The sequence below is a fragment of the Anguilla rostrata genome, chromosome 2 (genome assembly GCF_018555375.3).
Source record: "Anguilla rostrata isolate EN2019 chromosome 2, ASM1855537v3, whole genome shotgun sequence".
Taxonomy (NCBI): Eukaryota; Metazoa; Chordata; class Actinopteri; order Anguilliformes; family Anguillidae; genus Anguilla; species Anguilla rostrata.
The window spans coordinates 63,778,453-63,843,837 of record NC_057934.1 but is presented as its reverse complement, the minus strand read 5'-3'; the positions used below and the strand labels follow the sequence as shown (position 1 = coordinate 63,843,837).

At 47.7% G+C, this 65,385-nt stretch overlaps 2 protein-coding genes across 12 annotated transcripts in view; one reads left to right on the top strand and one right to left on the bottom strand.

Annotated features, from left to right (window-relative positions):
* The first annotated feature begins 16,103 nt into the window (after positions 1 to 16,103).
* On the top strand, positions 16,104 to 49,673 carry shisa8b (shisa family member 8b). Of its 2 annotated transcripts, none has more exons than XM_064323798.1 (4): positions 16,104 to 17,950; positions 32,175 to 32,293; positions 42,004 to 42,129; positions 47,320 to 49,673. In XM_064323798.1, exons 1-4 carry the CDS (start codon positions 17,403 to 17,405, stop codon positions 47,775 to 47,777), a joined length of 1,251 nt encoding a protein of 416 aa, XP_064179868.1. In that variant the 5' UTR covers positions 16,104 to 17,402; the 3' UTR covers positions 47,778 to 49,673. The 2 variants fall into 2 exon arrangements, with proteins under 2 accessions (XP_064179868.1, XP_064179867.1); XM_064323797.1 differs by having other exon boundaries at positions 47,317 to 49,673.
* A 12,825-nt stretch (positions 49,674 to 62,498) lies between these two features.
* Positions 62,499 to 65,385, bottom strand: part of mrtfab (myocardin related transcription factor Ab) — a 48,290-nt gene continuing 45,403 nt past the window's right edge. For 9 of the 10 annotated variants that reach the window (XM_064323788.1, XM_064323790.1, XM_064323795.1 and 6 more), the window contains 4 exons: positions 65,224 to 65,376; positions 64,996 to 65,085; positions 64,401 to 64,461; positions 62,499 to 64,167 (listed from right to left, as the gene is read on the bottom strand). In XM_064323788.1, the coding sequence (XP_064179858.1) occupies positions 63,617 to 64,167; positions 64,401 to 64,461; positions 64,996 to 65,085; positions 65,224 to 65,376 (855 nt within the window). In that variant the 3' untranslated portion in view covers positions 62,499 to 63,616. The remainder of the gene's footprint in view (positions 64,168 to 64,400; positions 64,462 to 64,995; positions 65,086 to 65,223; positions 65,377 to 65,385) is intronic. The other variant, XR_010328509.1, reaches the window with a different exon arrangement.

The window sequence follows — 65,385 nt, the reverse complement described above, 5'->3', positions numbered from 1 at the left end:
TGTTACCCTCTCCTGCTGCTCAGAGCTCTGTTACCCTCTCCTCCTGCTCAGAGCTCTGTTACCCTCTCCTGCTGCTCAGAGCTCTGTTACCCTCTCCTGCTGCTCAGAGCTCTGTTACCCTCTCCTGCTGCTCAGAGCTCTGTTACCCTCTCCTCCTGCTCAGAGCTCTGTTACCCTCTCCTGCTGCTCAGAGCTCTGTTACCCTCTCCTGCTGCTCAGAGCTTGGTTACCCTCTCCTGCTGCTCAGAGCTCTGTTACCCTCTCCTGCTGCTCAGAGCTCTGTTACCCTCTCCTCCTGCTCAGAACTCTGTTACCCTCTCCTGCTCAGAGCTCTGTTAGCCTCTCCTCCTGCTCAGAGCTCTGTTACCCTCTCCTCCTGCTGCTCAGAGCTCTGTTACCCTCTCCTGCTCAGAGCTCTGTTACCCTCTCCTCCTGCTCAGAGCTCTGTTACCCTCCTGCTGCTCAGAGCTCTGTTACCTCTCCTGCTGCTCAGAGCTCTGTTACCTCCTCCTGCTCAGAGCTCTGTTACCCTCTTCCTGCTCAGAGCTCTGTTACCCTCTCCTGCTCAGAGCTCTGTTACCCTTCCTGCTGCTCAGAGCTCTGTTACCCTCTCCTGCTCAGAGCTCTGTTACCCTCTCCTGCTCAGAGCTCTGTTACCCTCTCCTCCTGCTCAGAGCTCTGTTACCCTCTCCTCCTCCAGAGCTCTGTTACCCTCTCTGCTGCTCAGGGGGGGGGGGGGGGGGGGGGGGGGGGGGGGGGGGGGGGGGGGGGGGGGGGGGGGGGGGGGGGGGGGGGGGGGGGGGGGGGGGGGGGGGGGGGGGGGGGGGGGGGGGGGGGGGGGGGGGGGGGGGGGGGGGGGGGGGGGGGGGGGGGGGGGGGGGGGGGGGGGGGGGGGGGGTCAGTCTGTACCCTCTTGGGGTGCTCTGTACGCATAACCTGTCGCTCTTTACTTACTTTAACTTATCTTCTGTCAGAGTCTGTTCACCTCTCACAGCTCTCAGACTCTGTCTCCTCCTGCTCAGAGCTCTGTTACCTCTCCTGCTGCTCAGAGCTCTGTTACCCTCTCCTGCTGCTCAGAGCTCTGTTACCCTCTCCTGCTCAGAGCTCTGTTACCTCTCCTGCTGCTCAGAGCTCTGTTACCCTCTCCTGCTGCTCAGAGCTCTGTTACCCTCTCCTGCTCAGAGCTCTGTTACCCTCTCCTGCTCAGAGCTCTGTTACCCTCTCCTGCTCAGAGCTCTGTTACCTCTCTCTGCTGCTCAGAGCTCTGTTACCCTCTCCTGCTCAGAGCTCTGTTACCCTCTCCTGCTCAGAGCTCTGTTACCCTTCTCCTGCGCTCAGAGCTCTGTTACCCTCTCCTCCTGCTCAGAGCTCTGTTACCCTCTCCTGTGCTCAGAGCTCTGTTACCCTCTCCTCTGCTCAGAGCTCTGTTACCCTCTCCTGCTGCTCAGAGCTCTGTTACCCTCTCCTGCTGCTCAGAGCTCTGTTACCCTCTCCTGCTGCTCAGAGCTCTGTTACCCTCTCCTGCTCAGAGCTCTGTTACCCTCTCCTGCTGCTCAGAGCTCTGTTACCCTCTCCTGCTGCTCAGAGCTCTGTTACCCTCTCCTCCTGCTCAGAGCTCTGTTACCCTCTCCTGCTCAGAGCTCTGTTACCCTCTCCTGCTCAGAGCTCTGTTACCCTCTCCTGCTGCTCAGAGCTCTGTTACCCTCTCCTGCTGCTCAGAGCTCTGTTACCCTCTCCTGCTGCTCAGAGCTCTGTTACCCTCTCCTGCTGCTCAGAGCTCTGTTACCCTCTCCTGCTGCTCAGAGCTCTGTTACCCTCTCCTGCTGCTCAGAGTTCTGTTACCCTCTCCTGCTCAGAGCTCTGTTACCCTCTCCTGCTGCTCAGAGCTCTGTTACCCTCTCCTGCTGCTCAGAGCTCTGTTACCCTCTCCTGCTGCTCAGAGCTCTGTTACCCTCTCCTCCTGCTCAGAGCTCTGTTACCCTCTCCTCCTGCTCAGAGCTCTGTTACCCTCTCCTGCTGCTCAGAGCTCTGTTACCCTCTCCTCCTGCTCAGAGTTCTGTTACCCTCTCCTGCTGCTCAGAGCTCTGTTACCCTCTCCTGCTGCTCAGAGCTCTGTTACCCTCTCCTCCTGCTCAGAGCTCTGTTACCCTCTCCTGCTGCTCAGAGCTCTGTTACCCTCTTCTCCTGCTCAGAGTTCTGTTACCCTCTCCTGCTGCTCAGAGCTCTGTTACCCTCTCCTGCTGCTCAGAGTTCTGTTACCCTCTCCTCCTCAGAGCTCTGTTACCCTCTCCTGCTCAGAGCTCTGTTACCCTCTCCTCCTGCTCAGAGCTCTGTTACCCTCTCCTGCTCAGAGCTCTGTTACCCTCTCCTGCTGCTCAGAGCTCTGTTACCCTCTCCTGCTGCTCAGAGCTCTGTTACCCTCTCCTCCTGCTGCTCAGAGCTCTGTTACCCTCTCCTGCTGCTCAGAGCTCTGTTACCCTCTCCTGCTGCTCAGAGCTCTGTTACCCTCTCCTCCTGCTCAGAGCTCTGTTACCCTCTCCTGCTGCTCAGAGCTCTGTTACCCTCTCCTGCTGCTCAGAGCTCTGTTACCCTCTCCTGCTCAGAGCTCTGTTTCCCTCTCCTCTTGCTCAGAGCTCTGTTACCCTCTCCTGCTGCTCAGAGCTCTGTTACCCTCTCCTGCTGCTCAGAGCTCTGTTACCCTCTCCTGCTCAGAGCTCTGTTAGCCTCTCCTGCTGCTCAGAGCTCTGTTACCCTCTCCTGCTGCTCAGAGCTCTGTTACCCTCTCCTGCTCAGAGCTCTGTTACCCTCTCCTGCTCAGAGCTCTGTTACCCTCTCCTGCTGCTCAGAGCTCTGTTACCCTCTCCTGCTCAGAGCTCTGTTACCCTCTCCTGCTGCTCAGAGCTCTGTTACCCTCTCCTGCTGCTCAGAGCTCTGTTACCCTCTCCTGCTGCTCAGAGCTCTGTTACCCTCTCCTGCTGCTCAGAGCTCTGTTACCCTCTCCTGCTGCTCAGAGCTCTGTTACCCTCTCCTGCTGCTCAGAGCTCTGTTACCCTCTCCTGCTCAGAGCTCTGTTACCCTCTCCTGCTGCTCAGGGCTCTGTTACCCTCTCCTGCTGCTCAGGGCTCTGTTACCCTCTCCTGCTGGTATTTTATGGTTAGTTTCTCTTATGGCTTGTTATGAATGTAGTGTTTATGCATGTAAAATTTGTACTTTATTTATCAGTAGTATACTTGCAATAGTGCTTTAGTGATCTTGCTTTGTTACTTGCAGGTCTGGGAATGCAGTATTTACAAAAGGTTAATTTGGTAAATGGACTGCATTTATATAGCGCTTTTATCCAAAGCGCTTTACAATTGATGCCTCTCATTTTCCAGAGCAGTTAGGGGTTAGGTGTCTTGCTCAAGGACACTTCGACATGCCCAGGGCGGGGTTTGAACCGGCAACCCTCCGACTGTCAGACAATCGGTCTTACCTCCTGAGCTATGTCGCCCCGTAATTTCATTGTGCATAAGTGTGCACATGTGACTCAGTGCGTCTTTGTGGGTCTTTCTATGATTTTCAAACATTAACAGAGAAACATGTTAGGATTAAACACTAGGGATCATGTGACTTCAAACTGAAAGTCAATGTGCCGACAGTAGATGCACACCTTCAGTCTAAATATATCCATGCTCGTTTAGCCAGGGAGACAAACTGACCTTTGCAAAAACAAAAGCGATTATTCAGACTGGCGTGTGGTTCTAAGGGTGTGTGTGTGTGTGTGAGTGTGCAGTCGGTCTGTACTGTGTGTACAGGTGAGTGTTTTCGTGCTCATGTGGGAACGAGGAGGGGGATTGATGTGCACAAGTAGAAATTTTGTTTCAAATGAATAATGTTCTCTCTCTCCTTCTCTCAGAGAGATTAGATTCAGGAAATCGGGTCATAGCCAGCCGGCACGTTCGCCAGGATGCTGGTCTTCTTAACGAAGTGCAGCTGGTCATGGTTTCTCTTTTCCCCCGCCAGATCACACCTTCATGTTCCACTCCTCTCCCATGTCTTTCAGTCTATTTTTCTCTTTTCATCCCTTGCCCGCCCCACCCCCTGGTGATTCCACCCTCTCTCTGTTGATTCCAATTTTAAATCTACTTTATAGGCATGACGCGGGTTTTTTTCAGCGTTGCCAAATCTTTGAAACAATACAGATTAAGAAGGACACTCGGAGTGCTTTGTAGGTAAGCTTTAATGAGCAATTGTGTTTTTCCTTTCCACTCCACCACCCTCTCTTCCTGCCTGTAACGCGCTTGTTCATCCCCTCTTTATTACTGTGGTTAGCGTAATTAACTTGCGCTAATTCCTAAGTGATGCTGCGTCTTTACTGACAGGCCTGACGCTGTTGTTAATTTTAATCAGATGAACGCTTTTCTGTTTCTTCCATTTTGCGAGTTGCTCCGGAGAAGAACGTCTGCTAAATGATGGTAATGCGCTACATACCCATCCCTCCCTCTTGCTCCTTCACTCTTCCCTTCTTCCCCCCTTTTCTTTTTCATCACTCTCCCCATCTTTCCTCATCTAACCTCCTCTTTAAGCTCTGGCTTTCACGGCAGATGCAGTGGCCCAGCGGCACTCCTGTCCTGTGTGCCACCTCGATGTTCATGGCCGCCACATCGCACTCAGGAATTAACTGAGCCAGGCAGAAGGCATTTGTGTGTAAGAGGGCACATGGGCACATGTCATCACAAACAGAAGAACTTGTATTCATTATTTTGTAAGTCTTTGGGCATGCTATTAATTTTATTTTTTACAATTCATAACCTGCATAAAATCCTGAAGTCCCCCCCTGGGCAAAATAATATTAATATATTTTAAATAATATACAATGCGGTTTGCAAGTATTTGGAGAGTTATTTTTTTTGTTGGAGAACTACGGTATTTGAAAAATGGGGGAACTATGTATAAAAAGGACTGTATTTCCTACACTGTTCACCCGATATGGATGTAAATAGCCCCAAATTAAATCTGACAGTCTGTACTGTAACCTCTGTAATATTCATTGTTTCATTTCAAATCCAACTTGGCTGGATTGCAGAACCAAAACAACAAAACTGTTTTGTATGGACTTAACTGGAAAGAGGATGCTACTGCTGACAGGGCCATATATTACATTACATTACATTACAGGCATTTAACAGACGCTCTTATCCAGAGCGACTTACACAACTTTTACATAGCATTTTACATCATCTCCATTTATACAGCTGGATATATACTGAAACAATTTCAGTTAAGTACGTTGCTCAAGGGTACAACGGCAGTGTCCTACCCGGGAATCAAACCTGCGACCTGTGACGGTTACAAGCCCAGTTCCTTACCCACTGTGCTACACTCCGTCCTATCAAACGCTGCTTGAGTTGACCTCCAAAACAAAACAACCACAAGCAGGAACTATATCAAGGCAAAAAGACCAAAAAAAAAAAGAGTTTAGAGAAGATAAAGAAAGGAAATGGAGAGAGAGAGAGAGGGTGGGAGAGAGATGTGTACAGACTCTATGCTTAGAAGCAGGTAGATCAGTGTATCAGTGTATGACCTTATTCTCGTCCACAGGGTGAAAATGAAACTATTCTCTGGACCTAAGGGACAGCTTTGATGTATTCCACTTAGAGGACAACACCCACAGCTTTAAAAAAAGTAATGGGTAATAACACTCAGTAAGATAAATATATCACGAAAGAGGGCTGCAGGCCTGTCTGGGAAAAACAACATGGGTCGCTGAAGGACACCCGTGAAAGGGAGATCATCTCCGGGGTTCATAAAGAGGTGCGCTTAAAACGAGCCATTTATTACATTATACTGTCGTATAATCACTGGAAACACTTACTCAGAGATAACCCCAAAACGCCCCTCACTCCGTGGGCAAATAACTGCTGCCATCCCCTAGATACAGCCAACCCCCCCCCCCCCCCCCTCCCGTCCCGTCCCCATTCCCTTCCCCCGTCCCGCCTCCAATAACTAACTAAAAATGCAATCACTGTCAGCTGCACCTTGACTGAACCTCACCTCACCGCCTTCTCACTGTCTCTGCAGGCCGCCTCAACACCCGGCTAAAGAGAGAGAGAGCGAGGGGTGGGAGAGGGGAGGAAGAGAGAGAGAGGGAGGGAGAGGGGGGAGGGAGCGAGAGAAAGGGAGCAGGAGAGAGAGAAGCCTGACCAAGTAACTGCAGCTGATCTAATCCTCTCTATCTCTGTGTCCATCGTGTGGTGCTCAGTGAGGTCTCCTTTGAATTGGCTACTGTATTTGGCAATATATTTTGGCATTCATTTAATGTATGTCATTAAATATTATATTTGATGTATTAAAATTTCTGTATTAGTATATATCACTTTGCATAAAAGGCTAAACAACTGTTGCATTAATTGTTTGGACAAAGAGGCTGAATATGCACACCACTTTGCAGTGGTGACATTCACGATTTTGTTGTGACATCTCTGTCTCTGCCTCTCTCTCCCCCCCCCCCTCTCTCTACCCCTTGTTCTTTCAGTCTCTGCTGTAGAAAACTAAGGACCCTCTGGCCAATGGCAGATGACGGTTTGTGATGGAGATGCAGCAGGCTGAGTTGCTGAGGGACTCTGCCCAGGAGAGTATTGGGTAATTGCACTCTAATGGGCCGACAGGCCACTGTGCTGAAACAGTCCTGCCCACTTCAGTGTGCCCACTTCAGTGCTGTAATTCTGTCTGGGTGGCGTTGTCCATTTGGTTTGTTTTTTTTCTTTTTTGTACATTTTTTGCGTTTTTGAATTATTGGTGCCCAACATGGGGCCGCACCCATGTTCAGTTCCGCCCTGATGTGGAATTGCCCAGCTATCTGCAAACCGCAGCTGCATTCATGTGAACCCCAACTGCCGATTTGGGAGAGTGTAGATATCCGTGGTTCTCCTCTGAAACCCGTGGTGTCTCCAGATACTTCTTTTCACACCTCAGCCCACAGCCAAGCTTGAGTCTGAGGAAGACCTTACATTACATTACATTACATTTATTTAGCAGACGCTTTTATCCAAAGCGACGTACAAAAGTGCATATCATGATCATTGGATAACTACAAGACCTTTCGTACGTGGCATTGGAATGTAGACACCTGATTGAACAGGGGTCCCTAGAGTATGATGAAATGCTGACTCCATAACCGACTGAACCCAACCTCCACCAATCGTGTGTTGCCCTACGGAGCTGCCGGCCGTAGCTGGCACCGGCGCTGTCCGATTTCCATCCGAAGCCACGGGGGCTCAATCCATTTACCGAGTGTTCTGCATTCGTGAACGGAAATCAAAATAATCTCTCATACTGCTGCAACAGCCTAGAGAAAGGATCGTTACCAGAGACAGTAGTGAAAATAAAGCACCTCCATTGTTTATTGAGCACAGAGACAGAGAGAGAGAGAGAGAGAGAGAGACAGACAGACAGATAGAGAGAGAGAGAGAGAGAGAGAGAAAGACAAAGAGAGCTGACAAAATAAACCATGTTTGTCACCACTGCAAGAAAAGAGAGCCATGAATTAAAGAAAAATACTGATATATATATATATATATATATATATATATATATAATATATGTAAATGAAAAACCCTCAGTATTGCACTAGGGATATGGCTGGATGGAAGCAGAAGATGGGAGAGATCAGGATGCTGCATGGTGAAATCCACAGTAAATGTGCTTGGGGGGGGGGGTCTCATCAACACATTCGCTTAATTAACCCTGATCTATAGAAGCAGGGTACATGAGTGTAGATGTGGGTCAGGACATTCTGTGCCCAGGTGACATTGTTTGCATGTGTACTGTGTGTGTACTGTGTGTGTGTATCTGTGTGCGTGTGCATGTTTGTGTGTGTGTGTGTATCTGTGTGCGCGCGCGTGTGTGTGTGTGCATGTGTGCATGTGTGCATGTGTGTCTGTGTGTGTACTGTGTGTGTGTATCTGTGTGCGTGTACTGTGTGTGTGTGTGTGTGTGTGTGCATGTGTGTCTGTGTGTGTGTGCATGTGCGTGTGCGTGTGCATGTGCGTGCGTGTGTGTGTGTGCATGTGTGCACGTGTATTAGTGTGTGTGTGCATGATCATCTGTGTGTATGTGCATGTGTGCACACGTGTATGAGTGTGCATGTGCATGAGCATCTGTGTGTTTGCGTGTGCACACGTGTGTGAGTGTGTATGTGCATGAGCATCTGTGTGTTTGTGTGTCAGCCTTTATTCAAAAGAAAGGGCAGAATAGCAGCTTGTGGGCGTTCTTTCACTAATTTGCTGCTCACCTGTATAAGCCATTCCCCTCACACCAACATGAAAATATCTAATGTAAAAAGTCGTATTAGAAATTTCAAATGAACTTTCCCGACTTCCATGAATTAATATTTTGTTAAACTACTTAAAGTTCCTGTGATGCTGAAAATAATGTTTATCATTGTGATAAAAGAAAAGGAAAAGGTTGAATGACTGCATAACACAGAGTATTCCAGAATACAAACTGAATTCACACAGATTGATAAAGATCCACAGGATTTTATTTGCCACTTAAAAATTTCAACGATAATTATTTTGAATTGTTCTGGCTTCTTTTGGGAAATCTCCAAGCTCAGAGGGAGAAACCCAAAAACCCCCTAACCCCAGAATGAACAGAGTACAAATCAGAAAAACAAAGACTGACTATTAAAAAGTGCCGAAGGCAGTACATTCCAGTGAGCTGAGTCCACCCACAGCTGTGTGCCAGTGCCTGCAGTGCGGTGTCCTCTGGAGCCGACAGGTCCACGCTGTTGTTCTGGAAGCTTCCGCCCGTGCCCCGTGGAAAGGTTCAGTGTCAAAGTACGTTAGAGCGACTACGCTTTTGTTTTCTCTTCCTCTTTTTTTCTCACCACCTCTGGCCCACACAGCGGCTGCTTTTTTTTAATTGGGCAGAAGCTGTTGGCATCCTGGGGTAGTCTTTCGGGTAATTATCTCTTTCACTCTATTATCGCCTTGTTCTTGCTGCCTTTCACTGTCCGTCTCTCTCTCTCTCTCTCTCTCTCTCCCCCCCTTCTTTCGCTCTATCTCTGTGTGTTGTCATTCAGTGCTCCCTCGTCCCTCTGTAAGCTCAGAGGGTCATTACCATCATTTTCTCTGTGATTGATTATACAGGACTGGACTGCTGGAGCTCATCGTAAGCACAAAGGTCTGCGTCCAATCAGCATGTGTCTTATTTCTAAGTAGTAAACACACTCTATTATCTTAATATTTATGAAAGTTTATATTTATGAGTTTATGAAAGTGTTTATACATTTCTTTCTTTAAACGGCAACTTAATGAATAACATAATAATAATAATAATTATTATTATTATTATTACTGTTATTATTTATAGACAAAAATGAGAGAGAATGGGTTGGGAGTAGAGACATAAGCAGAAACGTTGCTAAAGTTCCAGATTTGGGAAAAACAAGAGGAATGAAATGGCATTTAAAAATGTATTTCCGGAAATGATGATAGCCTACTGTAAGTTCTTCAATATTCAAAGCATGTTTCAGTGACTTTATGCAACAGGACACAGAAAGAAATTCACCCGGCAACAAAAATGGCTTCATTACAAAGCCAAATGGTAAAAATAAAGATTAAATGAAAAAAAACAAACAAACCACAAGATCAATAGTTCCTCACTACCTGCATCTCTTCTCTCCCACTAATTATCTGTACAGTTATGGCCTTGATCTCTTATTTTTCCATTGCTACGTCTACCTCCTTATTCATGTCTGTTGTCTTCTCCATATTTCAGATTCAAAGGTGCCCTTCTTTTGTCACAGTTACAATCTACAGTGCTTATCATGCCAAACTGATCAAGCGCTGAGTTGCGGAGTTCACACAGTACATCTCTCGTTAATTCAGTGCCTCTGACAGGTTCATTGCCTTCAGTCTCTTCATAAAAGGTACTCTGGAAAAAAAACTCTCCCCATTTGTTTGAAAAACTAATTGGATACATATTCGTAAACTCATACAAAACAAACATCGTCAAACTGGAAAACTGACACCACTAAAGACTTCCTGTCAGCATGTACAATTATCAAATAAAACACACCCTCCCAGATTCAAGTTGGAACTGAACCCCCCTGACGCTCCCCCCCCCCCCCCAACCCCACACAAACACCATGATTTGCTAAACTACATCACCATATTTCTTTTGTACCTGTCAGCTCTCCGTCCTTGCTTCCTCCAATTTGTTCTGTCTTTCTTCAAATCACTCCTTATGAGAAATTTATTTTCCTGTCTTCCTTTGTAAATGGGTCTGCCAGAAAGAACCCAGTCAGTTTAGTAAATATTTTCCCTTTTTGAAAATGAGAGAGAATTAATACATTTATGGAACTGATGCAATGTACAACTGTGTACAGTATAAAGTCAACTATATGACAACAACAGCCTAGGATAGCTAGTGCTCAGCCACATGTTGTGTATCCTGCAGTCATGACCCACACTCTTCCTGGGGGAGACAGTCCATAGGGCAGCTGACCCTTAAGCCATGTACTAATCCCCTGTGTGGCTGAGGGTTTGATTCCCCACCATTTCACTTTCTGTGCTGCAAGCCTACTTCTGTCTGTAACCATCTCTGCTTTCCCCCGTCTGAATAAAGTAAAAAAAAAAAAAACACAAAGAGGGTGGACTGAAACAAGGAGCCAGTGTGTTATTCCACTGGGAGAAATGAGGCTAAATGGACAGTTCTGACTGGGTGGCACATCACATCCCACAGTGGCACAACTCTGGTCCTTTTTGTTGGATACCCACTCTACTGCCTCTTCCTGGGTTCTTTCTCCACCAATACTAATACTGCTGCTGCTGCTACTATTACTACTGCTGCTACTGCTGCTACTACTGTTACTCCTATGACTGCTACTACTACTATTACTACTGCTACTACTGCTGCTAATACTACTGCTACCACTACTCCACAATTACTGATACAACTACTACTGCTACTACTACTGCTACTACTGCTGCTGCTACTACTGCTACTACTATTAAAGCTGCTAGTAAACTCATCGCAAAGAGTAGGGGTTCCCTGGTGTCCTGGCTAAACTTCCAACTTGGCACTCTCAACCTGCCTCCTGATCATCCCCTGATTTAATTGGCGAAAAATAATTATCTCCCTCTCCACCTCAGCTGATGTCTGGTGAGCGTTCTGGCACAAAATGGCTGCCGTGCATCACCCAGGTGGGCGCTACGCATTGGTGGTGGCTGGCTGAGGCGAGCTCCCACTCATCACTGTAAAGCACTTTGAGCATCTGGAAAAGTGCTATATAAATGCAACGTTTCATTCATTCATTCATTCATTCAAATACGCCAGTCATTTCCACAAGCGGTGGGTATTAGCAGAAATGGTGAAAGGGGCATGCTGAGAGTAATATGGAGAGGGGGATTGGTGGTGCCTGAACAGAATCTCTGAGCTGAGGGGCTGAAAGCGCTCCTTGTGATGTTGCTGAAAATACACCGCCTTGAGGGAAAAAGAATACAGCATGGTGTTGAAAGGAACTGCCAAACGCGCTGTGCAATTTTATCTGTCTAAAGGTGAGGAAAGCTGAAGGTATATTCATCCTTTCTGTGAGAGATAAACCATTAAAGTTGCAGCCAACATTAGTCAAGTGGTCTCTAATGCCAAATACCTCAAGAGTCAATATCTTTGCACTGTTGTTTCTTATGACTGAAATGGCAGAAGGATTTCGGCTGTAAATTACCATTTTGCAATATGGTTTTCTGTCAAGGTCTACAGCAGGTTTAATGAAACATCATAACTCAGGGAAGTTAGGGATGTCTATTTCTGTAAAGCACAAAAGTCACAAAAGTGTTGCAGCCAAAAGTCATGTGATTTTTATTTGTTTGACTACTGTATTGTTTATTGTTAATTGTACAGTGACTACCCCAGCTAAATAATATATCAATGGCTTTGGTTTAATTTTCTAGCCAATCTTCTTGAATACTCCTATTTAAAAGTTATTTTATTTTAAAAGAGGAAAGGCTTTCATTTAAAAAGTAACAGAATAAAGGTTGACAGTCAACCTGAAAACTAGAAATGTCTGCTGTATCAAAAACTGTATCTATTCTTTTTTTATCTCAGCATTTTGCTGTTCTGGGACCAGAACAATTTGTCTTATGTGTCTCAATCTGCCACCCTACATCTGGTTAAAATAATTGTCTAAATAAATTCTTGTTTTCTTCAACCACACAAAAAATTTGACACCAGAAACACCTTTCTTCTAGAAGAGCTGTAACTTTGGTAGGTTTCCCACCTTGATATCCTTTGTTAAGCTGTGAATAGTTTTACTAAACTGGAAATTCCTTTGTTATTCTGAAGTTATATGAGTTCTGAAGTCCTTTGTTAAGATTTCAATTGTATGTATTTTTTTTAGTGTGGATGCACAGAGACCTCCAGAGTTTTCCTGTCTTCCCCCTTTCATCACTCTCTCCTCCCTCCATCCCCTGTTCAAGTCCATTTTGAAGGATGATGGGACAGCTTCTGGAAGCTTCCCAAACGTGAGAAACATGATGTGCTGTACCCCAACTCTGCCCTGTGTCCTCGCTGCTCTGACCTCTCCTCAATGATCGATGAGCCATGTTTGTCCTTCCCCGCATCCAATTAGACCGCTTTGCATTTCGCTCTCCTTCTCTCCTCTGTCTCTTTTGTTTTGCCATCTTTCCTTTGCGTAAGAAAAAAAGAAAAGCCCAAAGTGGTAATGTCAGTTTTGCAAATGCCAAACTGATTTTGAAACCGATTCTAATTTGAAAAAACATTGTCAATGACCAAAAATTGTGTTTTTTAACATTTTTTTTTAAACTTTTTTTTTTACAAAAATGACAAATATTTATGAGTATTTTAGATACGAGTTGGCAAAATACTCTTTCTTAAAATGTTTATTTTCTTCTGAAATTTTTTTGTAGTTTTATTTTTCTTTGTTAGGTTTTTAAAAGAAGGATCCTACACAAACTATGCTGTTTATCTAAAGTTTATCTAAACTTTCCTCCCTGTCCATGATACAAATTAATGGGTAAATGGCATACTGGATAGTACATTTAGTGTATATTGGCAATGCTCTTCAGTTTAAGTGCACATAGTGCTAATTTTCCATTTTGTACAGTGGTTCTAAATGTTGAACTGATACTGGGAACAACTGCGAGAGAATGAGTGTCATCGCTTTATGCCTGTGGGATAATGTAGTGTAGTGGGTGAGATCATTTGACATTACTATATTATTACCTCAGAAGCACATTTTATCCTTTGATTCCTTCTATCAAGCCTTTTCAAAAGCCACAACAGTTTTACACTTCCAAGCGCTGGCGTTACTGTACCTGGGCACGTCTGTGATGTCAGCAGAACCCGCTCACTTTTGGGTTAGGAGGAGGAGAAAAGCAGTGATGCGGGGAACTCCGAGGAGAAACAGGAAGAGAGGGGGACAGTGAGAAAGAAATGAAAAGAGAGAGGAAAACAAGTGCAAATCGAGTGTTATTTATCCTGATAAGGAAACGTATGAAAAACTGCAAAAAAAAAAAAAAAAAAAAATATATATATATATATATATTCAGAGGGAGTCTAATGTCAATGATTAAGTAAAAGGATAAAATATTTAACAGGGAATCTTCACAGTCTCTGAACGTGTGTTCTGATGAAATGATGAGAGGCCAGGTTCATCTTGTTCATGGAGAGCCAACGGCGCTGCTTCTGCTAAATCTAGTTCATGTTGAGCATTAAAACTGAGGGTTATTCAAAATTCACAACATGAACGACTCTCATCCCTCCGTCTTTCTCTCTCCTTTCCTTTTCTTAATCTCTCTCCACCCTTTTTCCTCTTCATCTCGTTCTCTCGCACCTTTCCTGCCACTGCCTCTCCACCTCCCTGCATGCCACCACTCCCTACCACTTCCTCCCCTTCTCCCGATTTTCTCTCCTCTGCCACCTTTCTCTCTCCTCTGCTTTCCAGTCTAAAATACCCCTTTTTTCTCCCTCTCCCTCCCCCCATCCTCTCTAATCTGCTCTAAAAACCCCCTCCTCCGTTTCCGGTTCTCACCGCCACACGGGCACATGCAAGCGCAGGCAGGCTGGGATGTGCTCCAGTAGAGTCACAGACATACAGACACTAAGATACAGACACACAGACACTAAGATACAGACACAGGCCCTGTGTCTGTAGTCAGCATCGAGATACAGACACAAGCACACGGTTTCAGCCCCTGCGTCTGTAGTCAGAACAGACATACAGACACAAGCACACAGTTTCAGCCCCTGTGTCTGTAGTCAGAACAGACATACAGACACAAGCACACAGTTTCAGCCTCTGTATCTGTAGTAAGGTACAGACATACAGACACAAGCACACAGTTTCAGCCTCTGTGTCTGTAGTCAGCATAGAGATACAGACACAAGCACACAGTTTCTGCCCCTGTGTCTGTAGTCAGCATAGAGATACAGACACAAGCACATGGTTTCAGCCCCTGTGTCTGTAGTCAGCACAGACATACCGACACACAGACACTAAGATACAGACACAGCCACATAGCCCCTGCGTCTGTAATCAGCATAGAGATAATGACATATAGACATTGAGATACAGACACAGGCACACAGAGCTGCTGCCGCTGTGTCTGTAGTCAGCACAGAGATACAGACACAGCCTCACAGGGCTGCAGCCCCTGTGTCTGTAGTAAGCACTACGCCACTCAGCTGTTGAACAAAAGGGGATTTAGAAGCTGAGGAGCCACAGAGATAGAGAAAAGGAGGGAGAGAGGGAGGGAAAAATGGTATAGAGAGTGAGGAGGGATAGGAGAAGAAGAACAGACCAAATGCCATCTGTTGGAGGTGTGTCGCAAGAGAGACAAAGAGAGACGAGAGGGAGAGGTTGAGAAAATAAAATGATAAGTAGACGGGAGTGGCAGAGGGTTGGAAGGAGTTACAAGGAAAGATAACAGGGAGGAGAAAATCGTTGGGAATCAAATAGAGGAAGGCATCAGTGACAGAGACAGAGAGAGAGAGAGTCTACTGACGAGTGAGGTGAGCTCATTTGTTCACCAGAGAAAGGAGGGGAGGAGGGAAAGAGAGAAGAGAGAGAGAGAGAGAGAGAGAGAGAGAGCAGAGTGAGTGAGTGAGAGAGCGAGAGAGGGAAGAAGAGAGAGAGAGAGAGAGAGAGAGAGTAAGCGAGCATGTGTGAGGCATTAACATTTAGTCCTGCCTGTTTACAGTAAGAGCAGCATCAGAGGAAGAGGGGATCCGAGTGAAAGGGATGAAAGGACCGCACTTCGGGAACTGGAGGACAAAAGGGGGAAAAAAAGGACAAAATAGAAACAACCCGTTTTGGGATGGTCCCAGAGGATATTTCATTTGAACAAAAGGAACTGAGACAACAGGCATGCATGCCACTTCACAGATGTGATATATATATACACATACCTATGCATATGTAAATATATATCGACATACATCTCATTCTCAGAATACTGCTGGAGAAGGAACTGGGAGATTCAGTCATCAGAGGCTGTGAGGTTTTTGAACTGGTGGTGTTATCTGAACCAGTAACCCTGGGGAATGAAAATTCTTTGGTTACCTGTGGATCACAGGAAGGGCATATGCTACAATAGGAACACCGCCATGTTTGATGCTCACCTATTGTTCTAAAGGTGTCCCGATCGCAGGGTTTCCGGTGGTCTTTCACTTTGTATTTACCGAAGGAGTATCACTGTGCTTTGGCGCCTGTTGGGATTTCACTGAAGAAGTGCGAAGAGAATTTTTTGGGTTGAACCTTTGGACCTAATCTTGCAGACGCAGCCGCGCGTTCACATTTCCATATAAATTGGGCTCGTCTCGAGTTCAGGGAGAGAGCGATAGGTGAGCTGACACGCCGAGAACAAGTGAGACTGAGCGTGAGACGGAGACCGAAAAAAGTGGAGCCGAGACAGAGAAAGTGACAGCGCACCTCAAACGAATCACAGGTGTGTCAGTCACATACATTCGCACCTGCGACCGCACAGACGCATGCAGGCGGAGGTTCTGAGTGGAAAAAAGTTTGGATGAACACAAGCAGCAGTAAGTGTCAGCTTTGGTGGAGCCGGGGGGTTTGGGGGGGTGGGGGTGGGGAGGGTTGGGGGAAGGAATGTCAAACACATTCAGACAGAAAGTGTATAATGATGCAGAAACGCCCATAGCACCGAACACATTCAATGCAGACACTCGAGTCCCACGTGGACCCTTGAATGTGAGCGAGTCGACAGAACGGAAGACCTGCGAGAGGGGAATTTTCTTTTGCGCACCGAACTGTTGCTTCTCATTCGGTTTTGGTGCCGTGACAAAGTGGAGCAGGCTTTCGTTTTTTCTCGAGCGACGCTGAAAACCGATCCAGTCCTTCCGTCCGCTGCCAGCTTTCACACTGCAGAGAGGCAATAACAAAGTTACAAAATAAAAATAAAAAAGAAGGAAAGAAGGAAAAGGAAGAAGCTCTTTTTTTTTCTTGGTTCGAGGAGGAGGGATGGCGAAGTTGTGCGAACACCGGAGTTGCAAAAAACCTTCAGGGACCGTGAGAAATGAAACGGCCATGACTCGTAATGGTCAAGAACCAGACGACAGCCAAACGTTCCGGCTGAAAATGAGGAGGCATGTTAATTAAACCCCCAGGGAGATAAAAACATTTCAAGGAGAAAGACATCATAAGAAAAGGAAAAACAAAATCAAAGGAGGACAACTCTTTTTTTCCCTGTGCAGCTGAAGGACATATGGATTACTCCCAGTTTGCACGTGTCTTTAAATGCACTGTTCATCCCCGTTCTGTCTCTGCCTGTTTTTTCCACGTCCCCCTGGAAGGCGGGAGTCTGTTTACAGTGTGTTCAAGCTCTTAAACACTTGATTACACTGTCTGATGTTGAGATCTTTAACAGGTGTTCTGGGACATGATTGCAGTATTTAACTAATGCCATCAGGGCAGTCTATTCCCATGAGAACATTTTGCCAAGCCGAACGTTAAATAACTTTCTTGCTGATTAATGATGTGGTTTATAACGTGAGTGCTTACGGTCCCAATATATCAGAGATATCAGCTCAATCCCGTTTTGAGCCGTGTGTAGATTTTAAATGTTCTGTTCTTCCATGAGGGCTTTTGTTGCTGGATAATCAGTGGCAATCAATTAGTGAAGCTGTGTACTCGGAAATGTGGCAATCATGTGATTTTCTTCAAACCCTGTAGCATCCATAATACTATACTGTTTAAAACTGTAATTAGTAATTTTTTTAATTAGTTAAATTTAAAATTAACATTTTGCGGAAGTTGAAGGAAAAACTCAGCCGTTCTTTTCACCATGCTGAATCAGGGGTGTCGGATCGTTCTTTGATTTGACGGGTGATTGTTCTCCCCCCCACTACAAACTACACTGACACCCAAAAAAAAGTTGAGCATGGCGGTGTGGGCGGTCCTGTCCAGACTGCTGCTCATACTGCTGCTCGGCTCATCCTCTCTGGCGCAGAAAGGAGAGAGCACGGATACGGACCACCGAACAGCCAATCAGACCGCAGTGCCCTCCGTCGCCCCGGAGGTCACCTTGACAACTCCGGGAGGTGATGTGGAGGAGGAGACAGTCCCGCCCACGGGCAGCCGTTGCCAGGGCTACTACGATGTGATGGGCCAGTGGGACCCGCCTTTCAACTGCAATGTGGGCATCTACCTGTACTGCTGCGGCACCTGCTACTACCGCTTCTGCTGCCAGTTCCGGCAGCACCGCCTGGACCAGACGTCCTGCTCCAACTACGACACGCCCATCTGGGCCAACACCGGCAAGCCCGGGGCGCCCGTCACCGAGGCCCAGGACGAGCACGACCGGGACCGCACGCACATGATCGTCTACATCATCTGCGGGGTGGTGGCCATCATGGTGCTGGTGGGCATCTTCACCAAACTGGGCCTGGAGAAGAGTCGGGGAGGGCAGACTGACATGACCAGCTCCAGGTGTGTCCTGCTGGGCCCTGAAAGGGGTGCTGGGGGTTGGGGATTAACCCCAGGGGTGATTTGGTGCATTTTGGAGAAGTGCTGCGTTCGTAAATGAGATCATAGGGTTATAGGGGTTAGGGGAATGCTATAAAAAAAAGCTGCTTTGGGGGATACACTTATGGAGAACCATTCCCCATGTTTGCAGAATATGTTTGGATTATTGGCACGGCATTGTGCACTGAAATTGTGTGTGTGTGTGTGCACGCGTGTATGTTTGTGTGTGAGAGAGAGGGACAGCGAGAGAGAGAGAGAGAGAGAGAGAGAAAGGGAGAGTAAAAGAGAGACAGAGAGATATGTCAGCTGGAAACCCAAAAGAAAGGATGAAGAGGAAATAAAGAGGTTACTGGAGCCTCGGGGGATGTGTGTGGAAAGGGAGAGTAAGGGGGGGGGGGTGTTGTTTGTCTGAGGGTGTAAGTTTTGAGTACTGCTGTGGGGAGAGAGTCATCAAAGTGGAGGAAAAGATGCTCTAAAACAACAGAGGAAGAGAGGCAGGGGTGCAGGCTCAGGGGATGCGAGAGGAGGAGAGGTTGACACGGGTTCCTTTAATAAAAGAAGAGCAGACAGTCTGTCCTCCTTTCGTGTTTTTTTTTTGTTGTTGCTTCATTCAGACAGGGCGGAAGCAGGGAGGGTAACAGAGCAGTGATCACAGCTCAGGAGGCACCTCGGTGAGCGTTAGAACCCCTGCCTGCACTGGGGGCGGGGTCTGGGGGGGACTCATATACGGCACTGCAGCAGAACCCCTGCCACAGAAGCCCTTGGAAGAGGGGATTAATGTAGAATTAACCTGCATGGCATATGAGCTATGACAGGCGTTTTAAAAGATCTGAATGTCTGAATATCTTTCATGTGTTTTGAGGGGTAACCTTTTTGTAAAAAAAATTTTTTTATTACGTGAACCAACAGGCACTAAAAGGCCACCTGACTAAAAGTTTTAAAAAGGTCAGTAGCTCCTGGCTAAAGTGACATGGCCCTCATGCACAAAGTGTAAAAGCCAGTTGCTCGCGTGGAGCGTGAGTGCACTGGAGTCAACACTGCACCTTTTTGTCAACTTGTAAAAAAAACATTCACCAAATAAGCTTAGTACAGCATGCATCCTGAAACCAGGTTTTACATGTCTGAAGAGATGATATGCAACGTGCTGTGTGCAGTATTTCATACATTGACGGTCACATTATGTCATTGTGGCTTGCTTTTCTCGGATTATATTATGGAATAGGTTTAACACAACACCCAGGATGTATATCGCTATTCAGACAGGGCTTCTGATTGAGGGAAAGAATCAAACGCATTAGTCAGGTCCTGTTATCATTCTTCTCCAGGAATGAAATACGCAATACTGTGAGGAGTGGCGCAGTTGTAGCGCGAGCCGCGGCAGAGGGGGGCGTGGTGTTTGGGCTCTGAACGAATTTTTACTCACTTGCGCGCGCCCGTAATGCACTTCAGCAGTTCATCCGCTGGGGAGTTAAAGTGCCGTCTTTTATTTGCGGTGCCACACGCAGAAATAAATAATGAGTGAATTACGCAAAGCTCGGCGGAATAGCGAGGTATTACCAGCTGCCTATGCCTGTGTTTCTGTCCTGCTGCGCCACGGGGCACCATGGCTTGCCAGCGTACCTGTTTTTGGCCATATGACGCCAGATGGCGATATGGCAGATCTGGGTGTCGCTAAGCTAAAGTTAGCTATTTAACTATTTATATCAGTGTATATATAACTTGCCAATAAGATAGTAATTCATCACAGCCAAGGCATTCCAGATTTGTTGTGGACTAGCGCAAAGAAAGCTGGCATGTTGCCTTTCTTCTCTGAACTGCACTGCTAACTGATATGGAACCGTGCGATAGCCGAGCTTTAAACTGTAAAAGCATAAAAGCGGAAACCTACAAAATGTTACGCCAGAAAAGAATAAAAACATTTTTTTCACAGCTGAGCAGACACAGAATGTATAGTCTTGAATATTCACATTAAAAGTGAGCCAGTTTTATCCTCCACTGTTGAAATATTATGATCCAAAATAGACTACTGTGGATCAACCTGCTCCCTCACAAGTGATGAAGCTAATATTAATTGTAAAGTGATACCAGTTTTTTTGGAATTGTGACCCATGCAGTGTATGTTTTTGTTTGTGTGCGTATGTGTGTGTATGTGTGTGCCTGCATCTAATTTTGCTTGCATGTGTGTGTGTGTTTGTGTACGTGTGTTTGTGTAAGTGTATGTATGTTTGTTTATGTGTGTTTTTGTATGTGTACTGTATGTGTGTTTGTGTATGTACACTAGTGTTTTTGTATGCATCAGTGTTTGGGCTGATGTCTGAATGTTTGTATAACAGAGCATCCATATGCATGCGTGCTTGTATGTCATTACTTCCTAACTGTCTCTCACGAATCAGTTTCATTGGTATCAGTTGCATTTGGTTACGATATCAGTTTAAACTGTTGAATTGAGCCACAGTGATTCTTTTTTCCCCGCTTCACTGAGCCCTGTCTGGGGTGTAGCGAGATTCATGTCAAAGAAAAATGTGGGGCATCAATATTTAATGCGCATCATCACCTCTGATGGGCTTTTTAGATGTAACGTCAGATTGCTCCTCATGCATTCGACTGATTCAATTAACTTTGTGAGGTTGATCTGAATTACATTTTGCTGATTTGATTTTGTACCGCCTTAGGGAAGAGGAAGATTGGTGTATTTATTTTCTGCGGTAATACAGCGACAAGGACATTATTTATACTTCATTTCACCTTTAATAAGAGGCTAACTCAGAGATAAACGGGCAATTGACTAATTGTGAACACACTGTTAATGAATGGATATCAAGATGTTGACATTTAAAAGGCTGTGAAGGAGGCCCTTCAGACTGTTTTTCTTATTAATCATTAGTAAAGAAAAGAAGGAAGGACGAGTAATCTCTTACTCATTCTCAAACGAGCTAAACCCTTGGCAGGCAATTAAATTGCCCTTATAAAATGTACTTAACTGCCTGTGAAATTATAGTACATTCAAGATATGGCTTCTCAATGAAAACAGTTTCTTTGGTTTTGCCAGTGTGACAGCCAACTGCTGTAAGTGAATGGTAGCTTATGGTTGTCCATTTACTTTTCAATACAGCAGATCAATAAACATAAAATCATTGACATTTTTTGTGAATGTAGCAAATAAATCTACATTTGAATTCACCCCTGTTACTTCATTGTAGAGCTTGAACAGAGATTAAAACCTTTTAGGTCATTTACTGAAATATTGTACTGTAAATTGATTATCCTCCCCAATTCTTGGTGCTTTGCAGAAATTGATTAAATGCCAGTTAATGATTGTATATTTGTTTTGTTTAACAGAAAAAGCATGATTCTTCTGTTTTACATCTCAGGAAACTAAATAGCAAATAAAATATTTATATAGATGTAATAAATGTGTATTCATGTTTTGTATATCATTTATAAATCAATAATGGTGGAAATAGTTGAGCGTAACAACTATAAATCAGTTGATAATTAGCATCTTGAGAGGCACACATGCCAAATAATTGTGGGTCACTTTATTTTGGCAGTTACTGATTAACAGGAAAGGTCAAAGAAATAATCATACCAATGTTTACAGGCGTGTTAATTCCTTTGAGTTGCTTACTACAGGACAACTTCCATTTATATTTCCATATTTCCATAACTACAACAGAAATGGTCAATCTATACATTGATTTGTTTGTGAGGGAGCTATCTAGGACTTTTGCTGACCAGAAGAGACATTATTTGGAGACTTTTCACCCAGAATCTATAGAAAAGCACTGATTTGCTATCAGAGACTCGAACCGAAATGGAAATCCTTGGAAAAGCAATTATCGAAAAAAAAAACACCCCTAATGCTGTTAATTTTCAGTATGAGAGAATTTTGAATGAATGTAGAATGTGTTTTTTAAATAAAAAAGCAGAGTATGCATCAAAGTGCTTTTTGCGGACGAGACTGACGGGCTGTGGATTGGCTGTGAGACGTGTGCAGTTCTGTATTATGCATCTGTACTTCCGTACATGTTGAGCCCTGCCTTTGTGTAGAGGCCCAGGAGCTGGGGCTGCGCGTGTTTAGTGGGAGCTGGGGCTGAGTGTGTTTAGTGGGAGCTGGGGCTGAGTGTGTTTAGTGGGAGCTGGGGCTGAGTGTGTTTAGCGGGAGCTGGGGCTGAGTGTGTTTAGTGAGAGCTGGGGCTGAGTGTGTTTAGTGGGAGCTGGGGCTGAGTGTGTTTAGTGGGAGCTGGGGCTGAGTGTGTTTAGTGGGAGCTGGGGCTGAGTGTGTTTAGCGAGAGCTGGGGCTGAGTGTGTTTAGTGAGCTGGGCTGCGCGTGTAGGAGCTGGCTGAGTGTGTTTAGTGGGAGCTGGGGCTGAGTGTTAGGGAGCTGGGGCTGAGTGTGTTTAGGGGAGCTGGGGCTGAGTGTGTTTAGGGAGCTGGGGCTGAGTGTGTTTAGTGGGAGCTGGGGCTGAGTGTGTTTAGTGGGAGCTGGGGCTGAGTGTGTTTAGCGGAGCTGGGGCTGAGTGTGTTTAGGGGAGCTGGGCTGAGTGTGTTTAGCGAGAGCTGGGGCTGAGTGTGTTTAGCGAGAGCTGGGGCTGAGTGTGTTTAGTGGGAGCTGGGGCTGAGTGTGTTTAGTGGGAGCTGGGGCTGAGTGTGTTTAGTGGGAGCTGGGGCTGAGTGTGTTTAGCGAGAGCTGGGGCTGAGTGTTTAGCGAGAGCTGTGTGTGTGTTTAGTGGGAGCTGGGGCTGAGTGTGTTTAGTGGGAGCTGTGCGTGTGTTTAGTGGGAGCCGGGGCTGAGTGTGTTTAGCGAGAGCTGTGTGTGTGTTTAGTGGGAGTTGGGGCTGAGTGTGTTTAGTGGGAGCTGGGGCTGAGTGTGTTTAGCAGGAGCTGGGGCTGAGTGTGTTTAGTGGGAGCTGGGGCTGAGTGTGTTTAGTGGGAGCTGGGAGCTGGGGCTGAGTGTGTTTCGTGGGAGCTGGGGCTGAGTGTGTTTAGTGGGAGCTGGGCCTGAGTGTGTTTAGTGGGAGCTGGGGCTGAGTGTGTTTAGTGGGAGCTGGGGCTGAGTGTGTTTAGTGGAGCTGGGAGCTGGGGCTGAGTGTGTTTGTGGGAGCTGGGGCTGAGTGTGTTTAGAGGGGAGCTGGGCCTGAGTGTGTTTAGTGGGAGCTGGGGCTGAGTGTGTTTAGTGGGAGCTGGGGCTGAGTGTGTTTAGTGGGAGCTGGGGCTGAGTGTGTTTAGTGGGAGCTGGGGCTGAGTGTGTTTAGCAGGAGCTGGGGCTGAGTGTGTTTAGTGGGAGCTGGGGCTGAGTGTGTTTAGTGGGAGCTGGGGCTGAGTGGTTTAGTGGAGCTGGGGCTGAGTGTGTTTAGTGGGAGCTGGGGCTGAGTGTGTTTAGCGAGAGCTGGGGCTGAGTGTGTTTAGTGGGAGCTGGGGCTGAGTGTGTTTAGTGGGAGCTGGGGCTGAGTGTGTTTAGTGGGAGCTGGGGCTGAGTGTGTTTAGCGGGAGCTGGGGCTGAGTGTGTTTAGTGGGAGCTGGGGCTGAGTGTGTTTAGTGGGAGCTGGGGCTGAGTGTGTTTAGTGGGAGCTGGGGCTGAGTGTGTTTAGTGGGAGCTGGGGCTGAGTGTGTTTAGTGGGAGCTGGGGCTGAGTGTGTTTAGTGGGAGCTGGGGCTGAGTGTGTTTAGTGGGAGCTGGGGCTGAGTGTGTTTAGTGGGAGCTGGGGCTGAGTGTGTTTAGTGGGAGCTGGGGCTGAGTGTGTTTAGTGGGATTTGGGCCTGCGCGTGTTTAGTGGGAGCTGGAGAGAACGGCGCGGGCATGCTATCTCCCTCTCAGCCTCTCACAGCGGCTGCCTCACACACACTCCCAGCCACAGAAACCCCGTCATTATCATCTGCTGACAACCGCTGCTTCTGCACCACAGTTTGCCTGGCCTTTGTTCTACCGTGGCATCTTTTACAATCCCCTTATTCCCTCCCTCTGTCTCTCTCTCTCTCTTTCTGTCTCTGTCTTCGTCTCGGTCTCTTTTCTCTCTCTTTTTGTCTTTATCTATCTCTGTTTCTCTTTCTCTCCCTCTCTCTCTGTCTCTGTCTCTCTGCCTATATCTCTTTTTTCTCTCTTCCTGTCTCTTTCTCTCTATCTCTCTCTCTCTCCATTTTTAACTTCCCTTACCCCTTAATTACCTCCGCCCCAACACCCCCCCCCCCTCCACACACACACCCATCTCCCAACTCCTTGCTCTTCCTGTTCTTTATCTGCCATCAGGCTCTCTGTAACGCATCATCCTCCGGCCCACCATCTCTGTGAATGATGCAGACTTCTTTGGGGCTTTCGTGGGACAGGGGTGGATCAGGTAGATCTCACTGGAGACGCAGCACGGGAACAAATCATTTATTTTTAAACGTTCCCTGCGTTTTGCCTGTCCTCAATATCTCATTCTCTAGGGAGACCAAACTGGTAATACATCAAGTGCAACAGGTGCAATAAAATAAAATTGAAACAGTTAATACCACAGAGATGTTGATAAATATGCAGGTGTACTGAATATATTTATAGGATGTGCTCAGTGTAATTGCGCATGTTAAATGTACACTGAGAGCTGTTATGTCCTAATCAACATGTCCTGCTTCCTGCTTCAGAGGAAGACATTTCCCATTGTTCATAATGACATCACATTTTTGAGAATTTCGAATTTCGAAGTTCCGATGTTCTCAAAACCAAAGCAATTCTTCGGGACAAAATTTTTTGCAACCAGCCAAGCCATATAGTAAAATGAGAGCGCATCTAATTCAATTTAAAATAAACAACTTTCGAAAGGTGGGGCAGTAATTCAAAATGAGTTGATTGCGTGAAACCCACAAAATGGTGCTCCTTGCAAGATGAACACTTTTTGCAAGATTAATGCCTCATGTAAGATTCACACCTTGTGCAAACTACCCCACCCCCCCATACGCCCCCACCCCACCCCACCCCACCCCACCCCCAAGCCCCCGAGCCCCCAACACTTCTCTCAAGATTAATACTCCTCTCAAGATTAACACTCCTCACAAGATTAACACTCCTCACAAGATTAACACTCCTCACAAGATTAACAATTCCCAGCCGAGACGAACACCTCGCAAGATTCAAATTTGAGGGTGAGATCAACGCCCCTCTGCAGACGCTCCCGTGGGTCTCCTCGGCGTCCCGGCGTTTCGGGGGGAGCGGGTCGGACCCGGGCGAGCGGCGGCCCGTCGCGCGCTGTCACACGGGCCCGGGAGACGGCGTGTCTGCGCGGTCCGTCGCAGTTTAAAGGTGCGGAGGGGGATCCTTGGCGCTGGTCCGCGGTCGGTAACTCATCAGATGACTGCGAAGCTGCAATTGGGGCCGGTAATTGACTCCTTTAATCCGGGCGTAACGATGAGAGATGACTCAACCCGGGCTGGGTAATGAACTGACGCCACGGCGCAGCCCACGAGCTCGTCTCAGATTTTAAAGGGCAGACCTCCTGCCCCCGGCTCTCTCTCTCTCTTCTTCTCTCTCTCTTCTTCTTTCCTCCACCCACTCCTCACCTCCTCATTTCGGCTCGGTCTAAACTGCCCTTTTAATTTCCACATCGACAATTACGTCGCCCGAAAAAAGAAAGCTGCGCCCCGCCCCCCCTGTGGAACTGGAGGAGTGAGAGACAGGGTATCCTTTGTCTTTATATCAGCGCCACACCTCCCACTTCATCTGTATCGAAGCTTAAAAAACTCAGACCAGCGGATATCGCAGCTCATGGTCCTTGAGCCCCAGTACAGAGGAAGACTCGGCCAAAATATATATTCGGGTGGCCTCTTCTGCATCCAGAGTTCAGCCGCTTTTGAAAAAATCATCTTTTTAGCTTTTAGTTAAAATTTCACACTTGATCTGACAATTATCATCATTTACCTGTGCTATTTCTGTAATATATTTTTTGTATTGTTCCTAATTGTGTTTCTAAATCAGTTTTACTGTGATTAGCAGACAACTGCGAATACAACATCGCTCTGCTAAGCTAATGGACAGCATACGCCAGAGAATAGCCCTCCCCCTCCCCTCCCCCCCCCCACCCCATGTGGACGTGAAAGCAGGAGAAATCAAACAAACGTTACGATCTTTGTAGCGATAGTCGCTGAGGACAGGGGCAGGGGAGGGGGAGGGGTACGGGGACGGCGAAACACAGCCGCGCGGCGCGTATTTTCGGAGTTCACGGGTCAGATCACCGCGTACGGAAGGGCGCTGTGCCCCCGAGCCACGCGCACGCGCGTCTCCATGGAGCCCACCGCACACGGACAAGAGGCTCCCAGAGGATTAGCGCGCGGAGAAAAGGGACGAAGGTTCCCTCTCTCTGCCCATCGTAACCTTAAGGGAGGTGGGGGGGGGGGGGGCGGTGGGGGGGGGGAGTGGTTACGCAACCCGAGCTCCGGAAAGTGCGCTGACCTCGATGCACAGCCCACAGAGGGATGGGGGGGGGGGGGGGTGGCGCTCAAATGCTACGCTAAAGGAATATTCTTCAGTTTCACACAAACTCTCTCGCCCCTCTTTCACTCCTCTCTTCTCTCTCTTTATGCATCTCTCTCACTGCCTCCCCCCCTTCCTCCCTCCTCACTCCATGTTTCTCTCTCTGTTGCTCCCTCTTTCCTCTTTGATGACTCCTTACATCGTGTGTCCGTTGCTTCTGGGTGCTTGATGTGATTTTCATCATTTGTGAAACATCAAACAGACACGAGTTACTAAATCCTGATCTGACACATGAAAAAAAACATCCATGTTTAACATACATATGCACGGCACGGATCAAACCGAAGGAGAGAAATCATTTTTGTTCCTTTTATCTGGTACCCATTGAACACCCTGCAGCACCGGGCCTGCCTCGCCTCCCCCCCCTCCCCAATTTTCTTTCATTCCTTCTCTTAAGGAGCCTCAAACTTCTCTGAACACATTTGATGTGAACGCAAAGTGGCTGGTCATCGTGGGTGGCGAGGAGGTTTTCTGATTTTGGAGGGAACATCTTAGACCCCTTCCCTGTGTCCCCTGTGCCACCACCACGAAGATCCCCCTCCCCCCTGTGCGGTGGGTAACCAGTGACATTTCCAGCCCCCCTTCTGGCCCCCGGGGCCCCGCTGGGCTGAGGGATTCTGATGGAGCTCCACCCCCTCTGACTCACCTGGCCTAGCACTGTGCCCTTTCCCCAGCCTGTGGTTTAGAAACAGGGCCTCTTCTGTCTGTGCCTCCCCATGTTCCTGTCTCCTTTAAGAGTCAGGCAGAGGAGATGGTGACATGTGAGCCCTCTGTCCACGAGGTGTAAATGGTGCACAGACCCTCTTTCAGAGACAGGTGTGTGGAGTGTGTGTGTGTGCGTGCATTTGCGTGTGTGTGTGTGTGCTTGTGTGTGTGTGTGTGTGTGTGTGTGCGTGCATTTGTGTGTGTGTGTGCTTGCATGCATGTGTGTGTGGAGTGTGTGTGTGTGTGTGCATGCGTGTGTGCATGTGTGCGTGTGTGTGTGCATATGCACGCGTGTGTGTGGGCCTGTGTGTGTGTGGGCCTGTGTGTGTGTGTGTGCATTAGTGTGTGTGTGTGTAGAGGATGCCTGCAGCATATACGCTTATGCACCACCAGCTGTGCAGACGTGACATCGTTGCTCCCTTTGTCATGTGACACGGGCAGTCAGTTGATGTGTACCTGCTGTGCTGCATGTCTCCCCCTTAGGCATAGAGACTACAGTGTGCGGAAATACAGGCCAGCCCCAGACATGGTCTACAATATGGCTGTTTTGAAAAAAAAAAGCTTTATTAATATTGATTAAAATAAACACCCCAAAAGCATAATGAAAAATATTACATCCGAAATGTTGGCATATTTATGACCACAGTAGTCATGAATCTACATTGGAAAAAAATCAGTAGAAACAATGTAATGAAAGGATAGCAGACACGGCAAATAAATAAATAAATAAATGAAATAAAATAGAATAAAATGAGAGGTATGTACTGTATGTGTGTCTATGAAAAAAGGGGGGGTCTCAATTTTACTGATCTTGACCGTTTCAGCTGCTCTGCGAGTGGGTGGGAGGCTGTTCCACAGGCGGGGGGGGGGGGATGTGGGCACATGAGCTGAAAACAGCCTCACCACGGGGTTCAGTCCTGGACTTAGGACTTATTAACAGGAGTCAGAAGATCTGAGGGCTTTGCTCAGAACATATTTAGGAAGCAGGACTGTAATACTAGTGCAGTACATTCAGGCACAAGACCGTGGACAGATTCAAAAACTAATAAAAAGAATCTTAAAATCAGTTCTAAAATGGAGGGGTAACCAGCGTAGGGACTTTAAAACAGGTCGTAGTGTGGTATTCTCTTCTTGGTTGTAGTTAAAACTCTGACAGCAGCAGCAGCAGCCTTATTGTTTTTTGGCAGAGGTGGTTTAATAACAGTATTTATTATCAGACGCTGCACGCGAAAGACAGACCTCGCTCCAGAGTAGTGCCGTCAATGCCCGAGTGTCAGAGTGAGCCAGCGGTCAGTCTATCGCGTTTAACCGCATCACATCCCTGATGAAGACTGACAGCCTCGGCCTGAGCACTTCTGAGCAGCACACGTAACGCGGAGCGAGCGAGAGAGTAAAAAAAACGAGATCGACCGCTGGAAGAATCGATTTATTGTTTCCCTAGAGAGACAAAAAAACAGAGAGGGAATGGCTTTCCTGTTATTTCGGTGGAAAGGTCAGATAGTTGTTTGTTTTTTATATTTATTCGTTTTCAGAAACTTCTTTCTTCCTCCAGTGATATACTGCCATTTTGTGAATGTCATCCACTTGAGTAAATACAGGAGGTAGTGTTACGAATTACGATATTTGAAGTTCTCTCATGGAGAGCTCAGTGATTGTTACACACTATTAGGTGATGTGCCACTTGCCTTCCTGTTAATTAATTCAATATGATACTGGGAGGTGTTTGATGAGAGAAGATCTCACCTAGCAAAGCGCAAAAGATTGTGTTTGCGTGATGGAACAAAAGCTTTGCGTTGTGCCAGTATTGGGTGCGTGCATATTTGGACCTTGATAACATTGTTTTAATGTTTCCCTGTCTTCGAGATTATTGAATAAAAAAGGACAGTATAAGAGTGCGGTAGAACAGTATTGAATAGAATCTGTAGCCTTTTGTTGTTCTTAAATTACGGTTTAACAACGACCATGCTGCCTGTCACTTTCATTCAAATATATGACATTTTTCTGCAGGCACTTCAGTTGTGCAGGCAGTTGTTAACATTGCAAATAGCTATGGCAACAATGCTGTATACTCTCTGTGCCAGTGTTTTCCCTTGCCATGAGGGCTGTGAAATGATTAGCCCAGCTAACAATATCAACCAAAAATGTTCAAATTGTACAGTTCAATTTCAGTCTCTTAAGAACAACAAGATTTTTTTTTCTGTGAACTTGAAAAAAATATTAGCCTTAGGCTGTTCTAGAAAAATGAGAAAACAAGTGAGCCAGAGGAAGAGAAAGATCCTGAGTGATATTAGATATTAGTTGTGAGTTGGATGAAAAGGGGGAGGAAGAGAAAGAGATGGAGAAGCGAGGGAGGGTAAGGAAGAAGGAAACCAACGGGAGGGGGGGGGGCTGTCCTCCCACGTCCCCTGGTCACACACGCATTTGCACGCACACACACACACACACACACACACACACATGCACACGCATAATGAAAACGCAGGGAAGAGTTTCCTGGAATGTGACGCAGTGTGAAACAAACACAGATTCACGCTGGAGGGGATCAGGCAGCACCCCCCTGGGGACAGTCTGTGGATGATGCCTCCAGTGGTGATGGTGACTGGGTCCCAGCGGCACAGGTTGAGCAGGTGGCACAGGAGTCACAGGTACTGTAACACAGTTGACTCGGGTACTGTAGCACAGGTTGTAGCACAGAGCTCTGCTCCTCAGAGTCGCTGTTGGCTGTTTTGAGTTAGCAGGAGTGAATTCTTGATCAAGGAGACGTCAAGAGAAAACTGTCAACACTGTCAATTCAGCAATGTCTGGGAGAGAAAGAGAGAGGATGAAGATGTATATGTTTGCTAAATGATTCATAGTTAAACATGACAGGGAAGTTGTCAGTTGTTTTGTGCTATTTGACATCAGGGTAATTTTAAAGAGAAGTGGGAAATTGGAGATGGTGGGTGGTAATTGGTTTCATGTTATTCCCTTTGTCTTCTTCAGTCTGCGGTGAAGGCAGCTATTGCACAGAGTATGGAGCATCTCTGCAGTGCGCTTCAGTATGTGTTGTTCAGTGTGTACAGTGTGCTAGTGTGTCTGTTGTGGAGTGTGTTTCAGTTTGTATAGTGTGCTTGTGAGGAGTGTTTTTAAGTGTGTGTGGTTCAGTGTGTAGAGTGTGGTGTAGTGTGTTTGAGTGGAGTGTGTTTTAGTGTGTGTGGTTCAGTGTGCAGAGTGTGTGCAGTATGTTTCAGTGGGGTGTGTTTTACACGCACACACACACACACACACACACACTCTCTCTCTCTCACACACACACACACACACACACACACACAGACGCACACACACACACACTCTCTCTCTCTCTCACACACACACACACACACACACACACACGCGCACACACACACACACACACAGCACAACGCACACGCACACGCACAACACACACACACACACACACACATACATGCACACACACACGCACGCCACACACACACACACAGCACACGCACACGCACACACACGCACACACACACACACACACATGCACACACACACACACACACACACACACACACACACACACACATTGCCTCTCATCCATCCCAGGGCTCAGACGGCAGTTAGAGACCCTGAGCCTGCTGTGCTCTGTGCAGCTCTGTGGGAGATCTAATGAGCCCGTTGTCAATGGCTTGTGAATCAGGTTACAGCTGTCTAATAATAACCCGGCCGCGTCCCGGAGTTATGTTTAGCAAGTGCAAATTACTCACGTTGGAATTACAGCTCCCCGCTACCATGACCCGCCGCTTCTGCAAGGGTGACAAGGCATTTGCACTGGCGAGCCTTTTACTGGCTAACGGCTACAGCAGCATCAGCATTTATAGCAGTTTTCACCGTGTGCTTTTTGAGGACTGGAAGCAAAAAGCGTCGCTCGTACAACACACACACACACACACACACGTATGCGCGCACACACACACACACACTAATAGAAGACACTCACAGATGAACCACAAAGTGCTCACAAACACATTCACATACAGTAATTATAAACACACAGACACACACACGCACACCTTTGTCAAAGAGATGGCAGTCCAGGAAGCAGTGAATCTCATTCTAAAATAACACCGATGTTCTCCGCTACTGTACGACACTCTGGATAAGAGCGTCACTCTTAAGTGGTTGTTATTTAATACGATGTGATGTAAGTTAGCACGTTACCCTCCATCGCTAGCAGTGTGTGTAGCACGTTACCCTCCATCGCTAGCAGTGTGTGTAGCACGTTACCCTCCATCGCTAGCAGTGTGTGTAGCACGTTACCCTCCATCGCTAGCTGTGTGTGTAGCACGTTACCCCCCATCGCTAGCAGTGTTGGGGCTCAGTATTGCCCTCTCATAGTAACCTGTACTTCAGTGCTGTGAGTTACGCCGCTGTCTCTGATGCTGTGGGAGCGGGACACTGTAGGAGTCTGGAGGGGTGCTAATGTACTGCAGTGTGCTGATGCTGTGTGGTGAAGCCTCTCTGTCTCCACAGTGACAGTCTTTAGAGTTATAGGCTTTCTTTCATCACGGTTTCTGTTCAGTGGGACTGTATGCAACTTTAAGCTGCGCTGTCATCATTGTCTGGACAGTGTGAGTGTGAGAGTTTATACTTTTCTGCAGCTACAATGCACAGTGTGAGTTCTGTAAAGTGTTTAATCCTCTCTGCCCATACAGTGCTGGGTCAGTCTGAGTGTTCTGTAAAGTGTTTAATCCTCTCTGCCCTTACAGTGCTGGGTCAGTGTGAGTGTGCAGTTACAGTGCTGGGTCAGTCTGAGTGTTCTGTAAAGAGTTTAAACCTCTCTGCAGTTACAGTGCTGGGTCAGTGTGAGTGTTCTGTAAAGAGTTTAACCCTCTCTGCAGTTACAGTGCTGGGTCAGTCTGAGTTCTGTAAAGAGTTTAATCCTCTCTGCAGTTACAATGCTGGGTTGAGCATGTGCCTCTCTGTCTCCCCACAGGACACTGACGGAGCTCCTGAAACAGCCCGGGGGGGAGGTGGCCTGTGTGGAGGGGGCGATGGGGAGCCCCCCCATGGGAACCAACGGGATATCCGCCCGCATGCTGCGCAGCCGGAGTGGTGAGCAGAGTGGAGTGGAGCCGGTCATGGGCTGGGAGGGGATGTGTGTGTAGACAGTCAACACTACACACACACACACACCTGCTTCTACATTAAACACTACACACACACACACACACACACACACACACACCTGCTTCTACATTAAACACTATACACACACACACACACACACCTGCTACTACATTAAGCACTATACACACACACACACACACCTGCTACTACATTAAGCACTACACACACACACACACCTGCTTCTAAATTAAACATTACACACACACACATCACACCTGCTCCTACACTCAACTCTACACACACACACCTGCTCCTTGTAAATTTCAGTTTGAGTCTTACATTTTGCAAGTATCAAGTACAGAGAGAAACCTGTTGCCATTAACACTAATTATTTCTCTGTTTCTTTAAAGGACAGGATGTGTCACAAATCAGTCATGTGTATCCAAATTCAAAATTTAATTACGATCTGTCACTGGAATCTCAGACCTTGCTGGCAGTAAGTCTGTCAGTGTAGAGACCGTCTCCCTGTCTTATCCTGCCTCCTCACCCCCACTGTCCTGCTCTCCCCCTTCGCCTGTGTCTCTCTCCTTGGCCCGTTCTGTCCTGACAGAGCTTCAGAGGTGGGGGGGGGGGCTTTAATTAGTCTTTAATGAAGTGCTCATTAGTGAAGATGCTGCTGACGGTGCAGGCTGAGGGAACCTGTGTGTGGTCCGTCTGTCCGCCCTGTTCCCGAGCCCTCTCTCACCATGGACCACAGACCCCATGTCTGAGAGGGGGAGGGAGAGAAAGAGGGGGAGATTATGGAGAGCGAGAGAGAGAGAGATGGAGGGAGGGAAGGAGGGAGGGATGGAGAAGACAGTGAAAGACAGAGTGGGGGGAGAGACAGAGAGAGACACACACAAAGAGATTGAGAAAGAGGAAGAGATTTGTCTTTTGACTCTGTTTTGAAGGTAACGATGGCTCAGTGGATATTGCTTAACATGGAAACGACTCAGGGATGATACTTAAATCTTTTATTACTTTTTCTTCATGTTACACACAACTGTTAATAGGACACCCCAAGGCCCCTTTAAAGACTCAGTCTAAAAACCCTGCCTACTCACTCATTCATTCCAAATAAACGCCCCCTCTGCTTACAAAAGGAAAGAGGGCAGACAGACAGACAGACAAGCAGGGATCCAAGACAGTGAGTGGACGTTCAGAACCTCTTGCACTGAAAGTAGCAAAATTTTCAGCCAAGCCAATGCCGCAGGAGCAGTGCTTGAAGTGGAAGAAATGAGTGTCGGTACTGATTTAAGCAAAACGTAGAAGTCCCGGTACGGCATAGCCGTCTCAAACTTCCCATTTGGAGCCAAGTTAACATTTTGAAAAGCAACCAAGATTTACAGAAATAACAAAGAAAGCAGTTTGAGTGGGGAAAAAGGGAATGGAAGGGCAGGGCAGCATTGCACAAAACTCTAGAACCTATGTCAGGAACTAAATAATGTAACAAGGTGCAGTCTGGGTAATGAAGTCCATTTGTAAGACATGTCTATCGGTGGACTCACTTTAATTAACTGTTATGGACGATAATACAGTGACTCTTGTGGGAATGAGAGAATGAGAGTCTCGCAAGCGCCCAAACTGCATACGGAGAGCTTATGAAAAGTAGCGGAACGCTTGAAAAAGTGTCGATACTCATGTGAGCAAAACATAGAAGCCCCAGTACGACATAACAGTCCAATCTGGCCCAAGCACTAAGCACAAGAAAAAGAATCAGATCAGAAAACTCTTTCTGCGCTGTTGAAGAATGAAATCAAAGTGAGAATAAAACATTTTATGATATGACTGCTTCTTCTTCTCAGTGGGACATGAGAGAATTGCCCAGCTGGGAGTTCATAACATCCTGTGTAGGGGAAGATCCGCATTCATTCATTCAAGTGTGTGTGTCTGTGTGAGTGTGTGTGTGTGTGACTGAGAGTGTGGGGGTGTAATTTAGAGCAATGTTAGTGTATGTGTGTGTGTGTGAGAGAGAGAGAGAGAGGGAGAGCAATGTGTGTGTGTGTGTGTGAGGAGAGAGAGAGAGAGAGGGAGAGCAATGTGTGTGTGTGTGTGTGCATATAGCTGTGTATGCACTGTATAGTGTGTTTGCTGGAATTGGCAGGTTGTGCTAGAATCCTTGTATTAGCATTAGAAGTAGGTCACACACACGTTCCATTGTGCTGGAGAGTTCTGAGTTACGCTTGCCTGGCATCGTTTCTGCTAGGTGCTTCCTGGCACCTTCTCCAGGGGGGTTACACACGCACTGCGATGCCTCACAGTAAAAAAGCACCTCCACGCTGGTCAGGCAGGGAGTCAGGACCGTGGACAGCTCAGCGTTCTGTCAGGAGCTCGCACCTGGAGCCGGGAGGACCCAGCCTGGTGTCCTGCAGTGGTGGAGCTGGACCAGGAACACAAACCTTACCATTCATTCCACTGTGTTTGTGCATTTTCATTCAAAGTCATTTTTCACACACACACACACCAAAATAAATAAATAATATATATTTTTTTAATTTAAGTGCTTTGAAGTCTAACAAAGTACATACTGCCTCTGCTAGCTCCAGTAAACACTTACAATACTTCCTTGAGTTATTAATACTGGGAATTTTCTGGTGGATATAGTTTAATCCTGTTGTATTTAGAATCATATTTCGCTTTATTGTCTTTACTGGAGCAAATCTGTCCCACAGCTTTACAAAAGTATTTAAGATTTGTTTCTGTGCCCAAATAACAGACATTGACTAACATGATAAAAGAACAGCTTCGATGAAAATGCCATCGTAAAATGTAGATAGTGAATAGTAGATGGACTACATTTATGTAGCTCTTTTTCCAGCAACTATGGCTACACAAAGCGCTTTACAATTGATGCCTCTCATTCACCCATTCACTCTCACACACCAACGGCGATATCTGTGTGTTCATAAATGCACATTTCCCAGAATGCCACATTTGGCCTGAGAAAAGAGAGATAACATCAATAGTGAAAGTGGATTGGGAGGGGAGGGAGGAGGGGGGAAGGAGGAGGGGGGGGGGTCATAAAACATGGAAAGAGGAGAGAGTGTGTTCATGGTGCGCAGAGGCACTTAATTACTATGCATATTCACTGTAATAAACACTCGCAGGAGGGGTGTGCCAGTTACACACACTATCCCTGCATGAGCAGGGTGGACTACTGTATCACGTGGAACGTGTGTGTGTGTGTGTGTATGAGTGTGCATGGGTTTACGTGTCTGTGTGCATGTGGTTATGTGTGTTTGTGTGCTCTTGTATTTGTGGGAATGGAGTAAAACTGTTTGATCATATTTCTTTCTCCCTCAATCCCCTCTCTCTCTTTTCCTCTCTCCCTCTCTCCCTCACCAGCTGTTTTCAAAAAGTCAGAGAACCACACATCCTCCAACAGTCTTGCCCGCCCCCAGATATACTGTACCCATGTACCGCATACCTGTACCCCTTGCCCCCCTGAAACATGTTCAGGCAAACCCTTACCCCAACACCCAGCACTAACATACTCGTCTACGGTACATATGTAGTCTCCTGCTATATCGATACCCCCAACCCCCTGTACGCCTGTTGCCGTGCCGACGTTTCGAATAACCGCCTGCAGCCGTGGATGCGGCGGCTGGCGGGAGGAGCGCGTCTGCGCAGTCGCAGTCGCGGTTTTGCCTCAGTGGAGGATTTGCATGCAAAGCAGAGCGCTGCGCCGGGGTTTAGAGGATTTGGATCAAACAGTCACGCAACTGTAACTGTACCGCGGTTCAAAAGGATTTCCACTGATCTCCGTAGACTGTGTTGGACTTTGATTATTTATATAATAGTTATTTTTTTTAATTTTACCGCCCCCTGTGGATTTTGGTGCTGGTGGCTTAAATTATGCGACTATACGTGTCTGTCTGTGCTTTAGGCGAAGAGTGTTTTCAGGATTAGGGAGCGACGCGGTTGTCTCTGCGGGTTAAAAGGACTTGCTCTGAAGACGATGAGCTAAAACTGCGGTTTGTGATGAGGCATCTCTATTCTGCGCCCGTGACATATCCTGGGTTAAGAAGGCGCCGACTGCACTGCAGCCCTACACTAGATTACTGCAATCATCTGAGCTGCTGTAGCTCTGCGCAGGAAACGACATGGATTTACCAACCGTTCAGCCAAAGCGATGGCCACGCTTGTCTATGTGACATGCTTACAATTTATAATGTGCCTGTGGTGATAAAGTCTCAATAAAATATCACATTTTCCTGCTTAATACATAATTAAATGAACCCCATGTTTTTTGTAGACTGAACTACTGGGGAGCCCTGTGTGGAAGTGTTTTTGAAAGGTGGCACTGGCCTGGTTAAGCTCAATAGGTTTGTGATTCTTGTACTGTAGAGCACTAGGAGGTTCTTGGAGGGAAAGGACTGCACTGACACACTACAGTAACTCACATCTAAATTAGAAACTGACACATACACACACACGAACACACACACACACACACACACACACAGCTGCACAAACATGCGTGCGCACACACACGCGCACACACATGCACAAACACACACACACACGCATGCTCACTCATGCACAAAAACACACACACACACACACACACACAGACATAGACACAGACACAGACACACACACACACATACAGACAGACAGACAGACAGACACACACACACGCATGCTCACACATGCACAAAAACACACACACACGCATGCTCACACATGCACAAAAACACACACACATGACACACACAGACATAGACACAGACACACACACACACATACAGACAGACACACACACACACACAGACATAGACACAGACACACAGACGCACACACACACACACACACACACAGCATTTTCTCCTGACTCAGTCTTGCCTGGCTGTTTTTCCCTGTAATGTACAATTAAAATGTCACAGGGCTGCTTTAATATGGAGTCTGTAGACTGGAAGAAATGTCAAGCATGCTAATGCCTGTGTGTCTGTGCAGGCGTCTGCCTGACTGTGCACATTTGTTTGTGTTTGTATGTTTGCGCGAGTGGATGAATGTCAGTGTGATGTGTGTGTGTGTGTGTGTGTGTGTGTGTAGGTGTGTGTGTGCGTGTGTGTATGCACGCGTGCATGTATGCATATAGTATGGGTGTATGAGTGTGCATAAGTACCACTACTATAACTACTACTACTAGGTTTGAGCCTATGGGTTTGTGTTATTTATATACAATGTATTGTTTATACATGTATTGTGTATTGTTTAGTTTAGTCTATATACAAATAGTCTTTTCCCACATACACGTATAGTAAATTTACTGTAGGAAGACTGGACATGTGTATGTGCTTTGTGTATGTTGTTGTGTGCTGGTAGTGTGTTTGTTTATTCGACTGAGAGAGAAGGGCAGTCAGTGAGGAGTTCTTCTGGAAGAGTCTGCAGACTTTGAACAGTGAGAGGGAACACAGTTCATAATGGGGAACATGGGGCAAACCAGAACGTCTCTGAAAATAAGAGATTGTCGCACTGTGAGAGAGAGGTACTGCATGAGAGAGCCATGGGTAGTGCATGTCTACCTGACCCCCCCCCCCGACCCCCTCATCACACAACCCAACCCCAAAAAACTCTTCTCCTTCACTCCTTCCCTGTTTTCTCCCCAACCCAATTTTTAACAATGTTCTTCCCCCTCTCCTCCAGACTCATCCTGAAACTCTCTGTCTCTGATAGTCTCTTTCTATCTCTCCCACTCTCTCTCTCCTCTGGAATGTACTGTACTGTACTGTCTGCCTGTCTGCATGACTTATCATCCCCACTGTCCCTGTCTTTCTCCATCTCTCTCTCTCTCTCCCTCCCTCTCCCTCCCCCCCTCTCTCTCTCTGCCCCCCCAGGTTCTCTAAAGATCCACGTCGCTCCTACAGAACCCGCTCAGTCAGTTAGAAAGCCACACTGGGACTCATTAAACTCCTGACTTCATGCTCCTCGATGGGGTGACACAGCCTGACACCACAAACATCGAGCTCCCGATCTGGAAAATAACAAGTCGCGAACAAGAGCGACGCGGCGACACGTTTTGTTTTCGACAAAAAAAAGCCGGAGGGAACACCCGCTTCATTTTCGTCTGCGATGATATTTGTTCGGTAAATTCGTATATTTGCGCTAGTTAGAGCGACTATTTTCACCAAACCTGCTTTCCCGCACGCACACAGACATCCGCACGGCAGACGGCATCCAGGCTTCACGTGCCAGCCCCTCCCTCGCGAGGTTTTCCCCCAATAGCAGGGCTATTAAGACGTGCGTAAAACCCCACACAGACATCTGCTCCCGGCCGTTTATATCACCCCCCCCCCGCACCGGCCCCCCACAGGGCCGTTTTTATGCGCTACGACAGGTGCGCCACACCGGCCTTTTTTGGAACGTACCGCGAACGCGTGCACACACACACACACACACACACACACACACACAGGGCTTCTGCAGAGGAAGAGCAGGTGGTCTGTGGTTCCGTGGCGGGTCTCTGGTGACACACAGTACACAGCTCTGCTTCTCCCTGCATCCACGCTGCATCCATGTGCGCGGGCAGTTCGGAAGGGGTTCGAGTCCCCAGGGGCTACTTACACTGCTCTGGACCTCTGGACCTTTCCTGCTACTCAGTGGGTTTCCATAGTTTCACTTAAAAGCCAAATGCCCCCCTCCATACCTTCTATTTTACATTCCATTTGCGTACCGGGATTTGTACCGCAGCTGTTAAGGCTAAACAGCTGCCTTTAGTCTCGATGGTGCCCCAGACTGCGGGAACTAAACCCACAACCTTCTGGCTAAAAGCTCTGTTTCCCATAGCTACAGTTTGGCATTCTGTAGATCGGATTCAGTAGTGAGCTTGCGGCATATACGGACACCAATCTGAGAAAAAAAAAATCAGATCTGGAGTTTAAAAAGATGACACAAGCACGGTACATATCTGACACAGAGTGTTTCTGCAGAGCCTGTAAGGTGATGTCAGAGATTTAAGTGCGTAGCGCGGAGTAGCGTGTCTGCGCGGGACAGTGAAGAGTGCGCTTCCAGCCACAGTTCACACGGGGCCTGAGACTGGGGCCCCGCCAGGTTGCATAACACAATCTCAGGACGAGCTTGCACTCTGTTCCCCCCCTGCTAAATGCTTCTTGACTTCAAAGGTCTATTCAGTCATATTTAACAGAGCAAATTAATAAGTGCAGTCATAACCTAAAGTTATATTCATGCTTTTCCCCCTTCTTTAGCTGTCCTTTGTATCTCGCTCTCTCTCTCTCCCTCTCGCTCTCTCTCTCTCTCTCTCTCTCTCTCTCTCTCTCTCTCTCCCTCTCTCTCTCTCTCTCTCTCTCTCTCTCTTTATCCCCCTCCCTCTCTCTCTCAGGTTGATGACTAGCTGGGTCTAATTGCACTACAGTTGATGAGGGAGCGTTAGCTTGCCTTTAGAGAGCCGTTGCACTGATATGGCCTCTCCATCAGCCTGTTCCGCTCTCCGTCTCTCTCAAACGCGGCTTTCCCGGGTCCCAGGGTGGCCTTTAATACAAAGGCAACAAAGCAAGTGGTGCTTAAGAGGCGATGTCAGAGCTAATTTGCCATTAATTAACATTAGTCAATGTTAATGGCGGATATGTCTGTGGTCCCAGACACAGGCGCTGTCGTGTACCAAAGAGTTCAGCCTGACCCCTTGAGTTCATAAATATTGCACCTCCTTTCGGCCATCTCAGACTGCACGACCTGGCTGAGTCACAATGGAGCTTACTGTACGATTATGCTCATCACAGTGTGTACTATAATGATATAATACAGGGCCACGCTCCCAAATGTGAAAAGTTTATTGCGTTTATTGTAACTTTATTTATTTGTAGTTTTCCGAAGAGTTTATATGAATAAACAAATAGCAGCAGCCTCTCTCAGAAAATGCTTCTTAGTTTGCCCGTACTGGGATTTAGCACCTACAGCAACCCTGATCTTTTCCCCCGGGCTCCTACTGAGAGTTGATTAATGATGTACAGTGATGCTAAATATAGTCCATTTCAATTCAATTAAGGGGTTGTTTTTATCATAATAATAAATGCTCATTACAGTGATGTTATTACGAACAGTGTGAACATCATTACCCATGTATAAATAAGGGGTATTAATTTCATAATTGAAATGTAAGTAGCGCATGACAAGGCCGATGAGTTTAAAGATCTAATTGCGCATTAAGTAGGCAGATGTGATATTCCCACGCCCATGAAGTGATGTGTTTGAATGGGACGTGCAGTTCAATACAGCACTGCAGATGAGCTCAGTGTCAGACACAGTCGCAAATCTGTGCTGGCTGTTTCGAATTTCGAGTCATTTTCAAATTCCGACTTGACTGTCTCTCATGTCAGCGAGGGCTCCAGAGTGGGTGAGGGGGTGGGGGGGTGAGGGGGGTGGCGAGGGTTTGGGCAGAATGCTCCACAGCTGTGACACTCAGCGCTTAGGGCAGGGTCACACAGGCATGCCTCTCTGAGCACTGTCTCTGCTAAATGAATCATGGCTAATTAATGTCGGAACACAAAAAAATCCACTAATTGCATGAACTAACTCTCTGCTCCCTCCCCCCCCCCCCATTCTCCCACCCACAGTGGCAGTCTCGATGGAGACTACAGAGTGGGCTGGTGCTGAGAGAGTGGCCAGCGCCCATAATGCAGTGGGGCTGAAAACGGCGCACTCTGATTGGGTGATAAGTGGGCTGCCTGGCCGTGTTTTGATCAGCAGTGCAGGGATGGCAGGGAGGTGTGAGAGTGCTAATGCTAAACGGTAGTGCCAGACCTGACATACATACAGAGGAGTGACCTTCATCACTGCTGTTCACCTCACACACACACACATATACACACACACACACACACACACTGTACACACACACACACACACACACACACACGCACGAACACACACACACACACTCACACATGCACACACACACTCACACAATGGGAGGAGGACTGAAGTACTCATATGACGCCAAGTGAGAGAAAGTGGAACGATGAAAAAGAGAGCTGAAAAACACGCTGACATCACCTGTTCAGCGGCCCGGCCCGGCCCAGCCCCTCCTCTCCTAGAGCCTCATCCACCAATCCCTCCCATCCATGCAGTTTGGTGGGATAAGCTGATTATCTCTGCAAAACGCTCGCATGCAATTACACTCCAGACTCCCACTGTAAGCGTGGATGGTGAGAGACAGCCTGCGCTCTCATTTACTGCGTGTTCATCAGGAATGGAGCACACATTACAGCATATGGGGCGACAGAACTGTGCAGCGGTTAATGAGCTGGCGCTGCCGCTCAGGGGCGACGAGTTCATTTCCCATGTGGGGCACTGCCGGTTTTACCCTTGAGCGAGGTGCTCAGCCAAAATCGCGTCAGTTAAATATCCGCCCGTAACATAAAATGCAAAATGCGAAAAGATGGCCCGCTAAATTCCTGAGTGGAGATGCATTCAGAGGACCTGCGATCTGTCATATATATGATCCTCCTTGTTAGCGTGCCTAGCTGTCGCGGGGCCATTACCCACAATCCATCTGGGCTTAATGGCGTGAGCCGAGCGGAGGAGAGTTTTTGCTGTGACTTTGGTAAGGCAGGGGACGGACTGGCTGGATCCTGGGTTTAGGGCTGCGTGCTAACCTCTCCCTCTCCCTGTCTGCGCCCCTCTCGCCCCCTCTCCAGAGCAGTACCACCTCAACAACGCCCCCCTCACCCACTTCAGCCCGGGGGCGGCGCCGTCCCACACGCACGGCAACCTCAACGTGGCCGGCCTGGACTTCAACAAGTACACCTCGCTCAAAGCCGTGGGTAAGAGCGCAGTGACCCGTCACAGCAACACAGCGTGTGTGTGTGTGTGTGTGTGTGTGTGTGTATGTGTGTGTGTTTGTGTGTGTGTTGGGGTGTGGTGTGTGTGTTGTGCGTGTGTGTGTGTGTGTGTGTGTGTGTGTGTGTGTGTGTGTGTGTGTGTGTGTGTGTGTGTGTGTGCGTGTCGGCGCGTGTGGTGTGTGTGTGGTGTGTGTGGTGTGGTGTGTGTGTGTGTGTGTGTGTGTGTGTGTGTGTGTGTGTGCGTGTGTGTATGTGTGTGTGTGAGTGTGTGCGTGCGCGTACAGAGGGAGCCCGTCTGGCGGTGCGGAGCGGTCGAGGTCGAGGTCGACGGGACCGTGAGGTGTCCTGAGAGACCGTGACTCAAGGCGAAGTCTGAGCCTCTAGCCGAGCAGACATGCACACATACATGCGCACACGCAGGCTCACGCTCATTTACATGTACACAGATACACGCTCTTGGCTCTTTTGCATTCACGCACTGTCTCATCCCCACTGAAGTGAGAAACTGTATGAGATGCATGGAGGGTGAGGCAGGTCAGCCCTCTGGCACTGCGGTTCAATGCCCTTACTGGAGAGCGGTGTACTGCCGAAGGTCATCTGCCCTTCTCATACCCGGCCCAAACACACATATACACACACACATGCACACACAAACACACACCTACACTCACACACACAAACACATACACACACACACACACACACACACACACACACACACACACATGCACACACACACACACACACACACACACACACACACATATACACACACACAAACACACACACACACACACACACACTCACACATGCACACACACACATGCACAAACACAAACTCATTCCCATAAATATGCAGGCACAAACACACAAATACACAAATACACAAAAACAAACACAACCTCTCATTTGCTCCCTGTGATTGGCTGCCAAGAGGGCCAGTATTGAGCACCACAGGTCTTGCTGTGTGGACAAAGTCACAGAAAGGACAGAGGAGGTTGAGAAGGAGGGAGAATGAGATTGAGAAGGAAGGAGAGATGTACGGAGAGAGGGAGAGAGAGAGACACCTGATCGGGGCCAATTTTTGGCCAGGTGTAGCAGCAGGTCCTGGACCGGGACGGACTTCATTTCATCTTAATTAAACCCAAATGATCCACACATTTCCGGTGGGGGTTGGTAGGGTGAGAAACGGGTGGAGGTGCTAAGATATGGAAAAGGGAAGCTGACAGGGCTCCTACTGTTAGCGCTCCTGCTAGCACACATATGCTTTCTCTCGTTTTTAAAACACACTTCGAACTATGACCATATGTTGAAGTCCCCGTGCACATAGACACTTCGGCATGCTTCAGCTCCTTTGTGGGGAAGTCATAGGGATAGCGGTGCGACTTTAAGCACTGGTACTGAAAAGCAACAGCCTGTCAGTTTTCAATTCTACTTGTCATGCAGGAAGTTCCTTTTTCAAATTTAATTTCAAAATTTTTAAATGAATGCATGTCTTCTACATACTTTAAATGCAATCAATCACTGTCTAGTGCATAAATTCACACTGTACCTTCAAAACCTGTAATACCTTCCAGTTACATTTCTTGAATTTGCAACACAATTTCTCGCAGGGTTAAACTGAAAAGGAGTCCTATCAAAAAACCTGCTTATTAATATTGAGTTGCATCCATAACAATACAATAGTAAAGCTGGTAGGCAACCATATATGACATGCCCACACTCTTCAGTCAATTGATAGAGCAGCAAAGTATGTAACACACACACACACACACACACACACATTCAGAATACACAAAGAAACGCAGACCTATGTACCCAGACATCCACGCGAACATCCACACACGCACTCATATGCACGCACAGACACACCTGTTTGTACAGACGCACATGCATGGCCACGCACACACACACACACACACACACACACACATTCAGAATACACAAAGAAACGCAGACCTATGTACCCAGACATCCACGCGAACATCCACACACGCACTCATATGCACGCACAGACACACCTGTTTGTACAGACGCACATGCATGGCCACACACACTCACACACACACAAACACACACACACACGCAAACATACACACAGCCACAGGGTTTCTAATGAACAGGGAAAGAAAAGCGCACATGACAGAGCACTGAGCTGAACAAGGTTGTTAGTGTCTGAGGGCACGGGGGCGGGGGGGGTTGGGGGGGGGGCGGCGCGATGACCTCACAACACAACACTCACCGCCCCCTCGCTAATCCAGCGAGACACCCCAACCTCGTCTATTTACTCCCTTCAAAACTTCTGCTTATTTCTTCCATTTTCTTCTTCTTCTTCTTCTTCTTCTTCTTCTTGTGAATCCATGGCAGACTGGAAGGGGTTTTCTCTCTGCGCTGAATGCGCTGCTTTGCTCCGGCGTGTCTGTGCTTCCGGGCTCAGTCTCTGCCGTACCTGACACAGCGGTGAGAGAGCAGTGAGACTGTAACTCGCTCTGTCAGCAAGCGAGGGACTGGGCCTGCAGCAAAGAAAGGCCCTCGTACAGTACGCTCAGAAACACACCATTAGAGCATCACGGCACGCCTGCCCCCCACACACATACACACAAACACACACATGCACACCCACACACTCACATACTCGCACACTCACACACTCACACACTCACACACTCACACATACACACACATGCACACCCACACACACACACACATACACACTCACATACATACACACATACACACAAACACACTCACATACTCACATATACACACACACACACACACACTCACACACACACACATGCACACCCACACACTCACATATATACACATACACACAAACACACACATGCACACCCACACACTCACATATACACACATACACACAAACACACACATACACACCCACACACTCACATACTCACATATACACACACTACATACATACACACATACACACACAAACACACACATGCACACCCACACACTCACATACATACACACACACTCACATACTCACATATATACACACAAACACACACATGCACACACACACACTCACATACACACACACTCACACACACATGCACACCCACACACTCACATACTCACATATATACACACACACACTCACATACTCACATATACACACCACAAAACACACATACCACACATACACACACACAAACATCACATATCACACACATCCATACATACTACAACATACACATCACTACACATATACACACACATTACAATAGCACAACATACACAAAACCAATTATGGGGTTCCAGATATAAAATTGATGCACAAATATGAATCAAACCAATATGAAAAAAGAGAAAAGTGGAGAATCAAAATCCAGAAATGAAAAAAGAGAATGATGGAGAGAAAGATGAAAATGCTAAGGCCGAAAGATAAAAGGAAATAGTACATCTTTAGAAAAATGAAACCTCTTTGCTTCCTGTTTCTGTGATGCTTATGACTATTCAGTAACGACATCTAGCATCCTTCTGCAATTTATGCCAGCATAATATCACTGCTTACAAGACTAGCAACGCGTTCTCTTCCCATGCAGCTGACTTCACATCCGTAGACATGGGTCTGTTTCTAATTCCCCATTCCCGTACAGTGATGTGCTGCAAACCTGTGCACACGGCTGTGTAGAGTAATGGCGTAGTTTCTGTGACCCACTGCTAGAGGACGTGTGGAACCGGGGGCATCCAGCAGGATGGAATCTGACCTGGAGCCAATGAGGAGACAAATGACAGCACGCAGGGGGAGTCTAACTTCATTAGAGCCAACACCAAAAAAAAAAAAAACGGCAAATCCAGCTGTTAGATTTGGGTCAATTGACTCTTCACCGATTAGCCTTGAAATGGGTGGCCAAAAAAAGTCAGTCCAAACAAGCACATTGCACTGCATTTTTATTACTGCCATTTGGCAGACGATCTTAACCAGAGCGACTTACGATGAGAAGAGAAAGTGCGCTGATCGATCAGAGTTAAGAGCAGCAGCAACCCTAGAGGTGGGAGGTAAATGCTTTTCACAAACGTCAAAACCTTGGAACCGATTGTAAAATGAGCCTGCTTGGGAAAATATATGAGGATCGCACAATGACAAAACACAAGTACAATACAGCAAAATGACAAGATTGCTTGTCAGAAACAGGGCTGTTAAGCAAGCCAGAGCTGTTTTTCTCTTTCTCAAAGTTGCGACTTTTGCACCCATCACACAATGCTGGGGAACAAGTGTGCTGCTCACCTGCTAATTCACATCCATAATTTTCTTTGTAAAATAAAATAAGTAATTTCATACAGAAGTTCTGTTGGAATGAACGCAAGACAGACATTTCTGGGTTCATTTAACAACTGTCCTTAATTTAGATGCACATGCAGTTGCAAGTCTAATTTGATTATTCACAAGTAGTTTGTTGATTCTATTTTGGGGGGTCATTGAATGTCAAACTGAAAAGAAAAACTACAGCTTGAATTTAATGTCAAAGCTGGGGACAAATGCTGGTTAAATTCAAGTGAAAGCCAAACAGAAATATGTTCAGTACTACTGCCACTGTAGCTGGAGGCAATCATTTTTCTCACAGCAAACAAGAAATAATAATGACATGGCGATATGAATGATGTGTTTTGTTTTCATTTATTTAGCAGGATTTATCCATAGTGAATTAAATAGCCTTTCTGTTTTTAATACAAGCCATTCATACTGCTGGATATTTAACAGAAGTGACACAGATGAAGCACCTGGCTCAGGAGTGCAATGGCAGCGCCTCACCTGGGAGTCACTCACCTGCAGCCCCACTCGAAGCCAGCCCCATAGCCAGCCCCATAGCCAGCCCCATAGCCAGCCCCATAGCCAGCCCCATAGCCGTTACATCACCCTGCCTCCCCATGCTTTCAGGATCAAGGTTTCTTGATGTTTTTAAATGCATGACTGCCTCCCACCCCCCACCCCACTCTCGTCACTGTTACTTTACACACCGGATTCAGAGGCAGTCCAGGTTGACTTGAATCAGAGCGTTTTGGGGAAAACAGGATCTGTGCTGGTGCTCCTGCCCATGGAATTTACACCTCATGTGAGGAAGAAACTCCAAACTCTCCTCTCCTCTCACAAACTTTTTCCCCCGCTCTTTCTCTCTTTACCTGCCGTCCGTGCAGCAGACTCCGCCTCCAGAGGGCACTACAAGAGCTACCCGCTGATGGACTTCGCCCACTACCAGGCCGCGCCCCCAACCTTCCAGCCAATAGCGCTGCACCCCAAGGACAAGCCCTTCCTCCCGCCGCCGGACGCCAACGCACCGCTGAGCATCGCCATCCCCGGCTCCCATCTGGTCCGGCCGCGGATCGCCAAGACCATCACGCACCCCCTGCCCTCCGGCTCGGCCTTCAAAGCCTGGGACCCCAGCCGAGCCCACGTCCAGCGGCAGACCACGCACCCCGGCTACGCCTCTGGCTACGCCTCCGGCCGCCGCCTGGCCTACGCCAGCAGGAGGCAGTGCAGCACGGAGACTCTCCCGCCGCTGGCCTTGCAGCCCCTGGGGTACGGGTACGGCGGCCCGCAGCCGCACCCCAAACACAAGGCCTACCCCACAAACAGCAAGACGGAGGTGACCGTCTGAGGGGGGGGGGTGGGCGCTGGGGCGGGGACGGCCTTGGAGAAGATCTGTGTGTTCTGTGTTATTTTTAGGAAATGGTTGGGTGGGGAGGGGGGGGGGAGGAAAGGAGAGCAGCTTTCTGTGATGCTGATGGTTTCCGCTCTGATGGAGTCTGTCGCTGACTGTCCCCGGGCTCCCTCCCCATGTACAGTACTGTCTGCATGTCCGCTTGTCTCTTATCATCCCCACCGCCCCTGTCTGTCTCCATCTCTCCTTATCTCTCTCTTCCTCTCTCTACCTCCCTCTCTTACTCCATCTCTCCTTATCTCTCTCTTCCTCTCTCTCACACCTCGTCTCGACCTCCCTCTCTTACTCCGTCTCTCCGTCTCTCTCTCAGGCTCCATCTCTTCCTGTCTCTACCTCTCTCTCGCTCCCTCCCCAACTCTCTCCTTTTTTCTCTCTCTCTCACACACACACCTCACCTCTCCCTCTCTCTTGTTCTCTCTTTCTCTCTCACCCCCATCTCTCTTCCACCCCCTCTCTCTCCCTCTCACACAAACTTCCATCTCTCCCTCTTTTTCTCCCTGGCTTCTCCCCCACGCGGCCTGGGCATTGTATTTTTTGTTGGTTTTGGCGGTTTTGGCGGCACAGGGAAAAGGGGGCCCCCTGGAGGCGAACGGCAGAAACGCAGGAACGAATCTGTCGCCATGTCAGCCCCAATCAAACTCCATCCCCGCCGATGTGAGAGATTGTTCTGGCAGTCGTTATTCTAAGAAAGAGGGGGAATTTTTTTGTTGTTGTTGCCTGGCAGCGCAATCTGGGCGGAGCTTTGGAACCGGCGGAACATCTGGGGGCTGCCCAGCGCGGGCATCCGCGCCGTGGCGCGTGGCACCCGGCGGGCACAGGTGGAAGAGGATTCACTCTGTCATGCGCGGGCCCCTGGAGCAGTGAGCAGACCCCTCTGTGGCCCTCTGACGCGTGAGACACACTGTACAGGTCGTCTGCTCTCCTCACGTCAAGCCAAGGCTGCAGAGGGCCACGAAACGCCATCCACCCCCTCCTTGGGTGATTATGTTTTCACAACACGGTGTTTCCAGTGAGCCGCCAAGTTCTTGTGCTAGTGAAGTTTACGTGTGTGTTTCGGGTGGTCCCCATGATTAGAAACGACCAACTCTTTTATTGCTGATTCCTTTAAGCATTGTACACTGCCAGTGGGAATATGATGACACCTGTGGAAGAACACTATGGGTTATGGTGAACCTGCACTTAGAGTAACACTAGAGTTTACAGTTGGGTGTACTCTCTTTAAACTAAAGGCCATGACTCATCACAGATGTTTTGTATCTGTGCGTGTGTGTGAAGGGGTGGGGGAGGGGGGTCCAAGAAAGTTTTTAGGGTTATTTCACTTAAATGTTCCTGTAATACTGATAGGTACTGTAGAATCACTGTCAGCTCAATTCTAACTATCCTCACCTGTCAGAAGGTGAGACAGACAGACAGACAGAGGTGACAGGTGGAGATGGTATGGGTGTAAGTGTTACATCCACATAAGAGGGCTAGGTGTAGGTTTTTTTTAGTGTTGTGTCCAGTTTCCCAAGGCACACGTGTGTGTGCACCCTGTCAAACCAACTGTAGCATAGTTTATAATGTGTCCAGTAGGGGCCTTAGCTGTTCTGTTAGTTAAAGGCAATAAAGGTAGTGGATTTATTATTGATTAAGTTCTTTCCACGCCCAACCCCAGCCCCCCAATCACACACACACCGCTCAGACAGACTGACTGATCACAGGGACCCCGGAGTCTTCCAGGCTGTTTGCAGCCGGGCGTCGCCTGCGATAATCGGCCTAATTAATGACGCTCAACACAGCAGATAATGATCTGATGCATTTATATGGAGGATTAACGTCACCCCCCCTCCCCCACGCCCCCACCTCAACCACCCCCCTAAATATCGGACCAGCAGTTTCTGAGCTATCAGGGCTCTGAGGTGCTGTGAGGTTCGGGTTGCGCTTGCAGAGCTGAGGTGTGCAATCTGAGGATGATTTTCTGAGGATCACCGGTAAAAACTGACGGAGACCCGGACCTGAGTGGGAGGGAGATAGAGAGGGAGCTGGAGTTCCTTCATCCTGTAATTCGGCTGGTGTGGGGACCCCTGTTCTGTCCAGGAAACGCCTTTTGGAGACGGTCGTCATGTTTTCGGGGACGTCCTCACCCAGGTCCATACCCCCTTGGCTGTGGGGTGAGGGTTGGGGTGCAATGCAGACAATTTTATCAGTCTTTTTGTAATTTGACCCCCACTTTTTGGGGGGTTAAATAGCTATTCTGGTCCAGCTGTTCTAAATCAGATTCTCACGTTGGAATCTCAACCTGGAAAAGCAGGATCTGGCATGGTTGGTTATGTGTGATGGGACAAAAATGACCCCCCCCCCCACACACACCAAACACGGGCTGTAATCACTCCTTTTTATTACAGTGCTTTTACGAAGGCCCAGGAGGAGCTGACTTACTCAGCTGTGCTCATTTTATGCTGTACATAAATCATCTTTGATCTCACTTGCTCAAGCATTTGAAACACAAAAAAATTGGAAATTTGATCAGAACAGAAATGCTTTTGTAATTTATTTTGAAGAAAATAATTATTTTGTTGCGTTCTTTCCAACACCCTGGTATTCGTAGCATTGCCATGACTTACGAAGCGCTTCTGAACTTTATTTGCGTGAGAGCAAGCTTTCCTCACTGCCCAAATGTAGCATTGTAATCGACGTTTGCCTTTTTATTCCAATGTGTATGGCACATATGTATACAGGAACAAATGCACTGCATTTATGTGTTTGGGTAACACATGAATTACAGATCAAATGAATTTATGATTCATTGCTAGTAAAGTACCTAGTAATTAAGAAAAGATATCTGCAAATCATGTGTTCATATGCTTTTAGTCACACTGTACGGTTTGTTTAATTGATATACTGATAAATTGTTTGCTATGAAATTTGTTATGTATTTGGTGTGTATAAGGGCTCTGTAAAGAATTTAGAATTTAATATGAATTTAGCTTATGTTTATTTACTATTTATTTTGAAATGCTAGTAATTTTTCCAAAAGCAAAAAAGATTGCTTTTTGACTGACAGTGAGATGGTATTTACTGTCTGGTTCGGCCAGATTGTAAAGCCAAAATGAATTTGCTAAAAATCCATTTAATATGTTTGACAAATTACTGTTCAGTGACTTGCCACGGAAGATTTTTTTTTTAGTGGGACGTACAGTAACAATTTCTGGTGATCTACGAAATGAAGCTTATGCTTCCCTATGCACTTATACCTGGGCTGCAGCCTAAAACATGTTAGGAAGTGTTTGGAAAGTCCAACCTTGAAAGAAACTGTATTGCGTTGAGCTCAGAACCTCAGTACTGACACTAAACAGGATCATTCTGGCAAATCAGAGGTCAGGCCAGATAAAAACAGGAAGGCTCAAGACAAGTTTTATCAAGAAAAGCACACCCTGATTCGAACACAATTTCTGTGAAGTCGGCCTCACTAATAAAAGCCCCATTTTTGACTCGTGGGTATTTGAGGGGGGTGGGTGTGCTTTGCTTTGTTTATGGATGCTGATTTCGATGACAGAAGCTTTCAACAGACAGATCCAATGATGACTCATGTAGTAGCTGTTTACAGTACATGTGATTTGGACTGTGCGGTTATTTTTTTGTAGTCAATGGTAACAGTGTGCTAAACTCTTTGAAATATTTGTACGTATAAAGATCTGTAAAAAAAAAAAAAAAAATGCATCAGTCTACACCCATACTTCCTGAGCCGGTAAAAAAAAAAAAGTAGACGTGGGTAAGAGGACCACCCCGATGGTACCTAACACATAGTGGTACACAGACCACATCAGTATTCTCCTGCAGGACTCTCCAGCCATGTTCCTGGAGATCTACTGTCCAGTTGGTTTTCACTCCAACCCTAATGTGGCTCATCTGTTACTACTAATCAGCAGCACAATGAGATCTGTAGCTGTTGAATGAGGTGTGCTTTGAGTTGGAGTGAAAACCTACAGGAGAGCAGATCTCCAGGAACAGGGTTGGGCAGCCCTGATCTACTCATGAAGCAGACGGTCTGAGCGGACTAGTCCCTTAACTCCATGGCAGTGACAAGGTACTAATGACATCGTGCTATCTCCATGTGAACACCTACTTTCCTTGCAGTGCAGAATATTGAAGCTTCACCATTGGGCATTTACACAACATGTAACCAAAAGGTTGCAGGTTCGATTCCCAGGTAGGCTACTGCCATTGTACCCTTGAGCAAGGTACTTAGCTAAATTGCTTCAGTGTAAATCCAGCAGTATACATTGATACTATGTTTAAAATGCAAAGAAGATGTGTCACAGTGCATAAGAGCATCTGCTAAATGCCAGCAATGTAAAAAAAACAAAAGACATTTCCTTTCCAAAGGTAGCTGTGAAGCAGGCCGCTGCTGCTCTCTGTGAGCTCCCCCCCCCCCCCACCACCACTCCTCCCTCACAGGGCCTAGTCAGAGACCCCCACAGTCACGACACTGAACTGCCCTTGACCAACATTCTTCTGCACCAGAGCCCTGAGGCCTGGACAGCAGTGATACAACTGACCCCCTGCCCCCCCAGCTATTCCCAGCACAGAAGAGTCTTTTAACCACCTGCATTATCCACACCCCCCCCCCATTCCAACATTACCCTTCAAGGCTTGCCAAGCTAAGGGCCTGACATTGCAGTCAGCATGGGTTAGGGGTGTGAGGTTCACAGGGGGGGTACAGCCCGGACTCATGTCTGAAGCTGGCAGCCCCCCCCCCCAGAGAGCAGGATGCCGGCCTGCTAGAACATATGGCCTCTGTGCGGGTCACGGCTGGGGGCGGTGAGCGGGGGGAACGTTGCTACGGCGCAGCCAGGCCCACTTCCTGTATGCAATCAGAATGTAAATTTTGTTCACGAAGCACGATGTTCATTACACGGCTGGAATTTTAAATTTAATTGTTAAATTTATTTAACTTTCTTTTTTGAACCAGTAAGATTGAAGCGCTCACCTACACGACCCAGGTGTTCGATTCACAGTGTGGGGGGTCAACTTCAATTTCAGCCCTGTCAGACCAGGAAATCAACTGAATTTCAGTTGAAGGACTGAAAAATCAATATTGGGGAAGCTGTGCGGGAGCCAAGAGGATAAACGGATTTCAAACAAAAATGGCATTTATTTGCTAATTCGTCATGCTGAAAGAAAAGAAAATGAACAAATGAGTGTGTGACGTTATTCAATTGTTCATTCTGCCAATATTTCATGCTTTGACTGAGCCAAAATGCATTAGAAACGGAGTGCTTCATTATCACAGATGGAGTATTTAAACGGCAGTCAAATAGGAAAGATTCCATCCAACCGTCTTTCGGGAAAAATTCAAAAACTTGTATGGCTGAGATCTGGGCCAGTGTTATTATAGTCAAGTGCAATACAGTTTCACTGTTTTTACGCTACAGATGCTGAGTGCAATTTAATGAATACAATATGAGCACTATGTATTGAGCTAATAATTTAATGTCCAAATATCTTTACTTATTGTAAAAGGGCCATTATTGTTCAAGTTTAATATTATTATTTTAAGGACAATGGTTTATTATTATTATTATTGTACAGCATTTAAGCATCAATTTCTAGGAGAAATCTTACTAAGTGTTCTTTATATAACTTGATTAAAAAATAAATGAAAGGTGACAAACTTTCTGTGTGCGTGTTTATAGTTCTAAGTGTCATAATTCTGTATCTCTGGTTCATGCCAACTGGTGTCCAAGAGACAGATGTGGGCATGTGGATGGGGTTAGGTCTGATGCAGGGTATGTATCATAACAATTGAGAATATTCAATGAATGGGGTCCCAGTGAGTCTTAGTCCAGAAATGAGTCTAATAAACCAAAATCAGTGCCTCAGTGTAAAATCAAGTATATTAGAACACTTTAAAATCTAATATAGTATCAGTGGTCCTATCTGGACTCATGTACACTATATTAGAGTTGATTTAACACTGAGCTGTGAATAGTTCAGGTTGGAAACCTGATTATGCTGGGCGTGGCCAAAAGTCCAGTAAAGGGGACGCGTGATTGGCCGGGCTGGAAAGGTGTCAATCAGCAGGTGGTCTCCGCCTCATTGCATGATGCTAGCTGTTCTCTTCAGCCAGGGCCCTGCCATCTGCCAGGGTCAGCTGTGCAGGTGTGTAGCCCACTGGCGCTGTCAACGCGCAGCCAAAGGAGGCGGCCATTTTGCTTCATGCATTCTGGAAAGTTCTCTTCTGAATAGACAAAGGATTCTCCAGTGATGCGACAGGCTCGCTGATGCATATGGATGTTCCAGAGCAGGGGAGAAATCAGAGAGACAAAAGAAAATAAAGAGAAAGTGAAACATAAACGGTATGTATTTAGTTTACTAGCAATAAAGAACAAAAAAGAAAAAGAAAAAATATGAAAAAAAAAACATCTGACAAAATATGCATAAATTTACTAATATTTAGAGGGGTGTCTAAAAAACTGCATTAGAGGACAGGCGTTTAAATGAATGAAAAAAAAGGCTTCAAATAAGACAAGAACAAATGTGTGGTGGTTCGTCGCTAATGTTGTTAATGTGGTGACGGATGCAGAATGGCGTTCAGGGCAGACAGGGGTGTGGGATGGATGACTGTGTGGCTGAGCAGACTCGTGGGTTGTAGCTGCACAAGTAGAAGAGATCTATTACCCCCCCCCCCTCCCAGCCTCATCCCTCTATCCATGCCCCTTCTGCCCCTCCCTCCTACGGCTACTGACAGCTCATCATCTATCCAACTGCCACCTGTTCTCACCTTCTGAAAGGCAGCTGACAGACCAGAGGGGGAGTTACACTTCATGGGAAAAAGGGGGAGGGAGAGAGAGAGGGGAGAGATAGAAAGAGAGCAAAAGAGAGAGAGAGAGAAAGAGAGAGAACAGGAGGAGTCAGGAGAGCAGCAGGAGAGTGGGATAGAAATCAGCGCAGTGTAGGCAGGGTAGAAAAGAGAGACGAGAGAGAAGAGGGAGTGGCATGACACAGCTACGAGCCAGCAGGGTAACCGTGGTCATGAAAGACAGTGAGTGACAGCCCCAGGTGCCCAGTGGCTTATGAAGCAGGGCGAGCTCACAGCCCAGCAGGGCCCAGTGGCTTATGAAGCAGGCCGAGCTCACAGACCAGCAGGGCCCAGTGGCTCATGAAGCAGGGTGAGCTCACAGCCCAGCAGGGCCCAGTGGCTTATGAAGCAGGGCGAGCTCACAGCCCAGCAGGGCCCAGTGGCTCATGAAGCAGGGCGAGCTCACAGACCAGCAGGGCCCAGTGGCTTATGAAGCAGGCCGAGCTCAGCCCAGCAGGGCCCAGTGGCTTATGAAGCAGGGCGAGCTCACAGCCCAGCAGGGCCCAGTGGCTTATGAAGCAGGGCGAGCTCACAGCCCAGCAGGGCCCAGTGGCTCATGAAGCAGGCCGAGCTCACAGACCAGCAGGGCCCAGTGGCTCATGAAGCAGGCGAGCTCACAGACCAGCAGGGCCGAGGCTTCACAGCAAGCAGGGCCCATGGCTCAGAAGCAGGCCGGCTCACAGACCAGCAGGGCGAGCTCACAGCCCAGCAGGGCCCAGTGGCTATGAAGCAGGCGAGCTCACAGACCAGCAGGGTCCCAGTGGCTATGAAGCAGGCCGAGCTCAGCCAGCAGGCCAGTGGCTAGAGCAGGCGAGTCACAGCCCAGCAGGGCCCAGTGGCTTATGAAGCAGGCCGAGCTCACAGCACTGCAGGGCCCAGTGGCTCATGAAGCAGGCCGAGCTCACAGCACTGCAGGGCCCAGTGGCTTATGAAGCAGGGCGAGCTCACAGACCAGCAGGGCCCAGTGGCTCATGAAGCAGGGCGAGCTCACAGACCAGCAGGGCCCAGTGGCTTATGAAGCAGGGCGAGCTCACAGCCCAGCAGGTGATCCCAGTGGCTTATGAAGCAGGGTGAGCTCACAGCCCTGCAGGGCCCAGTGGCTTATGAAGCAGGGCGAGCTCACAGACCAGCAGGGCCCAGTGGCTCATGAAGCAGGGCGAGCTCACAGACCAGCAGGGCCCAGTGGCTTATGAAGCAGGGCGAGCTCACAGCCCAGCAGGTGATCCCAGTGGCTTATGAAGCAGGGTGAGCTCACAGACCAGCAGGGCCCAGTGGCTTATGAAGCAGGGCGAGCTCACAGACCAGCAGGTGATCCCAGTGGCTTATGAAGCAGGGTGAGCTCACAGCCCAGCAGGTGATCCCAGTGGCTCATGATGATCGCTCACACCGCTGGCCGAGCCAGAATGGGCAGACGGGCAGAAATCACTCCACTCCGTGCTCCTCACAAAGAGAGGCGTGCCGTCAGAAGGATGCCAAGAGATAGCACGAGAGAAAAGAGAGAAGAGGGGGAAAAGATAGAGAGGGAAGGACTGAGAGGGGAGAGACAGAGAGAGAGAGAGAGAGAGAGAGAGAGCGTACAGAATCATTATTCACGGATTCTCCTCCTCCTGAGCGAAAATTGGCAGCACACGCACACAGCCCCAGAAAGGTGTGGCTGCGAGGTCTTTGTGTCGAGTTCCCCCGAGAACGTGCAACCCCCGGTCCTGGCAGGTGTCAATCACACCGCAACGAGACGGCTCAGCGGCACGTCGTGCAGTTTTGTCGGTTTTGCGGTGTTATCAGTGGGCCAATCACCACAGGGACAGTCAGCCAATGAGCTCACCTTTCACGCTTGATTCAGGAGATTAGCCGCATTCGTCAATTACAGTACGGAGATCAGTTAAATAGAGCAAAAATAAAGACAACTTCATTATGCTGACGATGACTTTTCCCAGTCCATGAATAAAAACCACGAAAGCGTAGGACAGCATCCGCCCTGACAGCATCCAATCCAGTGATTCTCAACGTTTATATCGCCACCTGGTGGCAGCAGCCGAATGCTAGTTTACATACTTACCAACTGTATGAGTTAGTCTTGCAGAATATTAACTCAACAAGCTAATGAAATGTATACAAGTGCCCAGAGTGTTTTTCAGTACGACTGAATGCAGGCCCTGATTGAGAATTTGAATTTTGATCAAATTGAGGTCATTCCCATTCAGACTTTGATCTTAAATCCCTGCATCATGGATAAATATGCATCCATACATTTATTAAATTAGTTTTATGTGCTGTGTTGACAGCATTAACATTTAATGAACAAGCAATGGAACATGGAATATATCTAGGGGGTCACTCCGATTTTCACTACACAGCACTCACACAGCCACACAGATACATACACAGTGCACATACGCAATAGTTTTAAATATATACTATACATGTGCATTACTTATGATTCTGCGTAGTGGTATGCAGTGTGTGTGTGTGTGTGTGTGTGTGTGCACGTGCGTGTGCAATGGCAAATAATGGCATTGAAAATCCTGAGGAGCAGGACTTCCCACATACACATGCATGCCACACCAGGCAAACGCAGTCCCCCCGAGGGACGCCCAGGAAATGAACTGCAGGATGATTAAAAAGTTACACGCGATTCCGTATTCCAAAAGGCCCGTGGACAAATCGCTCAGTTTGCCCGTGGGTTGAAAAACGTTCGCAGAAAGACCCGCACGGTTAACTTTTCAGTTTAATTAGGGATGAAAGGCGCTCGAGCGACGAACGGCGTAGAGAAATGCAGGCTTGCAGCCGCAGCGCGCATGGATCTCCCCCCCGCTAATTGCCTGAAAGCTTGTTAGCGCCCGTCTGAAACTCACTGGAGGTAATGGAGCAGCGAGGCTGGTTAACTGCAGGGAGGAGGAGGCGCCTTGTCTTTAATTAGCAGGACGTGCTAACATCGCAGACTCCGCATTCACGGCTGCGCAGAACAGCAGCCACACTGCGGTCACGTGTGTAATTTAATGCTCAGTTTACGATAACCAGAGGAACAGGTCTGCTTTAATTAATTAACCCTCCTATTATGTTTGGGGTCAATTTGACCCCATTCAATGTTTACTGTCTCTAAAAATATGGTTACCGTACTTTTTTCAGCGAGGTATTTCGTGACTTTTCCTAACTTTATGGGGAAAACATGGCAAACATGAAATTAACTGAAAAAATTATTTTCAATGTCCTGTACACATGTTGTACGCATCGATGTTGTTGGGGTCATTTTGACCCCAAGCTCTATTGTTATACAAAACCATAATTTTGATCTTGTTTTTGTTGTGTTGGCTGAGGGCACTTTCACATTCATTTGTATGTGTGTGTGTGTGAGAGAGAGAGAGAGAGAGAGAGAGAGAGCATGTGTGCGTGTGTGTGGGTGTGTGAATGTGTGAGGAGAAAACATAGTTCCCACGAGATCTCTGATCATTCTCGCAACATGGGGGCGGGGGAAAACTTACAATAAGGGCTGCACACACAGCCCTCCAAACCATTTCTCTTTGCATTTGTGCCTCAACTAAAGATTTTGAAAATGACCACCAGACAGAGTGTATATTTTCTGCCTCTGAGGTTCACAGATCTTGGAGGGTGAAAGTGATTTAGATGAGGATATGTCTGAGACTGAGGGTAATGTTGAGGACCCTGATTACGTGGCATCCTCCTCTGATGATGAGAATGAAGCCTTTGAGATACCACATCCTGTTGTTTCTCAACCACCAATAAACCGTCCTGTCATCTCTCAACCACCAAAAGACCCTCCAGTCATCTCTCAACCACAAAGAAGAGATGTCATCTTTCTCCCACATTATACGCTTTGATGACAGTGAAACAAGGCAGGGTCAACAGGAGCGTGACAAACTTGCACCTATCTCGTCTGAATGAAGAATTGATACCCACGGGTACCTAGTTGAGCTGTTATGTTCATTTTTTTATCAAAACTCAATTCTGGTGACTAATTTACATTTTATTGGTGTTTCTTCATTATTGAATAACTGTCATGTGTTACTTAGTGATGTTCTGAAGTGTTTTCTGAACCTAAACATTTGAAATGTTTGACATTTTTAATATTTTTTCCTGGGGTCAAATTGACCCTGAACATAAAATGTTACCATGCTTGATAATAAAAGGTGTGTTTCTTTCCAAATGTTATTTTTCTTTTTTAATGAGCACTTAATACCAACATAAATCCTTGCAAACACCAAAACATACTTTGTTTTCCATTTTAGGTCAATGATTGAGATTGTACAGTCGCCTCCCTCGTGAACTCATCCCTATCTTCTGGATGTTTCCCCTCATCCTTCAAGAAGGCCCACATCACCCCGCTGCTGAAGAAACCCACACTAGATCCTTCAGTCATTCAGAACTACCGCCCGGTATCTCTCCTCCCTTTCCTATCCAAAACACTTGAACGTGCTGCATCTAACCAGCTCTCTGCTTTCTTCTCTGAGAACAACCTGCTTGATCCCCACCAGTCTGGCTTAAGGCCTGGCCACTCGACTGAGACTGCACTCCTCTCGGTCAGTGAGTCACTCCATGCCGCACGAGCAGCCTCCCTCTCCTCTGTCCTGATTCTTCTAGACCTCTCCGCTGCATTTGACACTGTGGACCACTCTACCCTCCTGTCCTCCCTGGCAGCAACAGGGATCCGCGGCACAGTCCTTGACTGGATTGAGTCCTACCTCTCTGACCGCTCCTTCCAGGTTGCCTGGGCGGGTAAGGTATCACCACCCCGCCCCCTCACCACCGGAGTTCCCCAGGGCTCAGTCCTTGGTCCCCTTCTCTTCTCCATGTACACCAGATCCCTTGGCCCTGTAATCTCTGCCCATGGCTTGTCCTATCATTCCTATGCCGACGACACGCAACTCTTTCTCTCCTTCTCCCCATCGGACACACAGGTCCCTGCCCGCATCTCCGCTTGCCTGAGGGACATACAGAGCTGGATGGACAATCACCACCTGAAGCTCAACCCGGGAAAGACGGAGCTAATCTTTATTCCTGCTCTATCCTCTCCCCTCCTCGACTTTTCCATTTCCTTAGGGGACACCGTAGTGACATCATCACCCTGCGCCAAGAATCTCGGAGTGATGATGGACAACAGGCTGTCCCTCTCCAACAACATTGCAGCAGTAACCCGGGCATGCAGATTTTTCCTATACAAAATCCGCAGAATCCGTCCCTTTCTCACCACCTACTCAACCCAGCTCCTGGTCCAAGCAATGGTTCTATCCTGCCTGGACTACTGCAACTCTCTTCTGGCTGGACTACCGGCATCTGCCACCAGACCCCTGCAGCTCATTCAGAATGCTGCGGCTCGTCTGGTCTTCAACCTCCCCAGACACTCCCACGTAACTCCCCTGCTCACTACCCTCCACTGGCTGCCTGTTATAGCTCGCATCAAATTCAAAACATTGGTCCTAGCATGCCAGGCAGTCAAGGGATCAGCCCCAGCATACCTTCACAAGATATTCAAACCCTACATGCCAGCCAGATCCCTCCGTTCTGCTACCTCAGGACGCCTAGCACCTCCCCCTCTTCGCACCTGCACTTCCAGAACGCGTCTCCTGTCTGTTCTGGCCCCACGATGGTGGAATGACCTCCCTGTGGAGGTCAGAACAGCGGAGACACTGACACATTTCAAACGACGACTGAAGACTCACCTCTTCAGGCTGCACCTCTCCCCATCCCTCCCTTCCCCCCTGTAAATGACTAAACTTAGGGTTGTAACTAGGAAGCTGTTTCATAGGTGACTTAGTTGATGCGCCTGTCTTAACGACTACTTGTATTTTTATTTATTTTTATTTTTCCATAGATTGCGTTGTTGCCGTTCTCGTTAGTGTTAATCAGTTTAACCATCAGGGTCCAAGTTGAACTATGCGGTTGTTCCCTGTACTTGGACCGGTACTTCTCTCTAGGGGTTTCGTCATACTTGTTCCTGGTTATGGTTATACACTTTGTTGTACGTCGCTCTGGATAAGAGCGTCTGCCAAATGCCTGTAATGTAATGTAATGTAATGTAATTTGGATATTTTGCAATAGTCATACAAAATAAATACTTGTTGTATAAGGGGAGGATGGGGGAGTCTTGTTTTATTAACTGGGCTATTAAGATGGTCAGTAGAAAGGCCTAAAGTAGCTGAGAGAGAAACTTGGGTAACACTTTCAGTTACAATTATTTTCTGCAGGTTTATATTGCTGGGGTCAAACTGACCCCAAACATAAAAGTTGCTAGTTAATTTGAACATAACAGGAGGGTTAAGCAGTTGGCTCCTCCATGCTGTTGAACCGAGGCAAGCTGCACCAGCAGTGTGTGCACTGCAATGACAAAACTAAAGTGCAGGAATCTCAACAGTAGGAAGTGTCACGTGGACGTGCCGGTGACCATGGCGACAGAGTAGCACGAAGCCTCACACACTGACGGCGAGGCCGTCTCTCTGGGCAACGGTCCGTACGGCTGCGCCGACCCTACAACGCACACGCGTGTCACACGTGTGTGTGTGTGTGCCTGGCGGTGTCAAACAGTGTGGAAGAGTGTTGAGGCGTCACAAGTCCGTGTGCTGCAGCCTAGTTAAAAAACACTTGATCCTGTTTCTGTAAGAAACTGAACACTATCAGTGTTCTGACCACTTCCTCCCCATGTCACACAAAGGATTTCCTAGATTAGTTCAGGAAACACAATAGCCCACTGAAGCCACAGTTCTGTGTTATTTCACTTTGGTATAACACGAGCAACTTTGTGGAGCCTGCCCCATTGTGTTTGCATAGCCTGAATACTAGCGACATCAGCTGTCCCTATTGACCTTTAATGGCATATATTTTTAAATATTGAATGTATTTTTAACATTTCATTGCCTTGTGTTAACAGTTGAGATAAAAGGACAAAATATAGTAACTGATATCTCTCAGTCTCTCTGCAACAAAACCAAACAGCTCAACTCGCCCCATCATTTTCAAGGTTTTTCTTATTTTTTTAATAAAAAATGTACAATGTACAATCATTTCTGAACCTCAGCCTATACACCATATTCCCCAACCCCACTAATTTATTATCAATTTATACAATCAGAAAAAATATGAATAGATAATGTAACCCAAAAACAGAAATACAGTATGTTCTAGTAAAATTGTGGTGTCTGTTCAGCCTTACCAGACCAAGCACACCAAACTATTCGGCTTAAGTGCAGTATAGTGGGGACCGCTAGACATTTCCCTCGTTTACCCTCTTCCACCACAAGGTGGTGCCAGTGGGTACAAAAATAAATACACACGGCACACACCCCCTCCCTTTTCTCATTATGATTCCAATCAGACTGCAAGGGCTCTAACAGTGTACAGGTGGAGCAGGGGTGGTGGGAGGCAGTGGGATATGTGTAGAGTGATTTTGAATGTGACGACCGGTGGAAATTAAACTAATGTTTTCTCCCCAGAAGAGAAAACATTAGTTTAATTTTTCTCGCCACCTTACAGCAGTGTCAGGCCTAAGACCCACATAACGGCTTAGCGCAGTGCGAGTCAGCTAACAGCGTGTGCCACTGTCTGTTTGAGCCTTGTGTTTACCAAGCCCTGACGGTGTCCAACCCGGTCAACCCGGCCAACCTGGTCAACCCGGTCAACCCAACATCCCGAGTCGAACTCCAGGACAATCCGTCCCCGCTGTGAACCTCTACGTTCACTCTGTTACATTAAACTACCAGGCCAAAAGCGGGCTAAACTGGGACAGCCAGGCCTGAGAAGCTCCTAACGGGCATCACCTCTGACCTGGCCGACAGCTCAGTAACACCGCACCTGTGTTTGGTGCTGAGTTCGGATGAGGACATCCTCCACATACAAAAAAACTATAATCCTAAAAATGCATCTTACACGAATAATGCGGGCGATATTACTGCGTGGTTGAACAGACAAACATTTGCAGACCTTGAGGGTCTCTCCTTGGCAAAGTGCTGATACAGGACAGTCCAGCATAGTGATGAAAACAGTTCTAACATTCAGTACAGTGCAGAGTCAGAGACCAGAAGGCCAGCAGGCCTCATGTCTGTGTGGTCTAAGGGGGGTCTAACGACTGGATTCAGTGCAAAATGCTGTGTGTGCAAATTACAGGGTTGGATCTACCCCGGGGGAGTCTGAGAACCTCTGCAGGAGAGAGGCCGTGAGCGAGACTAGGCCTGGGTGATGAACCGTAAAGATAACAAGGGAATACTGTCGGATTAAAGATAAAATGACGAGTCTGTGAGTGTGAGTCTGTGAGTATGGGCCTGTGAGTGCGAGTCTGTGAGTATGGGCCTGTGAGTATGGGCCTGTATGAGTCTGTGAGTATGGGCCTGTGATTATGGGTCTGTATGAGTCTGTGAGTATGAGTCTGTCTCTGTGAGTATGGGCCTGTATGAGTCTGTGAGTATGGGCCTGTGAGTATGGGCCTGTATGAGTCTGTGAGTATGGGTCTGTGAGTATGGGTCTGAGTATGAGCCTGTATGAGGCTGTGAGTATGGGCCTGTGAGTATGGGTCTGTATGAGTCTGTGAGTATGGGCCTGTGAGTATGGGTCTGTATGAGTCTGTGAGTATGGGCCTGTGAGTATGGGCCTGTATGAGTCTGTGAGTATGGGTCTGTGAGTATGGGCCTGTATGAGTCTGTGAGTATGGGTCTGTGAGTATGGGCCTGTATGAGTCTGTGAGTATGGGCCTGTATGAGGCTGTGAGTATGGGCCTGTGAGTATGGGCCTGTATGAGTCTGTGAGTATGGGTCTGTGAGTATGGGCCTGTATGAGTCTGTGAGTATGGCTCTGTGAGTATGGGCCTGTATGAGTCTGTGAGTATGGGCCTGTATGAGTCTGTGAGTATGGCTCTGTGAGTATGGGCCTGTATGAGGCTGTGAGTATGGCTCTGTGAGTGAGTGAGCCTGTAGGAAGATGGCGTTATGAAGGGCTATAGGCAGGACTCCCAGTGCAGCTGCAGGTCAGGGCTGTCCAAAAAGTCCACTGAAAAGACACTGGGGGGCATGTGGGAGCTGGGAGGGGCGGGCCCCACCCCCCCAGTGCCGTTCATGGTGATGTCCAGCCAGTCCATGCTGTCCAGAGCACCGTCTCCGAAATCCAGTCCGGGGTGCTGGGGGGTGAAGCTCAGCTCGCAGGTGTCCATGGGGGTAGGGGGGTGGTCTAATATACTAGAAGTGCTCAGCATTTGGTTGTGGAGGTCGTCAATCAAAGTCAGCGGCCCGCCGGGCTCCACCCCTAACAGCGGCGCCCCCGTGGTGCTCTCCAGGAAGTCCTCCAGACGACCGTTTCCTGTCCCGCCCCCGTCTCCGGGCACGCTCGCCCCCGCAGTCTTTTCCGTGGGCCCCCGGGACGTCACGGATTGGGGAGGTGAAGGAGGCGAGGGGAGGAGCGTGGAGGGGGTGGGGGACGGGAGAGGGGCGCTGCCGGGATGCATGTTGGACAGGGATGGGTCAGGGTCTGCTTTGAGCCCTGATGACAGTTCTGAAGAGAAAAAGGAAGTAAGAGAGTTAAAGACATAAATCCCTGTGATGGACAGCGGGACATGCAAACAAGCTCGTTCTCTACAGGACTAATAAACCACTCAGTACGAGAAAAGCAGGTTTGTGCTGAAGGGAACTGAGCCGCTACAGCAGACGGTCACAGCGCTAGCGACTGCGACCGCTCCTGTGCAGAAACTCAAACTGAGCCGTGGAGAACGTGACGCTTCCCCTCACCTCCACTCTGGGTGAGGATGTCGAACAGATCGTCCATGTGCTGGCTACAGGAGCCGTTCCCCTGCAGAGAGGAACAGACGGGCGTCCGTTACCATGGGCACAGTACCGACCCAACGCTGACATGGGCGCAGACTGACACAGAGGAAGAACAGAGCGCGTGTGAGAGCGAGAGAAGAGAGAGAGACAGTGAGATGGAGAGGTGCTGGTGGGGAGATGGAGTGATGGAGAGGTACTGGTGGTGAGGTGAGATGGAGAGATGGAGCGATGGAGAGGTGCTGGTGGGGAGATGGAGAGATGGAGAGGTGCTGGTGGGGAGATGGAGAGATGGAGAGGTGCTGGTGGGGAGATGATGTGATGGTGAGGTGTGATGAGGAGACAGAGAGATGTAGTGATGGACAGCTGCTGGTGGAGAGATGCAGAGATGGAGAGGTGCTGGTGGAGAGATAGAGAGATTGAGAGGTGCTGGTGGGGTGATTGAGAGATGGAGAGATGGAGAGGTGCTGGTGGAGTGATGTAGAGATGCTGGTGGAGAGATGGTGAGATGGAGTGATGGAGTGATGGAGTGATGGAGAGGCGCTGGTGGTGAGAGGTATACCTTGCGCTGTGAGGAGCTGGAGGTCTGTTTGGGGGCTGGGGAAGGAGGTTTGAACAGAGTGTGCTGATCAAGACTGGAGCTCCCCTCCCCCTGAATAACAGAGATATTAACTTAGTGTTACAATACACACTGCAACACAAAATAAACCACATTACCCATAAACACATTCAGGGCAAAGCAAGTCTATGAACAAAATCAAATCAACACACACGCACACACACAGCTTACAATCAGCTTGTGCTTTGGGGAGGAGGGGGTGTGGCCTCCAGAGGGAGCAGACTCATCGCTGAGAAAGAAAGCCTGCTGATTGGCTGGAGCAGAGAGAGATAAGCCCGCCTCCTGAGAGCTGCAGATCACCACGTGCAGTCCTGGCTTCTGTCCCTGGGAGAA

Excerpts from the sequence above, each read along its gene's own strand:
- shisa8b (XM_064323797.1), top strand. The coding sequence starts at position 17,403 with ATGGCGGTGTGGGCGGTCCTGTCCAGACTGCTGCTCATACTGCTGCTC. Across the intron at positions 17,951-32,174 it reads ACTGACATGACCAGCTCCAG|GACACTGACGGAGCTCCTGA; the intron begins GTGTGTCCTGCT and ends GTCTCCCCACAG. Across the intron at positions 32,294-42,003 it reads CATGCTGCGCAGCCGGAGTG|AGCAGTACCACCTCAACAAC; the intron begins GTGAGCAGAGTG and ends CCCCCTCTCCAG.